This window comes from Diabrotica virgifera, chromosome 7 (genome assembly GCF_917563875.1).
Source record: "Diabrotica virgifera virgifera chromosome 7, PGI_DIABVI_V3a".
NCBI lineage: Eukaryota > Metazoa > Arthropoda > Insecta > Coleoptera > Chrysomelidae > Diabrotica > Diabrotica virgifera.
In genome coordinates, this window is record NC_065449.1 from 65,724,766 (window position 1) to 65,796,854 (window position 72,089).

Genomic DNA, 72,089 nt, shown 5'->3' on the forward strand with positions numbered 1-72,089 from the left:
TAAAGCATTAACATTAACTTTTGTTAATAGTGTGTGAGTCTCATCCATCCAGTGTAGATTGGAATCTGACCAGTATAGTAATTGTGTCTGTTAACAGTACCGTTCAAGCAGAATATCGCTTTGGAATAATAAATATCAATTTGGAGTATATCCGGATCAAACCTAATATCATGAAACCTTTAATTAGGTCAAGACACATAAATAGTAAAATCTACAAATGTTATGTCCAATACCAACCTAATTCAATTAGGTACGGAGGTATTTTGCGCCATGCTTGTGACTGTGCCAACTTGTATACGCTTGTATACGCTCTGAGCTTCGCTGGTGTCGCTACTAGCGGATTACTAATGCAACTTTCGGCGGTAATTTTTACATTTATTATTTAATTGTTTTCGCTTAGTATTTACGCAAAAAAGTAATCAAATTGTACTCCATTTTTTAAAGATTTTGCTTATCATTTTAACGTTCTATTAATGAAATATTAATTTCTTACTTCGGATACTTTTACAATTATCGTGTAGAGGGCGCTTAGATTAGTTTATAATTACATATTACGAAATATTACAAAAAAAAATTCAGTATTTAAAACGTACCTAAGTATATTTAAGGTAAAACTATACACCAAAATAGACTTGACTAACTAATATTTTTTCCTATTAATGTTTTTAATTTCCATGTTTTAAATTAATCACTCTGACATTTATGTCAAATTTCCACCGAACGTTCACTCATTTGTCACTACTGTCGCTCACGAAATTTTAAATATCCCCTCTACCTACGAGCTCACAGCGTATAAGTCAAAAATTATTAGACCAGCAAAAATGCTTTCAGACTTGTTCATCATATCAGATACTGATCCCGTAATAAAAGAAGATAGTGACCAAGACTCAAACTAGTATTTTATTGTAAATTAAAACATAATATGTTGCAATTTTGTAATTTTATATTTTATTATTATTAAAAAAATTTAAAAAAGGTTTAATAGGAAATTAAATATATATCTATTAATTTAATGCATAAAATATAATAGTTAAATGATAATCACCACTCGAATAAAGGGGGGAGAAAAATCGTTAGTTGTCACGTATTAATTTAATTAACGCGTGACAAATATATAAAAAAAGAGCGATTGTTGTATTTTGAGCATGTTTTGGTCTGAAAATGGCAAACCTGATCGTATCGTTAGAAATAACAAACAAAATATTAAAAATTGTTATTTATTGACATGCAGTTAATTGCCATGCAGTTTATGTGCTAAAAATGTGGGGAGGGGAGACATCAAAACAGTTTTTTTATTTTTAGAGTTGTAGGGAGATTCCGGAGAGAAAATGGCAATTCTGGCAATTCAAACCGCGTCAGTCTAAAGAACGAAAAAAAAAATTACGAAAATATAATTATTTCAAAGTTTGCCAAAAATGACTTACATACCTACCCTATTTTTTTAAATTCAAAGAATTTTCCTGGGCACAATTTTAATCCAAAAAATCTGAAAAAATCAGGATACTTTTGGGCATAACAATATATGTTCATAATTTTTTCAGATTTTTTAAAGCAAAGGATCGCTCAGTAAATGCTTAAAATATGAGGGGGCACTAAAGATGGGTCTTTTCGAATTTTGAGGAATTTCCGGCGAGAAAATGGCAAATCTATCCCCGCCATTCAAAAGAGTGGAAAAAAATACACTAAAAATAATTATTTCGCAGCTAGCCAAAAATTATCTACATAACTAAAAATTTTTGAAAAATTTAAATATTTTCCTGAGCTCAATTTTGATCCAAAAAATTTGAAAAAAATCAGTATATTTTTGGGTATAACAATGTACACTTACGATCACTGAATAGTTTACACCTTAATGTGTAAACGTGTCGTACGGATCTGATAAATGTCAAAGTCAAAAAATTTCAAAAAGTCAATACTTGTTAAAAATTTTGCGTGTTGAAAAATAAAATAAATCGATATCAAACTCCTCCAAAAAAAACTTCTTTGTATACTTTCCATTTTGTTATTTTTTTTTATTTAGCTTAATGCCTCGACAACTAATGGCACTTGGCATTTTTGTTAAATATTGTAAAATATATTTATATTACATATTTTGATTTTTAAATTTTAATCAACCTATTCTAGGTACACCACTGGTAACCTCACTTTGACGTAAAAGATGCGGTTAAACGAGGTGAAATTTAAAAAAATTGGCTCCTAGATATGTAAGCCTGTAAACTATTCAATGATCGTAACTGTACATTGACAAATTTTTTCATAGTTCTTAAAGCAAAGCATCGCTCAAAAACAATTTTTTTCGAAAAAAACATTTTTGCGATAGGGGACACGTAGGATCGCGTAGGGAGCTAAAAATGTGGTTAGAGGGTTTTTAGATATGTACTTTCGATTGCCCTATCACAACTAAGAATCCAGCCGTGTGCAGATTTTACCATTTTATCCAGCTATAATAGCCTTTATTAAAAATTTTAGAAAACTTTGATCTCTCTATAGGGGGTCTTTCGAGATTTAAATTGTCAAAGAGTTGATTTATACTGCTTCATACAGCTCCTGAACGTCCGGAGCGAACCATGGAAAGTGAGAGAAATCCTGTCTGCGTAAAGATTAGATGAGTGTACGACCGACGACAGCGTTTGTCGCCTTCCACGATTCGTTCCATGGGAGCTGTAAGTACTACGATTTCTATCACCATAACCAATTAACCTTAGTATCTGGAGTTGTTCTCATTCTGATAATTTTGGCATCATCCTTAAATTACTCTTAAACACTGCAGATATCAAATACAAGTAGGACTAAATTAAAACTTAAAAATTTATTTTATACAAATTGTTTTTTGACATTTTTTCAGTGGCTACTGAAAAGCATAAGACAATCTATCAGTGATGTACCAAGAATAGTGAAAAATAAAAAGGGATCAATAAAATTGCAATGTAATACATACAATTTTTCGTAGGTAATATACCTAGTACTTTTTTAGTATTGCTGAAATGAGAAAAAAATAGTTTTCTATGATATATTACTCGTCTTCGGTTGCCAGTTAAAAAAATCAAGATGGCGTCGTTACGCTAAACGCTGACGTTATAAAAAGGGTACCCCCCGTACTTTTGCAAACATGTCCATTTTTTATTAACCCTTAGGTCGAGTGTACATATCCTCAATTTTTTTTTAACTCTTTTAAAACTTTTTTTTGGAGGGGCTGCATTTTTTCAGATTTTTCCGTCAGGTGCGCCATCTTGAAAAATCCGGAAAACTGTTTTTTTTAGGGGGGTTTTGGGGATTTTCTCCATTTTATAGACTGCAACATAGATCAACTCAAGGTTTTGTCAATAAATTATGTATAATTTGAAATAACTGAGTATATTAGGATATCCAAAAATTGGACGAAACACTTTTATACCCCCCAAAAACCATGTTTGTTTTAAATTTTGTAAGGATTTTTGCGGGTCTAATTATATTTTTTGAGGTCGATACAGCCTGAATATTTTTTTTTATTTTTTTACGTTCTATACGATTTTAAAAAATTAGGCCTCACCGCAATTTTAGCCCACTTCCCCTATTCCCCCTCCCCCACAGCCAAAAATATCAATTTTTCGATTTTATTTTTTTTGGTTTGCAATTAAATTATAAATGCTGTTCTGAAGCTATTTCTTTGTGGCATTTTTGTAATTAACTATTCTAAATGGGAAATAAGCCACAATTTTACTAAAAATTGTTTTTATTTTCCATCTGTAATGCGATAGAGAGCATTCGATAATCTGTGACGCACTGAAAAAATGGTTTGGGACGATCTATATAAATAAGTCAGATTAAATTAAATTATTAGAAGATTTTTTTACCAAGCAACATTTTATTAATATTTTGTATTTTGACAACGACGTCCGTGGTGGACGTCGAAACGTTAATAAAATCAATTTTTGGTTAAATTGTGGCTTATTTCGCATTTATAATAGTTAGTAATTATTAACTTATAAATTACAAAAAATTCACACGCACAGCTGAGGCTTTTACAGAACATCTATTTTTATGGACACGAAGGTCGAGTGTACATATTATAACCTCATTTTTTGTTTGTTTTTTAATAGGTACGTATACCTTTTTTGGCGATGGCTGCTAATTTTTTTTGTGTTTTGTGTATTTTACAAACCATCTACGTTTGGCTCATAATGCAAATAGTCCACGCTGTATGCTTGTCCCCATTAGGTAAATTATTCCGATTAATTTTTTTTGCACAAACTTACTCAAAAACAAGTCCTTATAACAAATCCACAAGGTGCCAGGCAGTACCGCGTCGGAAAATTGTTTAAACATTTTTTTTAAACGAATTCAAAAAATCAATTTTTTCACTTCGGACAAATTTCTTTAAGATTCTCTGGATCAAGCTGAGCAAAAAAGGTATCTTGTGGTTTTTCTATAAAATTGACTGTTGTCGAGTTACATGCAATTTCAAATTTGAAAAACGCGAAAATGGCTATTTTCAAGGCCTAATAACTCGATTAAAAATTATTATTATGAAAGTCATAAAGTGACCAACTCAAAGTTTAAAGCCCCCCCTGCAATAGCATAAAGAAATTTTTGTCATTATTTTATTAGTAACTATTAGTTTTAATAATTAAAAATGAGCGCTAAGCATGTATTGAAGCGGACGTCCGCGAGAGAGTTATATATATATATATATATATATATATATATATATATATATATATATATATATATATACAATATTCATTGGACGTTTTAAAAAAATAAAAAAGGAATTTTGAGGTTATATATATTGTACACTCGACCTACACGGGTCTATAAAAAATAGATACGTTTTGTAGAAGCCTCATAAAAATTTTAAATTAATTGCAACTTTAAACAAAAAAAAAAAAAAAAAAAATAGAAAAATTGACGTTTTTGTGGGGGCAGCGGGAGGGGGTGGTGGGCTAAAATTGAGATTAGTGTTATTTTTTAATCACATATAATGTAAACAAATGAAAAAAATATTCAGACTGTATCGATCTAAAAAAATATCATTAAGCCCGCAAAATAATAATAATAATATACGTTTATTCAAATCAATAGGTGTTACAATAATTTACAATTTCGGTTTACTTGCACTAAAATAAACGTAAAAAAAGTCTTAAAAAAGCATAAATGGTTTTTGGGGGGTTTAAAGGTGTTGCCCAATTTTTGATAATCCTAAAATACTCATTTATTTCAAATTATATATAATCTATTAACAAAACCTTGTTAATAGATTATAGAGTTGATCTATGTTGCAGTCTATAAAATGGAGAAAATCCCTAAAAACCCCCTAAAAAACCAGTTTTCCGAATTTTTCAAGATGGCGCACCTGAAGAAAAAATCTGAAAAAAATCAGAGAGATAGTTTTTGATAAAATACACAAAATCCAAAACAATTGGACCTGCAGCACCCTCCAAAAAAAGGTTATAGGTTTTAAAAAAGTTAAAAAAAAATTTGAGGTTGTGTACACTCGACCTAAGGGTCCATAAAAAATGGACATATTTTGTAAAAGCCTCAGCTACACGTATAAATTTTTTGAAATTTTTCAATCAATTGCAACCAAACTAAAAAATAATTAAATCTAAAAATCTACGTTTTTGGCTGTGGGGGGAGGGGTAAGGGGGGTGGCGAGCTAAAAATCCGCGTTATCTCATTTTTTAATTGCACAGAACGTAAAAAAATTAAAAAAATTGAATTCTGAGAGTGAGGGCATTTTGCCTATCTTTACGGGGTACCCTTTATAATGTTCTCTAGAAAATGCAGAATATCATCTCATTCATGATCCTAGAATTTCATAAATATAAATTTATTCGTTTCAGAGAAATTACTGTTTTTATACTTTTTCGCTACCCTGTATATACTTATTTATAATGTAAACGGATGACATACAGGTTCTATTATCTTATATAAAGGGAGGCTACTAAAATATATCTTGGAGAAGGGTCTTCGTATGTAAGATAATGCCGAGGGAATTAGCTTATCAAAATTCAAAATTTCTTGATATAATTCAACACAAAGATGCTTTTGTCCAATATCTTAGCCGTGTTATACCTCTGGTATAATAATTGGTTTAGGGTTTTGAAGAAATTGAGGAGGCTTTATAATTAGTAAACAATATAATTTTTTTATTTGACCTAGTTTTGTTGTGTTGCTAATTTTCAACATGTTAGTTATTGTTGGTCTTAAGCCGTAAAAATTTTTACAATCATAAAAAGAACTAACGCTTTAGTAATTTAGGTTCGATCCTGGTAGTGTGACTATTTTGCTATGTAAATAAACAATTTTTTTATTATTAGTAGATACATAAAAACTAAATATGTTTCTTTATGCAGTTTATATGATTCACCATATCCCGTTTCAAAAAACCATAAATAATCCCTCGCATCCCTTGCACAATTAAGCAGACAAAAAAGGACATACAAAGTAGAAAATGGAAAATGACTTCCGGTTGAGTAGCTATTTTAAACCAACAATATTGTGGCCGCGAAGAGAAGCAATTGTGGTTTCAAAATTACTTCAGATATTACCCTGTACCACTGATCATTCTCATCTACGTTCAATTAGGCAAAGGTGTGCTAAAATAAATTTCCGGGAGATTTCTTTAAATAAATGATTACATTAATGAAGGCACAATTACGAAAATGGGCCGGCCGGGCCGGTTTATTTAATTTGGAATTTTACAAAAGATTAATTTAAATTTCGAGTTGTTAAACCGAATTAAACGATTTTTTTCGAAAAGAGATTTTTGAATAGCTTACATTTATGCTTTGTTCAATTTAGCATTATTAGGATAATTTTAAAAAGTTAAATATTTCATTTAATTTATAACTATTTTTCTTTTTTAAGTGCCATCTCCGCGACGAAGGTTGCCAATCATCATGGCTATTCTGACCTTCAAGGCAGTTGCTCTGAACAATTGCCTTGAGCTGCAACCAAACCATTCTCTCAGGTTTTTCAACCAGGAAACGCGTCTTATTCCTACGCTTCTCCTATACTCTCTATTTTTCCTTGAATTATGAGTCTCAATATGTTGTATCATTCGCCTGTCATCACATGTCCGGGATATTGCAATTTTTTTTCTTTTATTGTATATTCCATTTCCCCCTCTCTGCCGATTTCCGTTAACACTTCTATATTCGTGACTTTATCTACCCATGAAATCCTTAACACTCTTCTAAAAATGTCCACATTTCAAACACGTTATTGTTATTTTCTGCGATTATTGTTCCCAAGTAAGTATACTTGTTTAAAAATCCACGAGAAAAAATTTTTCCTGTAGTTGGCTGTATACCATTTATTACAAAAAACCATAAAATCCTTTATAAAAAACTTCCAATCATTCGAATAAAATCGATAACTTAAAATCAACATAGAATTGCTTTTCTAAACCCTAGATGTTCACACAAGAGGGCTTAATAACGTTTATCAAGTTTTCGATCTAACGTGTAATGTGGTTTGCCTATCTCTTTCATTGCAAACATTTTAACTATTACATCAATAGACCGGTCTAGTTAGACTCAAAAATAGGAGTGAGCCTACAATAATTACCATCAAGCTGAAAATTGGCAGGATTGTTCAAAATACCATCAAAAATGAAATCTAAAAATTCCTCATAAATCCGACCCCTGCTAAAAATTTTACGCGGGGTCAAAGGTCACCAAATATGGTTTTTAGCGATTTTCTGCGAAACGGCAAGTTTTATCGTAAAATTAGTTCTAACAAAAAATGTAGGTTAGATAATTGTCTATAAAAAATATCTTAATAGTTTTAAGAGCCACTGTTTTTGAGATACAACGATTCAAAGAGTTGAAAGACTTTTAATCATCATAATATGTATATGTATTAGTTAGTACACCAGGTATATACATCACTGAAGCTGTAATACAAGTAAACATAATATTCTATCGGTCAACTTAACTTATATTACACATAATAATATAAGATTATAAATATGATAATGTTTCTACTATACAGCTTGCGGTCTAACGAGGGATGCAATATATAAGCTGTATTATATTACAGTGCCAACAAAAAAATCTCTACAAAGTGAATGTAACGCGAAAATAATAAGAATTATTTGAATTTTACGGCTTAATCCCAACAAAAATAATAAATTGATATGACAAAGTATTACCTTACAATAATACTTTTTATTTATGCGCCTTAGTTCAATTTGTAAAGATGGGTTTTGTCGGAATAAACACGTTCGTCGGCTAATCTAATCACCCTACCTATACTTTTCTCAGAAGGGTTTGAACATAATAATGAAAGACAACTTTATTTGATGGCTATAATGATTTTACGAGAATATTAGAGCTGCAGAACAACGTCGTAGAACTTCAGCAACATCTTCATCTTCTAATATTTTATTTGATTAATCTATGACAGTATCTACCCCTCAACAGAAATTTCTTGCAAATACTCACAACAAATCTATGTTCATTTCAATGCTGAAAGCTAAGTTTATTGCTGAAAATATATCGGTAAAACAAGCTAATAATGATGCTGACGTAATGATAATTGAAACAGCCATAAAGCAATTCAATTTAACAAATACAACTATTGTTGTAGGTGAAGATGTAGACTTGCTCGTATTACTCACTGGTAGAACTCCAATCGAAAAAACTATCTTTTTTTTTAAACCTGGAAAAGCTCAAAATCAATCGGAAATATATTCATCGAAAAATTTATCTACTTTTGTAAAATGTCAAAATCATATACTATTTTTACACGCAATAACTGGCTGTAATACGACATCTGCATTTCTCAGGAGGGGTTAAACGACTGTTTTTAAAATGTTTGAAAAACAAGATTTACTTGAATGTGCTGAAGTTTAAAAAAAAACTAATTCAACTCCACAAGAAGTTATTTCCAAAGGAATTAGCTTTCTTCTCTCTATGTATGGAGAGCCTAAGAAAACTACGTGCTTAGATAAGTTTCGATATGCATGTTTTTTTAAAAGTACTCGAAACAAAAAACAAGTGCAGTTATCTTGTCTTCCTCCAACCTCAGCGGCTGCTCATCAACATCTTTGTCGGGTATATTACCAAGTTCAAGTGTGGTTTGGTTATCAGCTAGATCCAAAAGACTGGGGATGGAAATTAGTCGACAGTTCATTAAAACCAATTCAAAGTTTACTCCCCCCTGCGCCGGAAAAAGTCTTGAACACAATTTTTTGCAACTGTAAAAAGGGATGTAGTGCTAAATGTGGTTGCAAAAAAGTTGGACTGTTTTGTTCGGTAGCATGCACTAATTGTCAATCACCAACAATTGAGGATTCATTTGATTCTATCGAGGAGCCATGCGATGTGTCATTATTGGAACAATTTACTTGCACCCAGGATGAACAAGAAGAAGAAGAACAAAATGAAAAAGAAGAAGAAGAACTAGAAGATTAAGAAGAGGAAGAAGAAGAACAAGGGAAGCAGAAGTATTAGAAAATTATGAACCAGTTTGATAAATTTCTCTTTTTTTTTAATTTATACCGCTTTATATAACTTTTATCATTATTAACCCTTGCCAATATCAATTATTAAATAGCTTTAAATTAACAGAATCATAACAGATCCGTGGAATAGGCCTACTGGGGAAACCACGTTTAAAAAAACGCGTTAAGTACACTACCTCATAGGTGGTGTGGAAGCGTGTGCGCATATTATGACGATTACCACTTTTTGAATCGTTATATCTCAAAAACGATGGCTCTCAGGAAAAAAAGTAATAAGGCATTTTTTATAGATAATTATCTAATCTACATTTTTTGTTAGAACTAATTTTACGATAAAACTTACCGTTTTGCTGAAAATCGCTAAAAACCATATTTGGTGACCTTTCACCCCGCGTAAAATTTTTAGCACGGGTCGGATTTATGAGGACTTTTTAGATTTCATTTATGATGGTATTTTGAACAATCCTGCCAATTTTCAGATTGATGGTAATTTTTGTAGCCTCGGATGCGTAAGTTGACCAGAGTACAAGTTTATTTTTATTTTAACATATTATTTACCTCAGTGGGAGCGACTGTTTTTATTGTTCGTAATTTAACAAACTTTACAATAAATTTCACAAAACTAACAGGGAAATTTTAACTTCCTGTGGAACTGTCATTTCTGTTATGTTATCATTCAGAATTTCCGCTATCAGAGCCACTTGCTACCATAAAGTCATGATGTGAACAAGTCAAATTCAAGCTCAATGGTACCTAGAGCATGAAACATTAACCGACACATTCAAGAATAGAACTTGGAAAAATGTTGACAAAATTTAAAGAAGAAGCTTGATATTATGTCTTGCCTATAAACAAAAAAATCAAGTATATAGAAATGAGAGGAAAAATGCAGAAGAAAATAAATAGATCAATCTAATGACAGAGAGAATGAAAGTATAAATTTGAGCACTGTTGAAGGTAAAAGTCGTGTCCAGCGTAGTCAAGATTGGAAATTATGAAACAATAGTGGGACCAACGGTATTGTGTTGCATGTGAAATTAGATAATGAATCAGAAAGAGGAAAAAAGCTAAACAGATGTAGAGGAGAATCTTGAGAAACGTTTTTGTTTGTATAAAGGAGGCTAACAGGGAATGGCACAGAAAAATGTATAAGATACATTAAGTATAAGATACATAAGAGATTTTGACCAATAGACATCTAAAGAAATAAAAATTACAGCGAAAATTCCACACCTGTAATTTTGAACCAATCAAAATACGTTATTTTGACAGATCACCATGGCAACGGAGGTATTTTATCGGAAATTTTTTGCTCGTGGGGTACCCAACAGCGAATTATAGTGGAAATTTTTTGACGTTTACAATAACAGAACATTTTTGACAGACTGGTTTTTATTTGTTTACATAATTTAGTTTTGATTCATTTTCTATCACTTGTAGTTACTCAAAACTTATGTAAAATTGAAGAATATACTATTTTCTATCTTGAAATGGTATTCCCATGCAACTACAATGAGTAGAAATTACGAATTTGAAAGCCTAAATAATTGCTGACAAAGCTATGGCGCGCTATTAATCTGTTCATGCAGCTTTGGATTTTCAAATGCAAATTTGGTGTGGAATTGTCTTACCGAATACCACGCGAAGTCAAATTAATATCCGGAAATTTTTTTTGATCATGAATATTTTTAGAAAATTTCCCTCGTCTGCGACTCGGGAAATTTTCAAAATATTCATGATCTCAAAAAAATTTCCGGAAATAATTTGACCTCTAGTGGTATTACTAGTGATTATTTTTTTGATTTTAATTTCCAATCATGTAGTAAGATTTTTCATCGCGTGTTTAATTCTACCCAATCAAATTATTATTATACTCAGGGCCGGTTGTTCGAACGCTAATCAACAATGATCATTATTAAATATTTAATTACTGTCACCAAAACTGTCAATGTCAACTTTGTTTGGGTTGCTGAAAACATAATTAATTACAATTATGAGATTTATTATTAATTATGTTAATAATTATTGTTATATTAATTGATTATAGTCTCAGAATTGTAATTAATTATGTTTTGACAACCCAAACAAAGTTGACATTGACAGTAATTAATTATTTGATAATGATCATTGTTGATTAGCGTTCGAACAACCGGCCCTCAGAATAATTTTTAAGTATTTTATTTCTATTTAATTAAGAGTTTTATAATTTTGACAACTGTCACATTTAAGAAAATTATCCAAAATAAACTATTAATACTGCATTCAATGTCAAATTGTTACGAGGCAAAAAAATCGGCAATTTTAAGCGCTCGAGTGTAATTGAGTAAGATTATTTCATCAATAAAACTATATCTTTAAATAATTTTAACTAATATCTATTGATATTTTCGTCTGAATATTCGCTAAACCAGCTCATTCTGTTGACTTTGACAGCGTGTAATCCGTGTAAAACATTAATTATGATTAATGTCACCGAATGTTTATTTACCAAAACTTGAATTTTGTATGTAAGTATGTATTAAAAAATAATCTATCAAATATCATACGATAGTATGAACAAATAAGAAAATAATGCTCTAATTTGTTTCTCAAACTTGTTTCCATTGGGCAATGTGTATTGCCAGGCAACAAGTTTTCGAAAGTCGCATTATTCTCTATTTATACTCAGTCTCCTGTCATATTAATGTTGATAATAATTTTTGATGATTACCCGTCGCGTCGTCAAGTGACGCGGCCGATATCCTTCGTTACGCAAATTTAAAACTAAATAAACGTTCAGTGACATTAATCACAATTTTAATGTTTTACAACTTGTCAAAATGAGCACATGTATTAATTTGTACACAAATAAATCACAATAAAATTTTTGTTTTGAACAGTTTTATTCATGAAATAATCTCACCGAATTACACTTGACCTCTTAAAATTACCGATTTGTTGCCCTCGAAACAATTTCACATAATTTCTGCCCCCTTCGGGTTGGAAAATTAGAACTGTCAAAGTGTCACTCAGGATACAAATCGGTAATTTTAGAGTTCTTTTGTAATTGCAAGTGAAAATCAGGACTCAGAAAGGTATATGGTCACGGTTTACGAATGCCAAAACAATGAAACGAATGAAAGAGTTTTACAAGCAGTAGAACAAGGGAAGAAAAGAAGAGGGAGATAACGAAGAAAGTGGTTTAATGCCATTGGGATTGACAGAAGAACGAACTCAAGAGTTTCGCCTTTCCTACAAATTGATTCTATTATAAAAACTGGCAAAAATATTATTCAAACTATTAGTAAAATAGCAGAAAAAGAATACAGATTACTCTTTAATTTTGTTTGCCGAATAAAACTTTTGTTCTAAAGTGAGTAGGAGCAAAACTTCGGCTCCAATGCTTCTTAAAGGGGTTTATTCTTTTCTAATCCTGAGAAAACTAATAAATATTTTTGAAAAATTTAAACGCAAAATAAAAGATTAAATCATTACCGAGGGTCGAAAGTCTCTTAGAACAAACAAAAAATTTCTTTTGAATGAGATATTTGAAGTTAAAGATCACACTAAATTTGTTTTCACCCCTGTAACTAATTAAAATAAAAATAGAAGTTTTCAGGGACTTTCGGCCCTCGGTAACAACGTAATCTTTCATTCTGCCTTTAAATTTTTCAATAATACTACCCAGGATTCCAAAATGAATGCATTTAAAAAGAATTGGAGCCGAAATTTTGCGCCGACCCCCTTAAAACTGATAAAGATTCTACATATCTCATAAAATATTATGATATCTAGTAGGATCCAGAATTACAATAAATGCCATCTTAAAATTACGGCTTTTTAATAAAATTGTTTTTTGTATAACATACCCCTTTTAGGCTCAATATCTTGCGCCAATGTACTGCTACACTATTATCAGGACTATGTAGAGACTAAATTGATTTTGAAAATATTGGCGTGTATAAATGTATAATATAACGGTTTTCCTTCAGAAACAACATGACTACGAAACCATTCATGCTGGTAATAATCGAGTACATCGAACATTGCTGCCTCACATCCTGTTTCCTTCGATAGGATTTATATTATATTATTCCTTTTATACTGCCGATCATATATGCTACAATTATTGATGAAAAAGTAAAAGCTGGTACGTAATGAGTTTAATTACTATGAACTTATATTTCTAAAAAAATGTAACGCATTTGATAGTACCTAATTTTACACTCTTTTTTGCGTTTGCGAACCATAATTAAACCATCTATTACGAAGTATCATGAGATATCAAGAAAGAGGCACATTTTAGGAAGAGCATCAAAACAACAACAAAAAGTAATAATTTGTGAGAATGAACGATAAGTTATAAAATACATTACATATTTTATAGTACAATCATTCAAGCAATTCACCCATTAGCAATTATTCTAAAGGCCTTCATGGATTTGTTTGAAATTTTGACAGTAGCACAAAAAAGATGCAAATAACAAACCTGACTTGGTGCCAATGTATGCCTCCACCCCGGGAGTGAATGCCACCCTTTCTCGGGGGTGGAAATTTAAAATTTCATAATGACACCAGGACTCGATAGAGAATTGAATTTTATGAATGTATTTATTTATTTTATTTATCGTATGGCAATTACAACACATTTAGAACAAAATTACAAACACTAGTAATATAGGTATATGACAAACTTCAAATAGTTACAAACAAACATCAAGTGTATTAATATAATCATTTGACTCTGAAGTTGCAAACAGAAAGTCTTCAGGGCTACCATTGTAGGATCTTGAGGGACCATCTTCAATAATGTGGCCAATGGTTTGGTTCTCCCCACAATCACATTGAGGAGACGGGTTCTTTCCCCATTTATGTAGCATGTATGCAAATCTGCCATGTCTGGTTCGGATCCTATTTAGAGTGGACCTTGTTTTACGTGGAAGATCAAAACCTGGCGGCTTGTGGGTAATGCAGGGCATGTTATTTTGCCATGCGTTCCATTCTTGGGACCATGCATTCGTGATGTTGAACTCCTCATGTATCATTCTTGCCGTTTTTATTGGTGGTTTTCTAGAGCGGAGACGGGTATTTCGTGCATCCTCGGTATCTTGGTGGATCGGCAGATTTATATTGTTCATGATCTTTTTGTATTCACGTTTAAGTACGTCAACTCGTCGTAAATGTGGAGGTGGGATGTGACTTAATACTGGAAGCCATTGGGTGGGAGTTGATTTAATTGTACCAGCTATCACCCTCATAGTGCTGTGCAGCTGAGTGTCGAACTTTTTTACGTGTGGGCTGTGTAGGTAAACTGGAGCACAATATTCAGCGCTCGAGAAAACAAGGGCTAAGGCAGTAGAGCGGAGAGTGGAAGCCGATGCTCCCCAGGTGGTACCGCAGAGCTTCTGTATCATGTTATTTCTTGTACTCAACTTTTGGGCAGTTTTTGTTAGATGATCTTTAAATGATAGCGTTCTGTCTAGTGTTACGCCCAGGTACTTAGGTGTTTTGTTGTGGGTAAGTGTGGTATTTTCAAACCGTATGTTGAGTTCCTTTCCAGCAAGTTTATTGTTCAGGTGAAAGCAACTAACTTCTGTTTTGGATGCATTTGGTTGAAGTCGCCACTTGCGAAAATATTTGCCCAATATATACAGGGTGTCCCAGACTAATTTACCCACGCTATATCTCTTAAACGAATAGAGATTTTCGAATGGGACAAAAAGTGGTCTATTCTACTTGTAATACACTTTAATATGGCGTAGAAAAAAATCATCCCCTAAATATTCATCCCTTAATTGCAACCCTTAACTTTAATTTTTTTAATAGCACCCTGCATATTTTTTTATAGTTTTGGATATGGACTTCTATCGTCGATTCAACACATTTTTTAAAAATAAAATCGGTTCGTAAATAACCAAGAAAATATCAGTTAAGTTTTGTTAATTATGTGTCCCAGACTAATTTATCCAGGCTATATTTCTTAAAAGAATAGAGATTTTCGAATGGGACAAAAACTGATCTATTACATTTGTAATACACTTTAATACGGCGTAGAAAAAAAAATATCCCCTAAATATCCATCCCTTAGTTACAACCCCTAACTTAATTTTTTTTAAATAGCACCCTGTAAGTTAGGGATGAATATTTAGGGGATGCATTTTTTCTACGCCATATGAAAGTGTATTACAAATGGAATAGATCAGTTTTTGTCCCATTCGAAAATCTCTATTCTTTTAAGAAATATAGCCTGGATAAATTAGTCTGGGACACATAATTAACAAAACTTAACTGATATTTTCTTGGTTATTTACGAACCGATTTTATTTTCAAAAAATGTATTGAATAGACGATAGAAGTCCATATCCAAAACTATAAAAAAATATACAGGGTGCTATTAAAAAAATTAAAGTTAGGGGTTGTAACTAAGGGATGAATATTTAGGTGATAATTTTTTTCTACGCCATATTAAAGTGTATTACAAGTAGAATAGACCACTTTTTGTCCCATTCGAAAATCTCTATTCGTTTAAGAGATATAGCGTGGGTAAATTAGTCTGGGACACCCTGTATAAGTCTGCCGTCAGAACTTCTTCAGACGTTTCTATAGTTTATTTTTTTACCAAGAGGAGTAAACTAAGAAGACAGATTCACACCCAAGAAAAGTCACCAAATTCATCTTCTTTTTTCGTTGATTATGTCGGCTTTACGGTAATTCAGTAATCACAATCGGAGAACCTCGCACGTCGATTGTCACAAGTATGCAAGCCAAGAAAGAGAGTAAATAAGAAGAACACGTCGATTCTAACCTCAACTTGTTGTTGGTTTGTTTGAATAATTTTTTCCAATTTATGTACTTCCAATATGTAGGTATATATTTCTTTTGTTTTTCAAATTACAATAAAAATGTTGGATTGGTATGAAGAAGTTGAAGAATTTTTAGAGTTTATTTCTTATATTGTAGAAGAAAATCGCCCGGAAAGTATACGAAAGCCATGTGATAAAATTATATCAAATCCAATGGAATTTTACAATATTGAATTTCATCAGCTGCAATAACTTAAACAACAAAGATTTTATGCTACTTTATAGGAATATAACCAGTTTTTATGAAGTTGCCCATTTCAAATTACAGGTACAGACTTACGTTTGTTATTCAGGCCCTTATTACATAAATGAATTGTAGCTCTTTCATGTTCTAGAAGCGAGATTATGAATGTTGTTGGTGAACAACAAGGTCAAGTTATGTTGGCTTAATATTTGATCTAAGTGCATTAAGAGGTATCATGAGAAAGAGTGAAATTCCAGGATTATTAATTGGCAATAGTAGATACGCATGCAAATACTATCTATTTACTTCAGTATTACAGCCAGGTATTTATTGATAATTGGCCTAAATAAATAGTAGGTTATTTGATAGATAAATATACTAAAATCACAATAAAGATGCTTCTTCTTTTTGTAGTGCCTATCTGTTTCGGATGTTGACAACCATCATGACAATCTATACTTTGCACACTGCTGCTCTAAAAAGATTTGTGGTTGTTGTGTTGAAGCACGTACGTAGATTTTTCAGCCAGGAAATCCTTTGCCTTCCTGGTCCCCGTTTTCCTTCTACTTATCCTTGAAAGATTAGTTGCAGCAGTCAATATATTTTACTTTTCCTCATGATGTGACCGAGGTATTCGATTTTGGCTGTTTTTATTGTGATTAATAGCTCTTTTTCTTTTTGCATTCTCAGCAAAACACTCTGATTAGTAATGTGGTTATTATAAGATATCTTCAGGATTCGATGATAAAGCCACATTTCAAAAGCCTCAATATACTTGCAGGTGCCATCTGTGAGAGTCCACAACTCAAGTCCATACAACAGTACACTAAAGATATAACATCATAGTAACCTGATTTTTATGGGTATCGACAAATCATGACATTTGAATAACTTAGCCATTGCTTGAAATGTAGATCTTGCTTTCTCTATCCTACATTTGATTTCTATGGAATGATCCCAATCTTCATTGACGTTCGTACCAAGGTAGGTGTATGTATTTACTCTTTCTATTTGTTGACTGTTCACACTGATTCGTCTAAATTGCTGTTCCTTCTTAGAGATCATCATACATTCTGTTTTCTTAGTGTTTAGTGAAAGTCTGCATCACTGATTGACTTCTGCGATTCTGTTCAATAAATATGCACCAGAAATAAACAAACCAAGACACTTAAATGTTACGAGGAGTACTCCCTAATCATGATTTACACAAAAAATATATAAACCTTGTAAATCAGGATTTGGGATTTACAATGTACTTATATAAATTGTAAATTATTATTTAGGAGTGCACCTCGTAACATTCAATGTTTCTTGGTTTATTTATTTCTAATGCATCTTTATTGTGATTGTAGTAAGTATAATATATAGGTATATATGTATATCTTTTTAGGTAATGATCAAGAAAATAGATACAATAGTGCACATGTAAGAACAAGAAATGTTGCCGAAAAGCTATTTGGAACCTGGAAAAAACAGTTTCCATGTCTTCAAAAGTTCTACAAACCGAATTAAATACATACCTTGCAATATGTGCTACAACAGTACCTTATAAGTTATAATCTGGGTACAAGAGAAAATCATGATGGTGATGATGATTTTGTAGAAAATCTTGATTTGTCGGTAAATGGAAATGTTAATGATGTGGAACAATGTTTAAATTTTAGGAGGCATTTTTATCGACAATATTTTGCATGAGAATGAGAATACATTATTGAATACTTGTAATATATTAAATGTTTTTTTTTTAATATTTAATGGGTCGTCTTTCTTTGGGATTTTTTGCCTATTATTTCTCAAATATCATGATCATTGGCTTGACAACTCTTTTTGTTTGAGTTTTGGTCCCTTCAGGAATACTTACTTCTCCATTCTAATCTATTTGAAGATTTTGATTTTTTGTTCTTCCAATTTTTTATTTTTAAAATTTCAATGTCTTATCCTATTTGTTCCTTGCCTATATGTAATCTTTGGTCTTCCTCCTGTTAATGTCCAGCTGATATTTCTTTGTTTATTTTGGAAAATATTTCATGTTCTTCCATCTTTCCTCTTATTATGTGCTCCTATTTTGATGAATGTTAGTATATAGATTCTGGTATGTCCTGTATAGTTCAAAATTATATCTTCTTCTTAATTTCCCTTTTTTTTTTCTTCTTTGTATATGTGTCAAGATTCTTCTGCCTAAGTAACCAATTGGTCGTCTTCACTTTAAGTAAGTAACCAGATTTCAGATTCATATGTAAATACTGGATGTATTAAGGTTTTGTGCAATTGACATTTAGTTTTTCTTGTAATATCTTATCTTGGTTGTTTGATCGAGCCCTGGTAACTTTAATTGGCTATGAACTGTTTGTATTGCTATGTTAGATGCTATTTAGCCTGATTTCAGTGCTTTGTTATTGTTTATTTTATCTACTTGTCTACTGCTAGTCTATTATTGTACTTTCACTATATATGTTTTGAATTTATATAGTAATCTGTCTTTCTCTTCTATCTATATTCCACTAGAATTTGTTTATTTATTCTGAGAATACATTATTGAATCCTTGTATAATGTGAGATATATGTAGTTTCTTTTTTAGTTTACTTCTCAACATGTATTTTTTATATTTGATGTTAAAATAAATGAGTACGAGTTTTTCTCCTTTTAAATAAGTGTTTATTTGACAAAGCAATATAAAATTAATTACACATGTAAACAACATTACATAATATACTATTTATGCAGATGACATAGTCCTCTTAACAAATAAAAAAAGTGAAGCTGTTTAGGAATTTGAAAGGTGAAGTAATAAAATTACTTTTACATCAATTTCGAAAAGTAATATTACCGCTCGTCAATTTAGATAATTGCAAGTGTTAAGTAATGGTAGCTATAAAATTTGGTCTGATACATATTAAGTATTTTAGGATATATATAAAAACAACATAAGTAATAAAATAATGATAGTACTCATCTCAGAATAAAATTTAATCAACGCTGAGGTACCTGCATAAAAGTACACAAGAATACAACTATTACATTACAATACAACTGTTTCAAAATGTTGGGCTGATAACAATATTACCAATTCGTGACAGGATTTTATGGAAGGATATTCGTTTGGTTTGAACCCACCTATTGGAAAAGGTAGACTAATAATTATTCATATTGGATCTGAAAGAGGATTTATAAATGGTGGTTTATTAAAATTTACTACAAGATCCACTGAAGATTATCATGAGGAAATAGAGCTATTTCAAGAATATTTCTTTCAGATGGTTAGTAACATACCACAAAATTCTGTCATAGTAATGGATAATGCTAGTAACCATTCTCGTTTAATTGAAAAACTACCGACTTTGGATTTATGTAGGCATTAGATACTTAATTAGTTGAAATGAAAAGAGGTGACATTTGATAATACGATGGTTAAAAAAGAACTCATGAATAGCGTTCAACAACACAAACAAAAGTATAAAAATATGTAATCGATGAAAAAGCTAAAGATGGCGGAATAACTGTACTTCGTTTATCCTCATATAATTGTCAACTTAACTACCCTAAAGAGTTAATATGGGCACAAGTAAAGGGTGACGTAGCTAGAAACAACAATGCATACAACTTAGTTGATGTGAGAAGAATTTTACAGGAAAATATCGAAAGCCACTGCAGAAAATTGGAAACTATGTACATTATAGAGCATGCAAAAAAGGAGGAAGAAAAGTTATGGAACTTAGATTTCGTAGTTGACGAATGCTTATTAGAAACCAATTGTCATTGCAACAAACAACAAAACTTCAAAGGATGATCATAAACAAAGGAGAACAGAATATAGCAAATTCAAATATTTGGAAGTGACAATAATTGATAAAGTGGAAGATGAAAAATAAATAGAAAAGATACTACTAAAAGGAAGCAGAACAATGGGATAATGAAAGTTACTTGACCAGTGGCATTGTATGCTTGTTACACTTGGACAATGAATAAGAAAGATGAAATGAAAATATGACATCTAGAAAACGAAAGTACTGCAGGGAATTTTTAGTGGAGTTAGGAGTGGAAAAAGAATAACAAATAATATGGAAAGTCAGACCAGAAATATCATGAAAGATGTGGTTCAAAGTAATAAGCAGATTTGGATGGTAGGTATAAAAGTGCAGATTTGGATGGTAGGTATAGAAGTGCAGAATTGGATGGAGAGAGTTAATGGCCAGCAGAGATAGAGAGTATTTTTTTGTGGCATCTGATGCAATTTACTATTTTAGGTGGGAATAAAGCCACAATTTTAGTTTGCAATTAAATTTATTTTTGATTTCGATACGTTTCGATTTCCACTTCGCAGGTCGTTATCAAAATGCAAAACATTTTGTTTTTGGTGCTTGGTAAAAAAAACTTCTAATTTAATTTTATCTGACTCATTTATATTAACAATTGAGGCCATGAGAGCCAGAGTGGCCTAACTGATATTTACATTCAAAGAAAATGATAAGAAACTAACAATGTTCGACTGTTTTAGTAATTGTATGTTGACCAATAATGATTCTTGGTCAACATACAATTACTAAAACAATCGAACATTGTTAGCTTCTGATCATTTTCTTTGATTATGTAAAGTAATGTAAATATCAGTTAGGCCACTCTGGCTCTCATGGCCTCAGTTCAGACATTATATTATCCATTTTAAAGTAAATAACTTTAAATAAACGATGTTGCCAATACTTATCTATGAGTTGCGTTCCTGGGACGACTTTATTGAAAGATAGTTCATTCGAAAACATAAAATCAACTTAAGAATATCCATCAAAAAAATCATACCATGTGATTTGTTTTTAAAAATTTAAATCTCAAATAAATTTAACTTTAAACTTAAATTGTGGTTAAAATTCAAATAAATCAAAATTACATTGAAGCGAAGTTCCTGAGAAGATGAATAAATTGTATTGAACATACAATTATTCATCTTCTGAGGAACTGGTGTCACTGTCATCATTGCCAATTGAAATTATTAGTGGTTCTATGACACTATCCATGATACCATCTAGTTTACACATTTTTTCCTCTACTTTCAGGATGTGCTTAACACAATTTTGCCAATGTGTTGGAGTTACATTGTCCAGAGCTTGTAACAGTAGATTTTTTACTTCTTTCAGTTTATATGTTGTGTTTTTTAATGCCACTTCATTTTTCACTTGAGCCCAAATTTTCTCAATGGGATTCAACTCACAATGATATGGAGGCAACCGCAGTACAATTTGACCATTTTCTTTAGCCATCTCATCAGTTACATACATATTATACTCATTTTTATTTAATCGTATCAGATGTAATAATTCTGACCTAACCATCTCCAAATTGAAAGGAATATTTTTTATTTTTAACCATTCCTGCATGTCTTTCTTTTTTGATGATGTTGTCGGAATTTTTTCTAATTTTCTGCTGTGGTATGCTGCATTATCCATTACAATAACAGCGTTTTTTGGTAATTTTTGCAGGATATTACTAAACCAATTTTCGAAAACAGATGCATTCATTTCTTCATGGTAATCTTCTGTCTTTCTTCCCTCAAAAAGTAAAAGTCCTTCATTAACAAAACCTAACTCTGATCCAATATGTAAAACTATGAGGCGTTTTCCTTTTCCTGATGGATTTTTCAAACCAGTAGACAACCCCTCAATAAAAGCCTGTCTACGGTTTTTTATATCGGTGTCTACCCACACTTTCTCTTTGGTGTGACCTTCATTTACCCATGTTTCGTCAAGGTAATAAATTGGTTTACCTTGACTTCTGTATTCTTTTATAGAAGTTAGGTAACGACGTCTCCATCTTATGATATCATCACGTTCGATAAGATGACTTCTTCGACTTCTCTTCAAGTACCTACAAAATAATAAAATGTATATTTTGACCTTACCTTTATCTTTCTCCATACAAATTTTCATGTTTAAAACACTCATAAAATGGGTATATTATTATAATAAAAACAATTGATATTCCGCGATTATTTGGTATAAAAATACAAAAAAATCTATGAAATTCACCAATTCTTCAACCTAGATTCACCCTTCTTAAGTTCAAAATCGGTATATATAAAAAAATGCATTTTCTCGACTTACAATCAAGCAATTTTCTTCATTTTTTTTTTAATCCGAGGTAACTCGAGTAGAGCCACCTAAATAGTGCATAATTAAATCCAAAATATGCTTTAGTTTTGTTATAATAAATTAATTTATTTATAACAAAATAAAACCACATTTTTTCCTATGTTGTAGAATGTTTTTTAGAAAAACTTACCACATGTGTACCTTTTTAACGTTATAAATACAAATATTCTTATTTGAATGTTGTCTAATTCTTTAGACAATCTTTGTTTAAACAAATTAAAAATTTTTGTTGATTTTTTTACCGGGCGGGGACTGATCGGTTTTAGCGTCTCTGATTTCGCTTCAGAAGAATATATTATGTCATCTGTGTTTATATTTCCTTGATGAAATAAAGACTATTTAATTAAATAAAGATTGTTTAAATAATTATACAGCTTTCAAATGAAACAATTTGCATTTAGAGCGTCTACAACATAGGAAAAAATATCCTCTAATTGATTGCCTAACCCAGACATAATATGAATATTTTTTGGGTTGCACTTATTATTTACTATTAATTGTGGCTAACCCATATTTACTTACTTAAAATTTATTTGCTTCAAGAATTTATATAATGTTGAACGACACATGTTTGGAAGATCTGGGCGGTTGTTAACTTCACTTAAAATTTTATTTAAAGTGGGCATTTCGTTCTTGAAAAAGAAGCTGTGTACTATCTGTCGTACAGATGTTTTAACTTTTTCGTCATATCTTGAAAGTACAGCAGGTCTACCGCCAATATTTTTAGGACATCTTACAGTTCCAGTTTGCTTATATTCCTTAATGGTTCTATAAATCGTTGAATTCGCAACACCTAAAATTAGAACATTACTTAGTAAGTCTTTGATTTTAACAATCGGTATTCTGAAAAACTTACCTGTTGCCTGCTTTATTTTTGCTACCATGGCTGTTATTTTCATTCCAGGATCATCAATTTTTATTTGTTTGTACATATTTATAATGAATTGTTTTTCATTTGATGATAAATGTCTACCCAAATTCACTCCGCGTTTTTTAGGTGGAGAAGGGCAATTACCACTAGTACTCGGCATTGAATCCATATTTTTATCGTAATGACACTAATATGACGCTAAATAGTTCTAAAAAGAACTGTTTTTTATATAAATGCAGACGAAAAATCAAAAAATTATAGGAATAACGCAAAAACACAAAAACTCGATATAATTTTTGAATTTTAAATAATAGTGTCAATTTCAGAAATGTCAATGTCATAATTTAGTGGAGTAAACCCGCCTGCCGTTGGACCAATTAGAAACAAGCATTACGGCGCGGTAAATTTGAATCACTCCTCTTGGTAAAAAAACAAACAATAGTGTTCTGCATCGTGTAGTGAGGGTCCAGTCATCGGCGTATCCGAACTATCTTGATTGTGTTTCCGGCATATCTGCTAAGTATAAGCTAAATAGTAGTGAAAAGAGCACTGACCCCTGTGGTAGACTATCATTATTGAAAAGTAACATTAACGTACTTTAATTTTTATATAACATTCCCTATGCCCAAATTTATTAGTTTTTGAGATATTTTCATTTTTCAGAGCAAATTATTTTAGGTGTTTAAATTTATCTAAATTTTAAGTAAGCCATGACTGAATTGACAATTGAAGATTACCGATTATCAATCCGGTAATCAATGTAACACTGTAGCAAATAAAGAAATAAAAATAATGTATTAGTAATACATTTTACAAACAAAAACACAACCACTACATGCAACATTTTTGAAACAATTAAAAACTATCTTTTTATGTAAATGCAACAAATAAACAAAAAAAATTAGTAATAAATTTTACAAATAAACACACAAACACAAAATACAATATTTTGTGAAGACAATTAAACACTACTTTTGTATGTAAATGTAACAATGTAACAAATAAAGAACGAAATATAATTTATCAGTAATACATTTTGCAAAAAAACATGTTTGAAAAAATTAGAAGCTACTTTTAATAAAATATTTTTAATATTTAATTTACATAAGGTGTTCAAAATTATCTCCTAACACATTTATGTACGCCTAAAAACGATGATTGAATGAGCTATTTACTCTACGGGGCATTTGTAAATTAACACATCGAAATACACTTTATATTCTATTTTTCATCTGATCCCTTGTTGTTAAAGGTATTTTATAAACTTCATTATTAACGTAGCCCCACTAAGATCAGTCCAGTTTATTAAATTCTTGTGATTTGAGTGGCCACGCTACTGGTCCATTGAAAAATTAAAATATCTCGAAAACTAATAAATTTGGACATAGGGAATGTTATCTAAAAATTAAAGTACGGCAATGGTACTTTTCAATAGTGATATAAAATACAGGGTGTTCCATTTAAAATTACTGAGAAAAAAATGTACTTGCGTTTTGACTCACCCTGTATATGATATAAAGAAAATTAGCAATATCGACCATTCTTGAAAATTTTGACAATACGTTAAAAAATATGGCATTAATAAACCATTGTTGTTTTGCTTATTTTTATTTATACAGGGAGTTGAACTTGTTACGATTTACATATAAAATTGGTTATAACTTTGTAAATATTCTGTATAACATAACAAACCTTTATATTTTTGTGATGGAGAAGTTAATAGGATTTTGAATTTAAAATAAAATATAGGGTGTTCTATTTAAAAAAACATACCTTTGGTCTGCCACTGTGTTATCGAATACCCTGTAACATTCTAACTAATTTTGTAATGTGAAGCTCAAAGGTGGCTAAAATTTTTGTTATTATCTTTTATTGCTATCTATTACTATAGCGGAGTTATTGAGATTTACCCTACTAATGAATCACCCTGTAGAAGTAACTGTAAATTAAATAATAAAAACGGATAACTTTAACCGCAATTAACCTAGGTAAAAGTTTTTTTTGAAAATTCGTTAAAAATACCAACTTTTGATATCCCAAAGTAGATTTACTCTATAGTCAATATTAGCAAATCTATTCAAATTGTTTTAAGCTAAAAATGACTCTACTTTAGTAACATGTTTTCGGGATGATAAAAATCACTTTTTATTGATTTTTTAAAATTATTTGAGAATAAAAGTGTTTTTCTTTCATGTGGTTTCCACAGAATTGCTGTATCATTATTATTTTCTGAACAATAACATTGCAAATAAAAGCTCTTTGGGATAAACAAATTGAATAAAATTAAAACTAATTGACGAATGGTCTTGAAACTTTTTGTACATAATACGTACTGGTTGTCTCAACTTTTCATGCAATATCAAAGTCTTAAGTTCATTTTCGCAAAAATTAAAGCAAATTTTTTATTTTCGAAATTTTAGTTTTCTTGCAATTACCGAAGCAACCAATAATCATACCAAAATTCGAAAACTGCCACTTTGAACCTTTGCTCATCTACTAAAATATGAATAACCTAAATAAGATATTTAATTACCCTATTCTTACCTGTAGCGATTTAAACGAAAAAACTGCCATTTTTGACACTTATTTGTTAATAACTAAAATGTATTAGGTATATAGTACCCAAAAAAACTAATTTGCAACCTGGCTGCTCAAGTGTCCCGACAAAAACCCTATTTCTCTGGACTATGTCTTATGATGTTATGTTTCCTATGTAAAGTGCGAAAGGAACAAAGTGTTCAAAGAAAAATATATGTAAAATAAAAATGTATACCATTTTTATTCAGTTGCAATGCGAAGGCAAAACAATCTACTTTTCAATTAGAATACGGAGTGCAGTCCAGTCCCTTGAATCGCGATTTTCGGCTCTTATTGGAGCCTTCATCGGAAAGAACGTAGGCACTGTTCTCCATATTTTAACTGATTCGCATCGAGAGGTTTTCCCACCCATTGCAACTGAAGTGATGATAGTAGGTGGCTAGCGCCATCTGGCATTGAAAGAAGAAGTAGTTTTCAATCCTAATAGTAAATTATTAATATTGAAAATATTAAAAATATTATTAAAAGATTTTTAAATTGAAAACTTATTGGTAAACTTTCCTGGTGACACCTCCAAGACTTCTACAATTTGCAAGTCAAATGGATGCTGCAGTGAAGACGAGAGGGAAGGAATTCTACACTATGCAATTCACATCCCCCGTTTGCAGCTGGTAAAGTTTCAACGGAAAAATGCACCTAGTTACTCTACGGAGTAATACGACTATAAAATAAAAATGTATACCATTTTTATTTAGTAAAAAATACTTATTATTTAGTAAAAAATATATGTGTAATGTACCTCTCGCTATTTAACGAACCTCCACGTAAAGACAACAAATCCGTACTTACTTTCAAGGAAAATCCACCCGAAAACATCAAATAGCCTCCATTAAACAATCTCGTCTCTCTTATGTTACGCTGTGCATACCGCTCACTTGGTTGACAAATAACTCTTATATATCTCGATCAGAGCTGTTAACGATATGTTTGTTTCAGTTCTTAAAGTTTTGTTAACTGTTATATTTTATTGTTCATTTAGTGTTGTTTCAGTTAAAAAGCATGTTAAAGAAGAAAACTGTCTATTTTCTTTATTTCTAAAGATATCATGGATATTAAAAATCAAAATGTTTACGAAACATAAGAATATAATATTTTATTTTATTTATTTATTTATTTATTTATCGTATGGCATAGATATAACAAGAACACATAATTTAAAAAAGTATATAAAACATACATGAAGTATCACAAAAGAACATCTAATGTATTAATATACTGTAAAACATTTTCGGTCTCATTCAGGAACTCATCGAAAACTCCGGGGTACCGCCTTCGGGGGCATTCCTCAATAATGTGGCGGACGGTCTGCCGTTGCGCACCACAGTCACACTCAGGAGTAAGGGCCTTTCCCCATCTATGCAAGCTTTCAGCACATCTACCGGTACCTGTTCTTATTCTGTTCAGCGCCGTCCATGTATTGCGGGGCAGTTCAAAGCCTGGCGGTTTCTGATCGATACAGGCCATTTGGTGTGATTCCTGTGGTGAGTCGCTCTCCCATTGTCTTCTCCAAGCATTGGTGAGGTCGAAATGTTCCTGATCTAGGGAGGTGGCTCTTAATAATGGGGGATATCTGGAGCGCAGTCTGTTCATTTCGATATCAAGCTTATCATGGTGGATGGGTAGTTGATGGTTGGCCTCGATTTTTCGATATTCTCTGAGAAGAGAATGACTTCTTCTTAGTTTAGGCGGTGGAATGTGACTCAAAATGGGAAGCCAATAGTTCGGTGTTGGTCGAATTGTACCTGAGATCATTCGCATTGTCTGGTTTAATTGGGTGTCAATGATCTTCGTGTGTTTGCTATTGAGCCATACCGGCGAAGCATATTCAGCCGCCGAGTATACGAGTCCGAGAGCGGATGATCTGAGTACGGAGACTGAGGACCCCCATGTGGTGCCACATAGCTTTTGGATTATATTATTTCGCGTCTTCAGTTTTTCTGCCGTTCTTTGTAGGCGTTCCTTAAAACTTAAGGTTTTGTCAAGAGTCACTCCAAGATATTTTGGTGTTGAGTTATGAGTGAATAGTCTGTTTTCAAAGTGAACGGAGAGTTTTTTGTTGGCTTGGGCATTATTCAGATGGAAACAGCTCACTTCAGTTTTCGTTGCATTGGGCTGTAGCCTCCATTTGCGAAAATATTCACCCATAACAGCAAGGTCATCCGTCAGTATTGTTTCTGTAACATTCATGTTATTATGTGTTGCTACAATGGCCCAATCATCAGCGTACCCAAATTTCTGCGAAGTTGTCCTAGGTAGGTCCGCGATGTATAAATTAAAGAGTAAGGGTGCCAAAACAGATCCCTGTGGCAATCCATTGCTGAGCTTCATTTGGACACTTCTTAAGTTGCCCATTGTGATGTGAAAAGGTCTGTCGGTGAGCATGCTATCAATGAGTTTGGTTACCTTTTGGCACGGGATGGCACGGATCAGTTTGCAGATTAGTCCTTGTCTCCAGACGGTGTCGTATGCAGCTGATAGGTCAATGAAAGCAACGGATATTTTTTGCTTTCTTTGAAAACCTGCTTCGATATGTGTTGTTAGGAATAGGATCTGATCTGTGTAGCTGCGGTTAGGTCTGAACCCTGCTTGCTCAATAGGTATCACCCCCAATATGGTGTTACTAATTCTGTTGTGGATTAAGCGTTTTAACAGTTTATAGACACAGCTCAGCAATGCAATCGGTCGGTAGTTTTGGGGTTGATCATTTGCTTTTCCTGGTTTCAATATGGCTATAATGGAGGCCTTTTTAAGGAAATGGGATTTTAATATATCTGTGTAGAAATCAGCCAGCCATTTCCTAGCATATTTGCTACAATGGAGTAAAAATTCTGGATGTATTTTATCGGAGCCGGGTGCCTTTCCAGATTTAATTTCTGATATTGCTGAGGTAATTTCTTCTGGAGTAAACTCGTCAGAGTATTCAGATGTAGGCAGGCATGCAGACTTTAGTATTTTTAGGTCTTGTTTTACTTTGGTGGTGTGGTCACGATCTCTAGGTGCCCTTGAGTTTGCTACAATGTGGGAGGCCACTCTGTTGGGAACTATTGGTACTTTGTCTCTAGTTGAGTGTCTGCTACTACCAAGTTTTCTAAGTAAGGACCACGCTTTTCTGCTTGATTTACTAAAGTCTAGTTTTTCCACAGTTTCCATCCATTTTTGCCGTCTGGCTGCATCCAAACTATGCAGCAGTTCGTCCGCAATTTCTCGGTCTTGGCTTTCGTTGTATTCTTGATACAATTTTTCGCATTTTTCATCCCATCCTGGGACATAATCTCTACGATATCCTCTGGGTATAGTTTTCTTCGCTGTAGATATAACCGCGCCAACAAACCTCATATAGTTTGTACGTGTTGGGGTTATCCATCCGAGACATTTGTCCAATCTCGCAGTAAAAGTTGCCCAGTCTGCTTTTTTAAAGTTCCACCTAGGTCGAGGGAAAGATGTTATTATTGGTATTTTGATGCCAACTTCTATTACAACTGGTCTATGTTGGCTATGTGGAAAATCTGGGACCACTGTACGTGAAGCTGCCAGGGGTTGATTGTTTTCGTTTGTGGAGACAAAGCATAGGTCTGGGTTGTATTCTCGCCTCCAGGCTGCAGATCGAAAAGTTCCCCTATCTTTAGCGTCAAAGACTAAATACGTGCCAGCCCCTTCGCTCCAGTTTATCAAAGCCTCGCCGTTTTGATCACTTTGTCTATACTTCCAGAGTTCGTGATGGCTGTTGAAATCTCCAACATACACGAGGGGTGTGGGTGGGCGTGAATAACATGCGGAGGCCACAGGACTGCCGGGGGTTTATAAATATTGCTGACAGTAATTTCGCCAATTTGTATGGTAACCGTATGAATGTTATTTATGTCTGATGTAGAACATATGTGTGCATTTTCTATTTTGTTTCGGACATAGGTTGCTACTCCATAAGCTGGATGGTAAGTTGCACCCAGAAAATCGTAACCATGAATTCTTCCTCTAGCGAGAATTTGTTCCTCGTTTTCTACATGGGTTTCCTGAATTGCGACTACGTCGATATTATTTTCAATGAGTACCTTTTGAAGGTACTCACATTTACTTCTACTAATGCCTTCTATATTTAAATGGTATATTATTCGGACGCTTGGTCTGAGTCGTTTTGTTGCTTGGTCCTGAGAAGGTCCCTTTAAGTTGTTGGTTGTAAGCATATCTTATTATTTTAATTATTTTAATGTGTGCCTTGCCAGGAGATCTAGAGATTCTAGATTGTCTGGCTGCCTATTTTGCTAGTTCATTTAGCATTACCCAGGGTGCACGTGTAGTATTCTACTACGGACGCGAACTAGCTTTACACCCCTATATTAGAATAATATAATATGATTATAGTCTTAACATAAGAGAAACATTTCTTTTCTTCCATCCGGTATAACTTTAAAAAAGAAGTTTCAGTAAACCTTTACCCAACTGTGTAAATATCAAAGAAAAATCTAAAATAATAAAAAAAAATTAGCGGAATCCGTTAATCTGCTCACGAAAAATAAATTATAAAAATGAGCATAATTTTAGGTGATGCATAACTTTTGAAAGTATATGTTTTTAACTGTCTCATCCAATAAAATTATTAAGTTGTTATGGGGTTCTAACTCGTCTGTTAACTTTTTATCTGTTGTACTATGAAAGTCTTTACAGGTTTTTCCAAAAAATCAAAACCGCCATCTTTTTACTCGTCCATGTTCTTTCTCATGGACATATAATTTTAAATGAGCTGAAAAAGAAGCAAAAATCCTGAAAACAACCACTTTAAATAAAAATAAGCCTATCTCCGCTCCCAATCAATGCACATATACGAAGTACCTACGTTGAATATCAACTTGACCAATAAAATGTGCTCTTATTTTACAATAATGTCAATACCGTGTTCGGAGACATCCGATGACAGAGGTAAAAAGCTACTACAAAATAAACAGGATCGGCTGCGCCTTTTAGCACCGAACGATATTTTCACTTTTATTAAAAATTTAATGACATTGATTAATTGGATATGCGGACGATATAACCATAGTAGCAACAGATAAAAGGGAATTAAAGAAAACTTTCCAAGAAATAGAAAACCAATCCAAACTGAGTATCCACTGACGAATAAATGAAAATAAAACAAAATACATGGATGTAAGCAAGAAAAAGAAGACACAACTGACAGAAATGACAATAGCTTCGCACACAGCTTCGAAGAGGTTGAAACGTTCAAATATTTGGTAGTATTAGTCAACAGAAGAAATGAAAGTGTAGATATGAAAAGAAGAATTCAAGCAGGAAACAAAGCATTCTACAGAAATAAAATAATTTTCAAAGATAAGAAGATAAGCCGAAATACACAGATGAAAATCTACAAAACGACCATAAGACCAATAGTGATATATGCTTTGGAGACATTCACATTAACAGCAAGAGAAGAAGAGCAGCTGAAAATTTTTGAGAGAAAAATTATGAGAAAAATTCTGGGACCAAAGAGGGAAAACGAAGAGGAGGCAAGACAATGGATGAACCAAGAAATACAAGAATGGATGTGTCAAGAGAACATAGAGCAATAAAAGCACAGAGAATTAGATGGTATGGACACATAATGAGAAGGGAGAAGAACAATCCGTTAAGAGTTATAACCGAATTGATAGCACCAGGTACAAGAACCAGAGGCACAAGGGCGGATCCAGGACCGATTTTCGGGAGGGGCCATGAACATTTTTTGGGAAGGGGTACCAGAGGTCTGGGGGCAATTTTTAAAAATTAGGGTTACAATGGTGAGTTTTAAGGTACTTTTCACACACTTGTGAGTGCCATAAAGACATTCAAAACTTCTCGTTATTAAAGTCAGTACCGATTTCTACACATTCCTTCGGATCCAAGGGCAGTTCTTTCAACACGTTGAATAATATTTTTTCCAATGCTTGTCCTGTCAGGAATTGTTTCCCTCTTTCTTGATTTATGTTCTCATAAGCGAGCTATGAACTTGACAAACTCTTCATGAATGTTGGTATTGTGTATGTAACCCGGTCTATATAGACATTTCAAATAACAAAAATTGCCGGGGAGCCAAATTTTGGTGGAGAGCTAGGGTATACCATAACAAATAAAGTTTAAAAAGTCCCCATCGATCCCATGTGTGCGTCAAAAGTTATTCGGGGTCAAAGGTCAAAATTTGAGATTTTTTGGATTTTTTTCGAAAACGGTAAGTTTTATCAAAAAAAAACTTTAAACCAAAGTTGTAGATCTTAAAATTCTCTACAAAAATACTCCTTACTAGTTTTTTCCTAAGAGTTGCCATTCCTGAGATATCGCGATTCAAAGAGTCACATTATACATGATATGCACACGTTTCCACACCACGGCGCGTTTTTTTTTTACCGTGGTTTCCCCTGTACGCCTACTTCACTAACTGTTTTGACAATTTTAGGATAATTTAAGGAAACAATACCGGTCAAGTTCTAGATATTACCTTATTATTGATATTGATTATTGATATTGCTATTGATTATTAGGTTAACTATTGTTTTGATTTCTTTAGATATTTTAATTAGATTCATATTCTTGAAAGCCTACTTTAACAGTCAAGTCTTCTTCGATTTCATCTTCTTCCTCTTCCTCTTGCTGGATGTTCAAAAATTGTTCAAATGTGACTGAGTCATTGGTCTCTTCATTAACATCACAGGAGTCTTCCTCTGTTGTACTAAACTGGACATTTGAGCAAGACTGACCTTGGCAGTTGGTACACACTAGAGAACACAGCAACCCGACTTTTTTACATCCACATTTGGCACTACAACCTTTTTTGCAATTGCAAAAAATAGTGTTAAGGAGTTTTTCTGGAGCAGGTGGGAGTAAGGTTTTAATCGGTTCCAGAGTATTATCTATTAATTTCCAACCCCAGTCTTCTGGATTCAGTTCATTGCCTAGCCATTTTTGAACTTGATAATATACTCGATACAAATGTTAAAAAGCAGATGCTGATGTTGGAGGAAGACATGATAGTTGTACTTGTTTCTTGTTTCGCGTATTTTTTACAAAAGTTAAGTATCGGTATTTATCAAGACAAATAATTTTTATTGGAGCTCCATAAACCGCAAGAAGAAAGCTGAAAGAAAGCTGAAATGTTAACTGACAAATTAACAGCTGCGAATATTGAAGTAAAACAAGCTAAAAATGACGCAGATGTCCTTATAATTGAGACAGCAATTGAAAAACTTTAAGGCAACAAACACAACAATTGTAGTTGGTGAAGGTGTTGATTTGTTGGTACTGATTACTGCAAGGACTCCAGTAGATAAAGTTCTTTATTTTCTGAAATTTGGAAGGGCTCAAAGCGAACAGAGATATATTCTTCGAATAGTTTATCGGCTTATCCCAAATGCCAAAAGTACATTTTATTTTTACATGCGATAACCGGCTGCGACACTACGTCCGCAATGTACAGAAGGGACAAAACGTCAGTACTTAAATTATTCGAAAAAAAAAAAAAAAAGATTTGACTGACTGCTGTAAAGTTTTTACAGAACTTGATTCTACGCCACAAACAATAATTACGGAAGGAATTCGCTTTCTTCTTGCGGTTTATGGAGCTCCAAAAACAATTATTTGTCTTGATAAATACCGATACTTAACTTTTGTAAAAAATACGCGAAACAAGAAACAAGTACAACTATCATGTCTTCATCCAACATCAGCATCTGCTTTTCAACATTTGTATCGAGTATATTATCAAGTTCAAACATGGCTAGGCATTGAACTGAATCCAGAAGACTGGGGTTGGAAATTAATAGATAATACTCTGGAACCGATTAAAACCTTACTCCCACCTGCTCCAGAAAAACTCCTTAACACTATTTTTTGCAATTGCAAAAAAGGTTGTAGTGCCAAATGTGGATGTGCTTGACTGTTGAAGTAGACTTTCAAGAATATGAATCTGATTAAAATATCTAAAGAAATCAAAACAATAGTTAACCTAATAATCAATAGCAATATCAATAATCAATATCAATAATAAGGTAATATCTAGAACTTGACCGGTATTGTTTCCTTAAATTATCCTAAAATTGTCAAAACAGTTAGTGGAGTAGGCCTACAGGGGAAACCACGGTAAAAAAAAACGCGCCGAGTACACTACCTCACAGGTGGTGTGGAAACGTGTGCATATCATGTATAATGTGACTCTTTGAATCGCGATATCTCAGGAATGGCAACTCTTAGGAAAAAAATAGTAAGGACTATTTTTGTAGAGAATTTTAAGATCTACAACTTTGGTTTAAGGTTTTTTTTTTTTGTTAAAACTTACCGTTTTCGAAAAAAATCCAAAAAATCTCAAATTTTGACCTTTGACCCCGAATAACTTTTGACGCACACATGGGATCGATGGGGACTTTTTAAACTTTATTTGTTATGGTATACCCTAGCTCTCCACCAAAATTTGGGTCTCCGGCAATTTTTGTTATTTGCCAAGCATTTTGATGTCTAAGTTGACCGGATTAATGTACCTATCTCAAATTTAGAGAAAGCTGTTCCACGTGGGATACATCGGTCGTTTCATCAAATATGGAAGAGTAATAATTTGCACTTTAACTCTAACTAATTCATTATTTGTTCTATTATTCCTTCACCACAACATGTTATCAATTGATTTTGACTGGTGCTACCAATGTATGTTGCTTGGAAAGATGCTGTGAATAGGTGTTGTTTAGGAGTCTTATCTCCTGATGTGATTTTAAATCTTAACAATTCCCCTCATTGCTAGGTCCAGCATCTTCGTCCAGAAGTAAAAGGCCATCATCACGATGGCCATTTAGAGGAATATTTGTCGACCTAAGAACACTATAGACTCTACTATTGGTCGTAGTCTTTCTCTATTTTCTAGTATCTGTGTAGACCTGTGAAAGTCTATCTGGTTAATGACTGACTTTTGCGGTTTGTGATAACTTTGTAGAAAATCCAGCCCAACCTGAACGCACTTCTTGTGGTATGATGTTTTTCATGGGTTTGTATTTGTATGGCTCCGTCTTTACCCATGAGTTTGGTGAAAAATGTTAACAACATGTTAGCAACAGTACCAACCAACTTTATTCTAAGTGCTGATGACCCAAGTATAACTCTTTATTTCTTTTTTATTCTTTTTGTGTACAGAATAGTCGATCTAACAATTGGCACTTTGTAAAATTATTAACATTTTGATTTACAAAACATCCTATGCCATTCTTGATTATTCAATTCTAGTTCAGAAAACATATTATTTATCCCCTGTTTTTTACATATATATGTGTTTGAAGCTAAAAACATTTGAACTGCAAATATTTAAATTTCTATTTTTTTTAAATCTCGGAGGGGGCCATGGCCCCCTGAGTTCTTCAAACTTTCTAGAAAGCATGCTTGGATCACATTTACACGGTCGAACTAATAGAAAGAAGAATAGCCAAAAATAGATCCATCCATCTGGCTTTTGTAAATCTTAAAAAGGCTTATGATTCGAACCTAGAACCAAGCTATGGGAAGCAATGGAAGACATCGAAGTTCCACAAATATTAATAAAAGCAGTGAAAGTACTCTACAAGAATAACAAAGTAGCTATCAAAACGGGCAAGAGAATATGCAATCAATTTAACACGACAAAAAGACTACCACAGGACTGCTTCACATCCCCTACCCTATTCAAAATATACTGGAAAAAACCTTGACACCATGGAAAAGAAAGTGCGAAGGGATGTGTTTACCAGTAAGAAACGAATACCTATAGGTAGGGTTACCATACGTCCGGATTTCGTCCGGACAGTCCGGATTTGAAAGACATGTCCGGATTGGTGTCCGGATATGAGAAATGTCCGGATTTTTTTCTTTACTAAAAAAATGGAATACACTTGGCCCAACGCAACGGTGGGAAATTTCATTCTGCGCTAAATCAAATGTTTAAGGCTACAAGTCTACCTGGAAAGAGACGGAAGAGAGCGCTTTAACTATAGTCAGCGTTAGAGATGCATCAAGTCAAACTAGTTTGATTTTACTCAACAAACTTGACTTGACTTGAAAATCAAACTTTTTTTATAAATAAGTGTGACTTGACTTGATTTCGATATGTGTAGGTTTGACTTGAATTCAAACATCTTCAAACAGTTTGAAAAGTTTGAATATTACGCAACGTGTTTATTTTCAATTTTAAATGAGACCGTCTACGCCTTTGTCCAAAAATTTTTTTTGACAAATTTCAATAAACATAGAAATGTATTAGGGAGGGTTCAAGTTTTACGTAACGCGATTTTTGAAGATTTTTATCCCCCCCCCCCCTACGTAACGCACTCTTATGGGAGTTTAACCATTGCGTAATGCAATTTTTGAAGATTTTTGACCCCCTCCCCCAAACTGCGTTACGTAATACTTGAACGGTCCGTTAGCTGCTATGATATTTAAACCGCAGACAGACAAATAAAACCCAATAAACGCGCTAGTTAGGATAATTAAGAAAGCTTAATGCATATTTCGAGGGGTTCGAGCAAAAACCCGATAAATACCAAAATTATGAAATCCGGTATTTTTATTTCTGCTGTAGTAAAAATACGTCTCCTACCACTGGTAAATGTTATTATTTGATATTAACATTTTTAAGCACAATAACTAATAAAAACCAAACATGGTAAAAACCGTTAACTCATATTTTCAAATAACACCAACCCGATATATACCTTTACTGATAAAAATACTTTGTTGTTAACATATTTATAATATGAGAATCCGGTAGAATCATTTATCTTCTTTTTCCTGTGTAAAGTTACTAATTTTATTAGAAACATTTCTAAGTTAAAAACTGATAATTCAATTTATCGGAGATGAAGATTACAAAATTGTTCATTTTGACAAAATATATTCATGCGAAAATCCGATAAAGAATTTTAGAATATGATAGTTTATTAAATTTCAGCACACTTTTTTCCTGCGAAAACCCAGTAAAAGATGGCGTAAATTGACAATTGAATATTACGAAAACAAAAAAGCGGTTAGAATGGGGCTATATTTATAATGAAAAACAAACTCAGAGCTACCAAGCTACCACAGCAAATCAATTGTAGTAAATTTAAATTTAAGTGCACTGAAAAGTTGTCTGAAGACTATTGAAACTCTGTAGAAATTACTGGAATCTAGTAGTAGTAGTTTAGTCTAGAAAATTTTTTATTTTGCACAGTATAACTGTTAAACTAATTTGGACAAAATTTGTCCCTAAAACTTCCCAAAGAAAGGAACGAACATTTAGTAAGAAATGTTTCTTTCCACTAGCTTACCATGAATGAATTCCAGTGTGTCAAAAGTTTTTTAAAAAACGCTGTGTATATTCTCAAATGATATAATAAATGCTGTAACTAACAGTGATTCTACTGGATGATATTCTAAAGAGGACAATAGCGGAAAACGGTAACCAGTTAATAAAAATATCAGAAGATATTGGTTTGTAAAAAAAAAATCATACTCTACGCCCTAAAAGGCTAAAACAAATTTCATCCCAAAAAGCAACCATAGACTTACCAACTCCGGGCAATTTACGAAAGTTGTATAAAACTACCTTTCCAATAAGTGAAGCAAAGAAAACCGATTTGATAAACATGTGCTAAGAAAATATTTTCCAGAAGAGGTGCATGCTTGAATAACAAATTTAAAAACCGGTACTTATATCGTAGATCGAATTCCAGATTCCAGGCGTAATGATGTGAGAAGAATCGGAAGAAAACACATTTTACCTTTTAATTTTCTAAAAAGAATGCAGATTTATTTATTTTTGTTGGAATAATATACAATTAACTTTTATTTTATAAATAAAAAGATTCAAAATAAAAACCAATAAAGTCAAATGTTATACTCATTCAACGAGGTAAAGCCCAATAAATATCACGTTTTATTTTTTTTGTAAAGACGTTTTTATAAATTAAACTTATTAAAATTATTCTAACTAAATATTAAATTCTCTACCATTTGGCTATAACAAATATTTGATAAAACTTCCTATGACGATTTTAAATCTTCTTCAAACTTCCAAAAATCTTTAATCGCGATTATCTCTAAACAATGGTTTTATTAGTTATCGGGTTTCCGCTCGAACCCCTCGATTTATACATAGTATGGTATAGTTAGACCCAAACCCAGACATCCAAAGTGAAAGTTATCCTCCAACACCAAATTGTTCTATATGGTCCACATAATGTTCAGAAAAAAGTCACACCATTTTGAGCGTCGGGTTTGGGGGGGAGAGGGGGGAGAAATCTGCAAATTCGTAGTTTTTTAGGTTGTTCGTCAATATTTCTAAAACTAAGCGGTTTAGCATGAACAACCCTCTACACAAAATTGTTCTACATTAAATTTGAAATAAAAAAGGCCTATGAACCCCTCTAAAATGAACGGTTCCAAAGTTACGGAGGTAGTATAGTATAATGGGTCCAAAAAAAGCCTAACCCAGACATCCAAAGTAAAAGTTTTCCTTCAACACCAAAATGTTCTATATGGTCCACATATTGTTCAGTAAAAAGGTACACCATTTTGAGCGTCCGGTTTGGGGGGGAGATGGGGGAGAATTCTGTAAATTAGTAGTTTTTTTACGTTTTTCGTCAATTTTTTTAAAACTATGCTTTAGCGTAAGGAATGTTCTATAGAAAACTGTTCTACATAAAATTTAAAACAAAAAAGGTTCCATACATAATTGTTATAAAATCAACGGTTCCAGAGTTACGGAGGGTGAAAAGTGGAGGTTTTCGATACTTTTTATATTTACCGATTTCTTCCCCCTCTACCCCCCAAACCCGACGCTCAAAATGGTGTGACTTTTCTCTGCACATTATGTGGACCATATTAGAACAATTTGGTGTTGGAGGGTAACTTTCACTTTGGGTGTCTGGGTTTTTGGTATAGTTATATCATAAATATTGCCCAAAAAATATAAAAAGTATCGAAAACCTCGACTTTTTACCCTCCGTAACTCTGGAACCGTTGATTTTATAACAATTATGTATAGACCATTTTTTGTTTTAAATTCCATGTAGAATATTTTTGTATATAGCATTGTTTATGCTAAAGCATAGTTTTAGAAATATTGACGAAAAACTTAAAAAAACTACTAATTTACCGGCTTCTTTCCCATCTCCCTCCCAAACCGGAAGCTCAAAATGGTGTAACTTTTTACTGAACAATATGTGGACTATATAGAACATTTTGGTGTTGGAGGAAAACTTTTACTTTGGATGTTTGGGTTAGGCCTTTTTTTGGACCAGTTATACTATACTACTCCGTAACTTTGGAACCATTCATTTTAGAAAGATTATGTATCGGGCCTTTTTTATTTAAAATTTAATGTAGAACAATTTTGTATAGGAGGTTGTTCATGCTAAACCGCATAGTTTTAGAAATATTGGCGAAAAACTTAAAAAAACTACGAATTTACTGATTTCTTCCCCCTCTCCCCCCAAACCCGACGCTCAAAATGGTGTGACTTTTTTCTGGACATTGTGTGGACCATATAGAACAATTTGGTGTTGAAGGATAATTTTCACTTTGGATGTCTGGGTTATGCCATCTTTTGGATCAACTATACTATACTAACATTAATTTTTTTAAAATTTAAACCCAACATTTGTAGCTTCTATGCGAAAAAAATTTAAATTGTAGATAAAAAACCCTATGGTTAGTTTTGAATTTTAAAGAAATACCAAAGAATATACAGCAATACAATGGCAATACTTTTGTATTGTGGTGTATTCGAGGGAACTTGGTACATCTTGGTACCAGATGTTTTTGGAACTTAAGTAAATGCCTTTTTTAATAAAAGAAAGTCATAAAAATTCCAAATCATTTTATTTTGAGCAGTTTATTGAAAAGCCCAATAGTCTTTTTTTATTATAAATTGTAACCTTTAAGAACATTGGCGTAACATGTTGCCTGTCAAAATGTTCAATGTGTTTTAAATGTATTAATTTTTTTCGAATCCTGTAAAAACTAATAAGTATTTTTGAAAAATTTAAACGCAGAATGAAAGATTACATTATTTCTGAGGGACGAACATCCCTGAAAACTTCTATAATGTTTATTTTAATAAGTTACAGGGGTGAACATAACAGGGAAAATTTACTGTTATTTTTAATTGCAAATATTTCATTCAAAAGAAACTTTTTATTTATTCTAAGGGACTTTCTGCCCTCGGCAATAACGCAATCTTTCATTTTGCGTTTAAATTTTTCAAGAGTACTTATTAGTTTTCTCAGGATTCGAAAAAAATGAATATCTACATTTAAAAGTTTTAATTTAAAACACATTGAAAATTTTGACAGGCGACATTTTGCGTCTTTCCCTTAACGAGAACTTGGAGTAATAAGTGCTTTATTCAGACAGAAAGTCAAACTATCCGTGTAGATTCATTTCTTCACATTACAAGTTGTAAGACCCCCGTTTAATATTTCAAATTCAAACATTCAAGTCAAACTTGTGCAACTCTATTTGGCAAGTGTCTCCCCAGCGTGCTGAAAATTAAGTTTTTCTAAATTTTCATCAATAATTGTATTTCATTTTTGGTTGAGTTGAGAACCAAAATGTTCATACGGCAGGATGACGTCTGACAGACGTTTGCTGAGAGGGGCCATGCGTCATTCAACTCGGTTGTATGCGCTCTACCGAGCGCCGAGAAGGTTTAGACAATATAGGTCCAGGTTGTACTACTTATTTAAAGTGTTGAAGGCAAAGTTCTTGACTTTCCGGTAACATGGGTTTTCATACGGCCCCACTGGCTTCACGCTGTTCGATTCTGTCATCATAAAAAGTTTGAATGCAGAAAGTTTGAATCAGAAAGGTGTTTCAGAAAAAGGTAACACCGTCTCTAGCATAGGTGAAAACCTAGAAAATAATAATTGAATTTGCTTAGTAAAAATTTTTGTATAACGAATAATATACGATGTTGCCAGTAGTTTCGGCAAAATCGTAAAAAATGTGTAAAATTTTTTGTTCTTCAACGCCCTGTACCGTGAAAACGCATGCCGTTACAAAAAATTTTTACTAATCAAATACCAATTACTTTTCAGTTTTTCACCTATGCTAAATATGGTGTTACCTTCACCTATCCTAAAGCTATATCGATAAAACGGAACTTGCCAGCAAGCAGTTCTAAGCATACAGTAATAATTTTCAAGAAATTTAAATTTACGACCCTATTTTGATTATAATCGCTTCTTGTATTAAGTTACTTTTATGTGGCACTCATTTTATTATTAATTTTCTTATCTTAATTGGCAACTAACATGTCAATCTCGACAAAAAAGTATATCTACTGTGTTCAAACTCTTTCAAACTAGTTTGACAAACAGTTTGAATTTTCAAACCTGTACGATTGACCAGTTTGACTTGACTTGAATTATTTGTCAGAAGGATTGACTTGAGTTTGACTTGAAATTAAGTCAAACTCAAGTCAAGTTCAAACATTCAAGTCAAACTTGTGCAACTCTAGTCAGCGTTGTACCGAATTCTTTCAATGTGGATTAATTATTTGATGAGCGCTCGTCACTTCTCCAAGTTCTAAAAAACCTGAAACCTAAATGGACTACCACCTAAAGAAGAAACCCATGACAAATGGCAAGAAATATTTGAAGCATTTTCTAAAAGCAACGTTTCCTTTACGAATATTTTTAAAATAGTAGAATTCATCTTTTGTCTGCCTGGTATACTTCGGCTCCTACTGAACGTATCTTTTAGATGATGAATTTTATATGGACGGCTGAAAGAGGAAGATTATCTCTGCCTGTTGTAAAGGAGCTTCTCAATATTAAACAAATTCTGTAATGTCATGTTCCGAATTCCATGACAAAATAAAAAATGACAAGCCACTTTTGAGAAAAATTATATCTTCTGAAAAGTACGAAAGAAGAACAGATGAAAAACATCCTATCCCTGGGCCCAGTACAGACTAAGCATTTCGCATATATGTACAATGTAGAGGTAGCAATACAGTAAAATTCACATTTTACATTTTCTACAACCCCTTGGACTACCCCTGTCCGGATTTGGCCTTAATAAATTATGGTAACCCTACCTATAGGTATAGTCTAAGTTTTGCTGACGCCCAAATAGTGATCGCACAAGACAAAGGTGACCCCAGGTTTATGATTAGAAAACTGGAAAAGGACTATACAAAGATTAATTAAGTACCTAACAACGGAAAATACAGAAATAAAATAGTTGGAAATAGACGAAGGTAAACAAATCAAAGGAACATACAAGTACAAGTATTTAGGTTTCATAATATCTAGCAAAGGATCAACTGAAGAAAATATAAAAAATAGATTAGGACACACAAGAGACTGCATACGAAAATTTAACATGCTACTATGGGATAAGACCATCAGTATAAAAACAAAAAGAAGGATATATTTATGACACCATGACAAGAAGTATCCTCACTTATCCCGAAATGCAACGGTACCTATATCAATTTGTTTATAGACATTTTAAACTGACTTTAACAATATAAAATCAAACTGGAATTGCGCATTTTGATCCTACTTGACTTGAGCTTTCATCTCATAACTTTTGTTTTTTTTTAAAATTCGATGTCCAACCTGTGGACCGATGTCCAACCAATGACAAATTAAAAACTGAAAATTAATGAAAAACGCTAAAATTGTTTTTGTTCGGAATTTTTAATTGTAAATGTACGCATTTTACGAAAAAATTACAAGAATAACTCTCGTCTTAAAATACCACAAATTATCAAAGAAAGTGGTTTAGAAGCAAAAAAGCATCTGTTTATATGTTATTCAAAAATTGTTAAATAAATAGGGGGGCGTTCAAGTATTACGTAACGCTATTTTTGAAGGTTTTTGACCCCCCCTCCCCCTATGTAACGCACCTTAATGGGGCGTTTAAGTATTACGTAACGCAATTTTTGAAGATTTTTGACCCCTCCTCCCCACAACCTGCGTTACGTAATACTTGAACGGCCCCTAGGTTGCCATGGAAAATTTTCGGTAAGGGTGATTCCATTTCAATAAAACATTTAAGGTCGAATTGTTTTCTTCTTTTTCTTCTTCTTTTTTTCTCAATGTGATATTTTGAGCGATTTTACAAAGATTTTTTTTATTTATTTAAACAAATTTGTATTTTTCTATCGTAAAGTGTCAATTTAACCATAATATTTTAGTAGAAGGGACTCAAAAAATGTCATTATATGGCATTATAACAGGTTATTTTGATTCAAAAGAAGTTTTTGATTAAATTTTATAGTGTAGAAAACATTAAAATACCGATTTTTTACATTTTCCTCCATTCCCAAAATACATCATAATCGATTTGGCTGAAAATTTGTCCACAGATAGCAAAGATATAGGACTTTAAGTGGTTAGAAGAATTGGAGTTATATTACAATACCAAAAAAGTTACATGCAATATCATAGTCAAAAATATAGGCGTCTACTGTAAGTCCAATTAACTCGGAAAATTTCGACCTCACGACAAAAATTGTTAAAAAAGAAATTGTAGTAATTGTATATACAGTGAGCACGTAAAGGTTGGAATAAATTCATTTTCTCGAGAATGGACGAATTTGGAAAAAAATCCCGAAATAGGTCAAATTTTGTTTTTAAATTACGACTTTTTGGCATATATATAATACTAGTGACATCACCCATCTTGGCGTGATGACGTCATCAATGATTTTTTTAAATAAGAATAAGGGTCGTGTGATAGCTCATTTTAAAGGTAATTTAATTCTCTATTCAGTAATATAAACATTAACATAATTATTTATACAGGGCATCTAAAAAAAATGTTTTAATTAAATTTATTGACATAAAAAGAAGAATGTATTTTATTTATTTAATTCAAAATATATTTTACTGCTCTCAGAAAACAGAAAAAAAAATGTTTATTTGAAAAATAATCATTGCTTTTCGCTTAAATTAAATTTCAAAGTGTCAAGAGGCAAGTGGATGGCTGCTTTAATATTGAATTTAAGTAAAAGACAATATTTATTTATCAAATAAACATTTTTCCTGTTTTCTAATAGCAGTAAAATGTATTTTGAATTAAATAAATTACACACATTCTTCTTTTTATGTCAATAAATTAAATTCAAAAACAATTTTTTTTGGACACCCTGTATAAACAATTATGTTATTGTTTATATTACTGAATAGAGAATTGAATTACCTTTCAAATGACCTATCACTCGACCCCTATTCTTATTTAAAAAAATCATCGATGATGTCATCACGCCCAGACGGGTGACGTCACTAGTATGATGTATATGCCAAAAAGTCGTAATTTAAAAATAAAAATTGACCTGTTTTAGGATTTTTTTCCAAAGTCGTCCATTCTCGAGAAAATGAATTTATTCCAACCCTTACGTGCTCACTGTATGATTTATTTGGAAAAATTTCGGTTCTTACCATTTTTGTCCAAAAATTAAAAATGGCGGAGATATTGATTAAAAACGTTTCTCCTTTAAAATCAAGATGGCGGCTAACGTAACGGAGGGATTCATTCGCGATTTTAAATTTAGGCTACTATTGACACCCCTAAAGATTAGACAAATAAAATTTTGGGCAGCTAGGCATGCAAGGTCAAATGCTGGACTAATATACTTTTGAGTCTAATATTATTGCTTCTAACTTTTTTGGTATTGTAATATAATTCAAATCCTTCTAACCACGTAAAGTTCTATGTTATGGCTATCTGTGGGCAAATTTTCAGCAAATTCGATTATGACGAATTTTGGGAATGGAGGAAAATGTAAAAATCGGTATTTTAACCTTTTCTACAATATAAAATTTGATCAAAAACTTGTTTTGAATCAAAATAACTTGTTATAATGCCATAATATAATGACATTTTTGAGTCCCTTCTAGCAGTCTCCCCGCAAAAGCTATACACCAAGTTTCAGAAAAATCAGAGATAGGTACAAAAGTTTTTGTCTGAGTGATAAGCAATGGAATATACCGTAAAATTTTAAACATAGTATATTGGCATTATAATCCATCGATTAACCTTTCCACCTGTCTACTTGTACTATGTCAAAAATGTATTACATCAGCTTTCTTAGTTTTGCATCATATTATCTTGTATCTATTAATTATTTAAGGAAAGATGTAACCCATAAACTTATTATTTATAAATAAACATGTTATGACTTTCTAAACCTATAAAAAACAAAGTCTAAATTTGTTTAAAACCTCGTTTAAAAACCGCTGTTAATGTATGTGGCATGTTAAATGAGTAGCAATAACTCTTGACGGACAAAGCCTTCTTGTCACAAGACAATCGACGATTTTCAACTTCTTCAAAATGGCTGAGAAAAGCACGTGACGAGAAATGTCTATTGATATTCCCCACCTTCTTACAATCGTTTTGTTTTTGCTTTGTGTCAAATTCCAGCCAGAGACGGTTTTCAAAAATTGATCATTCTAAAAGAAAATTATTGACAAATAATTATAATTTCAAACGAAATGAAATATTTCAAACTTTAATTAGTAAAAAAATATTGTCAGTTGGAATATTATGATACTGAAACCTGGTAAGGCTTTAAAGAATACCGCTTCATACCGCCCTATAAGACTTCCAATAATATCAAACCTTCTTGAAAAGCTGTTACTTAAAATAAAAAAGAATGTGTGTACTTTGTATGCACGTAAGAAGTTATATCTACTTCTATTATACATGGTGTCCTGAAAAGATTGGTCATAAATTATACCAAAGATTCTGGGGTCAAAAATAGATTGATTGAACCTCACTTACCTATATACAATAGTGCACACAAAAAAAGTTACAGCCCTTTCAAATGACAAAATGAAAATCGATTTTTTTTTCATATATCGAAAACTCTTGGAGATTTTTTATTGAAAATGGACATGTGGCATTCTTATGGCAGAAACATCTTAAAAAAATTTTATGGGAGTTTTGTTCCCTTTAACCCCCCAAACTTCTTTGTACGATCCAATTAAATTATTATTGTAGCACCATTAGTTAAACACAATGTTTTTAAAACTTTTTTGTCTCTTAGTACTTTTTTGATAAGCCAGTGTTTATCGAGATATTTTGAATATTTTTCGAATCCACCACATATTTGTATATGCTTAAGTACGATTTCTATATAATATGTTTAAGTACCTGTTAATAATCTGAAAATTTATTTATAATTTACAGTTTTACAACGTTGTTTGTCTTTTTTTCGTTTGTGCAGTCAAGGACCAAATTTTTTCATATATTTTTGTAAGCTTTTTCTGGCATTGCACAAAAATTAACGTATTAATATCTCACACACATACACTACAATTAAATGAAATACAATTTAGAACACCTAGGCAACCAAGGAACATATTTGGAAGACCATATGAGTTTGAAATCTAGTAAGACACAGAGGCTAAATTGTTACAATTCTAACACCAGATTGTACACTGTATATTTCTTGTACTGATATGTAAGTACCAATAATTGTATTATTAATACTTTATATATCATATAAGTACTAACTACAACAGTTAACATCAGATTAGTACTGGTCCATTCGAACACCTTTGTGACTCATTCTGTGTTTTATTACCTATTGTTAAACCTAACACCTAAAACTTAACATAGGGCAACTGTATTTTGACACAGCTTAATTTATTTTTTAGCTTTGTTCAGTTTCTAAGGGCCTGATGATGGCGTACAAATTGTAAACGCCGAAACCGGTCTCCCAAAAACTGTAGTAAAAATAAAACCTTCAATAAGATTATGAGCATTAGACTCCTTATTTCCTAACATTTACACAATGTGCTCATACCAGCAGCTAGTTCATCACTTAAATTTATTAATTTTGTAACGCAAACAAATTAAGTGGTTTGTCAGTTTGACAGTTTGTTTATATATTGAGAACTGACATTTCACTCGCCATTGGTAACTGCGCGTGTGCCACCTTTAACACAAATGCCATATCGCGATTCTATTGGTTAAAAATCTGTATAGTAATGAAAGTTTGTAAATATCATAATGAAGTTCATTATGATACAGGTAGTGACATCATAATTGATATACACACACCCAAACTTATATGGAATCATCTGATATTTCTTACTCTTCCGTGCTAATTTGAAAAAACGAACAAACGAAATCAAACAATATTTATTTTAAAGCAATTTAATAACAAATACATAACAATTAAACAAAACAATAAAGTGTTTAACAAACAAATTGAAAGTGGTTGTTTTAAAGTCAATTGCATACATAATTTCAATGTAAAACGAATAATGTTTAATTTGTTTTATTTTTTTTTTGTATTTTGTGGTAGTCAGTGTTATCACCTCTAGTCCTTATGCAAGCTTTAGTTTGCGTGGGTACACTCCTAATAAAGTTATCAACATTTTGTTGTGGTAGGTTGCTCCATCCTTTAAGAGCAGCTTGTACTAGCCGTGCGGTGTTTTGTGGATTATCCCGGCGAGCTCTTATTTTTCTTTTAAGCATATTCCACAAATACTCTATAGGATTAAGCTCGGGTAGCAAGCAGACCACTACAAACAAGGGATACCTTCTGCTTCAATGATGCCTTTAGTCACTCTAATGGTATGTAGAGGTCCAGTATCATGCAATAAAATTAACTGTTGCACCTCTCCAGAGCCTGACTACAGGTTATCAACATACCTGTGAGCAGTTAAAGTTGATTGGATGAAAATTAAAGGAGTTTTTTTACGGATCACAATTCCTCTCCAGAACATTACACTCCCCCTTGTATATTTGTGAACAGATCTGACAGTTTTCGTTCTTGCTTGTCTTCCTCGACCTCTAAGTACACGATTTCGAGGGTCATCTGATTTTCCATCTGATTACATTAAATCCTGACTGTTTTTGAGAATAGCACATTTTGTAATTTCCCAATGTTCCAGTTTTGGTGGTGAAGACACCAATTTAGGCGATCAATCTTGTGCTGCCTGGATAACTCGGGAACCCATAACTGTCTCCTGGTATATACTTCTTGGTACGAACTCTTCTTCTTATCGTTTCAACTGAAACAGTTACACCTGTACCTTCCAAAAGCTGCCTTTGAAGCTGCTGGTGAGAAATGGTTGGGTGTCTTCCAGCTGATTAGACAATTAAACGATTGTGGAGAGCCTTATTACTTTTGGCGACTTTCCCTTGGTTTATTTTTGAGCTTTTCTAGTTCCTGTTACCTAGCATATGTTTTGGACAGAACGTCCTGTATTGCGCCTAGCTCTGCAGCTATGTCCACCTGAGAACATTACTTTCTCCACAAGACCAATAATCTTTCCTCGTTGTAAGTTCTATAACCCTACATGAGGCATATTTTCGTTTTTGGACGCAAAAGTTAGTTTATTTATTTTCGTTCAACTTGCAACTCAAGCAAATAATCTATACCGTACCGGGCTGTACTATCCGATTGTCTTATATATTTGTTTATTTTCAATAAAAACCTTTAATCTTTGCAACAATAACAAATTTTTTCAAAAGAAATAAATATTACTTTGAAATACATGGTGATTCCATATAAGTTTGGGTGTGTGTATTATAGTATAAGAATTAATTACTCAAAAGCAATAATGTCACTTTGCGCTTGCAATACATACAACATTTTTTCTACAATCACGTAATAAAATGAAACTCTTTTTAAATCATTAACTTTATTGTAACTATTTTATATCTGTTATTATAATGCCATAACATTAACTTTTATATCTTTCAGTTTGAATGTTTAATGTGTTTGTATTGTATGGTTGTACGGTTGCTACGGACGACGAGCGTAAAATCAAACTTTACGCGCTAGTGCGATAAAGTGACGGTACTCAGTAAACGTCAACTTTTCGTTGCCATTGACAAGCGAAAAGTCTTCTCTATCAAGTGATTGTAGATAAATAATATTAAGATTTTAATCTTCTTTTTATCATATTTTAATACTTATTATCCTATTCGACACTTTCAATTTGTATCGAAGTGTCGAAGAGTATATATACCTAGGTCACACGATCAAACTAGGCAAATAGAATCAAACGCCAGAGATAACTAGAAAAATCCGAATGACTTTTGCAGCATTGGGAAGACTCAGTGATGTGTTGAAAAACATAGAGATACAAATAAATCTAAAGAAAAGGGTATTCAACAGTTGTATTCTACCAGTTATGACTTATGGAATGAAGACCGTGACACGTACAAAGTTGTAAACCAATAGATTAAGAACAGCACAGCGGGCCATCAAACGAGCTATGCTGGGAGTATCTTTAAGAGATCATATATGAAATGAGGACGTGCGAATCAGGACGAAGTTGGAAGATGTAATGGGAAGAATTGCGCAAATGAAATGGAACTGGGTAGGACACGTGGCACGGCAAAACAACGACAGGTATACAAGAAACATTGTACATTGGAGACCATGCAAACACAGTCGTAGTAGAGGTAGACCACAAAAACGATAGCTAGACGACATCAAAACCAAAGTGGGGAGAAACTGGCACCAAACAGCACAAAACAGAGAAGACTGGAGAACTCATGGGGAGGCCTTTGTCCATTGTCCAGGAGTGGATGCAAACAGGCCGAAGAAGAAGATTATCCTATTCCCGACGAAGACAAATCCAAATACACAAAAATTATAATAATTTATTTAATAAAAACACCAATATAGTTTCTTCGACATTTTGACATGTTCTACGTGTCGGACTGGTTAAAATGCCCAACATTTGTGCCGGACTAACATTTTGCATATATAGTGGAACCTCGATAACTCGGATTAATCGGGACCGCGGCCGATCCGGGTTATCGAAAATCCGGGTTAGCCGGAGAGCATGGTAAAAATTAATAAAATACGGTATACTTATAGATAAAGTCCCTTATAAGCAAAATAATATGAAATATATATGCACAGTTACCTATAGTTGTATAGAGTTTAGTATAGACAATATAGAGTATTATTCATTTCTAGATAAAAAAACTCAGTCAGTTTGGTTGTGTCAATTTCGTCTGGTCTGCCATCGGAATGATGTTATGTAATTTAAGAACAATGACTCTTTCATTGTTTAAAAGACCATTGTCTAAAAAACAATTTTTTAAAAGACAGTTGAAAATAAATAAAGGAATAACAGGTGCCTGTTGTTTGCGATAATGAACGTCGCTCTGCCCGCCGCCGTGGGCATGATTCATTTTTACTATCATATAGTTCAAATTACGCAGATACCCATTATCTCTCAAATATTATAATATTATGATTGAAGGGAAGTTTTATCAATAAAATTCGATATTTTTAAGACATTCCAAAAGCGGCTGCAGATAAAATATTTTAACATAATACATACATTTTTATTCTTGAAATGTTTGTCAGATGAAAATCGGTCCGGGTTAGCCGGACTTCCGGGTTATCGGGGGCCGACTTATCGAGGTTCCACTGTATGTATTTATATAACGTTGGCTATCGAATAAACTTAAAAACAGCCTGCTATTTTTCACAATCATAAACTTGTCCGGATAACACGTTTATCATATTCCACAATTAAATATTCCCGTGTTCCAGTGTTCCCATAAATCAAAGTTTGTCCGACACTATTAAGCTATAAAAAAATTTCAGCTTCCTATTAATAATCTTTTATTTAACTAGTTATGATGGGAAATAAGCCACAGATTTACTAAAAAAATGATGTTATTAACCTTTCGACGCCCAAAACGTCGTTGTCAAAATACAAAAAATATTAATGAATTAAACAAAAATGTTGTTGCTTAGTAAAAAAATTCTTCTAATAATTTATTTAATCTGACTCATTTATATCGGCAATTCAGACATATATTATTCATTTTAAAGTAGAAGACTTTAAAATGATATTGCCAATATTTATTTATGAATTGCGTTCCTGGGACGACTTTATTGAAAGATAGTTCATTCGATTACATGAAATCAACCCCAACTCAAGAATATCCGTCACAAAAAAATCATAACATATGATCTGTCTTTGAAAAGACAACCACATGCAATGGTGACAGTATAATTCTCGCGCTAGAGATTCCATAGTAAATCACGAGGGAAAACCAGGAAAAAACCTCGTGATACTATCCCGGCATCGTATTAGGTCTTACTTTAGTTTACTCTTAAAACTAATAACAAATTCTCTGACCTTAATATGTAGGTCCGATATATGTAGGACCTCCTATGTAGGACCTACATATGTAGGACCTACATATGTTGGTCCTCCCATGCAGGACTTACATATGATATTTTAAATTATAAATAATATTAATAATACATAGATATATAAACAATACTAAAACATAAAATATGTACTAACTCGATATGTTATTGACTTACTCATCCTGGTATTTTATTTCTATTGACTTCCTCTTTTAGTATGGGTAACCACATCCTACTGCATTCTACCGAGGAATTTGGGACACAATTGGTCATTCCATTCTATTCTTCTGTTTCTTACCCAGTTATAAATGTTATCCATCTTGCATCACCGTCGTATATCTGTACTTCTAGCTCTGTCCCATAGAGTCTTACCATCGATTTTTCAAAGGGTTTTCATCTTCGCTGTATCGAGCAATCTTTTTGTCCTCTTTGTGTCGGGTCGTGTTTCTGCCGCGTATGTCATTATTGGTCTGATGACTGTTTTGTAAATTCTGCCTTTCATTTCTTTTCCGATATTTTTATTTCTTCATATTGTGTCATTCAGGCAACCTGCGGCTCTGTTTGCTCTATTCACTTGATCTTTTACTTCTGTTTCGACTAGATAGTGTGATGCCTAGTTATTTAAACTCCATCACTTGTTCTATTATCTGACCTTCCAGCTCCAATTTACATCTTATTGGATCTGCTGTTATAACCAGGCATATTGTCTTTTATTAACGTTAAATTTTCTGGCGATTATGTTGAATTGGTGCAGCATACGTTGTAAATCATCTTCACTTTGAGAGATTAGTATTGCATCGTCCGCATAGCAGATTATTTTAAGTTTTTTAGTTCTTAATTTTTTTTTATTATTTCGTCCATGATCAGGTTGAACAATAAAGGACTTAAGGAATCCCCTGTCTTATCCCATTGCCAGCTTCAATTGGGTCAGTTAGTTCATCTTCCACTTTTACTTTTATTGTGTTGCTCTGGTAGATGTTTTCTATCGTTTTAATTATTTCCAGAGGTACCTCTCTCGAGTATAACAAGTGGATAGCGTCCTTTAATGTGACCCTGTCAAATGCTTTCTTAAGGTCCACCAAACATAAATATGCCGGTTTGTTGCATTTCAGTTGTTGTTGTATTTTAAGTTATTGTTAGAAATTGGAAAACCAAGAAGAAGGATAGGAAGAAACAGAAGCTGATTCTGGAACAGGCCAAGAGCCACCATGAGTTGTAGAGCCAATAAGGATGAAGCTGTTCAATGCTAACACCATCGACTTCCACTTTCCATCGTATTGGTTCTTTACTGATTACTATTGTTCTAGTGTTCTGAGTTGAAATCATCATGTTATACTATTTTGCTCTTGTACTCAATCTGTGAACTAGTTTTAAGTGCTGTCTCCATTTGGCATCATCAATATATCAATATGGCACCGTCGTCCAAAACGGATAATTTTAATTTCACTGTTCTCCATTATGTACATATTTCGTTGTCAAAGACGTAATTTGGGCGATTTTGAATTCCACTCAAGTGTTTTGAAACACATCTATCCGACTTTTAATGATCTGTATATTCCCATTCGAAAAAGTCCTAATGAAAAATGTCCTAATGAAAAATTTATAGAGAGAAAAATACAGCCTAACGAACTTGTTGGTTGCTGGAAAAACACGTTATATACTGAGAACTCGGGTAAGTTCGTATATAGGCCTGGATCACGCGTACCAAAAAATGTTTAATAATAGCAAGCTGAAAATTTGTTAATAGTTTAACGGTATCTAGTCGGATGATGTATGGGAATACTGGAACAGGGGAAGTTTTAATTGTGGAATGTGATTTTAATTATGGAACGTGCCATCCTGACAAGTTTATGATTGTGAAAACTAGCAGGTAGTTTTTAAGGTTATTCAATAGCAAACTTTATACAGTGCTATTCAAAAGTCCATACCCCCCTCTTATCTTTTAAACGGTTATACTTATAATAGTGAAATTTGTAGGGAGGAAATAAACGAACGAAAGCTTCTTAACTAGTCATGACAGGTGACGTAATAGATGACGTTACACAGTCACTGTGACCGATAATTTTAAACGGGACCTTATGGCAAGTGATATCTTGTTTGAAAGGTATTCAAAATACCTATTCAGTCATACTAATTTTGTTTGAGTTTAAGCTAATTTTAATGAATAAATGAAATAAATATAAAATTATAGTTGCAATTAATTAATAAAAATTCAAAATTCCGCATATGATTACTTGCCAAAAAGGTTGACGTTGACTTAAAAACTACTAGAGAATTGAAAAACGTCAACTTTTTTGACAAAAAACCATAGGCGGACATTTGAATTTTTATTAATTAAATGCGAAACTACAATATTCTATGTATTTAATTTATTTACCAAAATCAAAATCAACTAAAACCCAAAAAAATTAGTAGGACTGAATAGGTAATAATAATAATATCTTATGCATTTTTGCCGGGGAGATCCTTTCGGATTGTTCCGGTCTTTTAGTCTGTGAGTTTGTTGACTATTATCAAGCAAGTTTATTGCCAGGGCATTTGGATGGCTTTATAGGCGTTTTATGTACCGAACACTGCACTTAACTGTCAGTTCGCTGATCGTAGGTCGTAGGTAGGTACTTCTAGCAGATCACAATAAATGTTTGTAAATGTAAAATGTATGTTTGTATGTGGCATATTTTTCAGAATATCATGTTTGTTCCATACTAGAGGTCCAGCCATTGGACTGACCTCTCTAACGTCAATTCTTTTTTACTTCAAACCCCAAAGACGCTTATTTGAGACGCTTTTTTTATAACTAACAGATTACTGAATAAACGTTTCAAAAAAAAAAGTTTCACTATTATAGGTACAACTGTTCAAAAGATACGAGAGGGGTACGATCTTATTTTTCGTTTCCTTATCTATCGGAGGGGTATGATAAGAGTTTTGACTAGCACTGTATACCCAATATACGAAAAATGTTTGTCGGGCAAATATGTTGGACTTTTAATAAGTCCGACACGTAGAGCATGTCAAATGATAGGAATTATGTTGATGGTAAATAGCAGTCTAATTTTCAAATGAGAGTTTAATGAAAGAGTAACAAATCAGTTGGAAGTCCTTTCCGACAAAATGCATGGGACGTTTTCGTAGTCTGACATTTGAAACCTGTAACCTGTTCCACAATTAAAACTTCCCTTGTTTCAGTGTCCACGTACATCAAAGTTTGTCCGACTAGAGACCGTTAAGCTATTAACAAATTTGCAACTTGCTATTAATAAACTTTTTTTGGTACGCGGGATCCAGGCCTAATATGGCTAATTAATTAGGCTACTACCATGTGGAAATATTTTTAATAAATGATAATAGCTTAGAAAAAAGTATTATACCTGTGAACATGTCTTAAGAATATTTCTTGTACATTGCCTGCCATTTTGAAATTATAACCACTATTATATGAATAAACAAAAGGACGAAGATACGCCTATGTTGCAAAGCTTGTCAATCATTCGTCTTAAAGCGGCTATACGCTGTGCCTTTTTTAATAAATTGAAAAAGGAACAAATCGGTGAGCTTGCCTTCTATTCCTTTTTTCCGTTGCTATCTGATTGGTTGACAATTGATTTATAAGAAAAGAAAAATACAAGTAGACACTCTACACGCTTATTTACGTACAAAACGGGAAAAAATTGTGCGACCTACAGAATAATAAATTCCCCTGTAAAAAGAAGTCTATATGATGCTTTTATACAAATGGAATCATTTTACAATCTGGAGGAATAAAAAAGGCATGATATTAAGGCGAAGCTGTTTTAAATTAGTTCGTTAAATAGAAATTATAAATTATAGAAATTATAAATGTAACTTTTTCCAATTGAGTCTAATTAACGTCAATCTTTCGAAGTTTTGTATAAACCAAAGAAGTTATTGTAAAACGTGAATTTGGCGTGTTAAGTATAAAAATAAAAAACAGTTTACAAATTTTAATGTTAGTTAACAGGATCATTTTTTGGTGTGGCTACTGTAGTGCAATCACTGAAGGTTTTTACCGCCGATTTCGTTACACCTTCATCGATTTTCATAATAATTGGGAAGTAGTTAAAGATACTTCAAGAAACAAAAGTGACATTGTGTCAACTTGAACTTTTACCCTGGGGGTAAAAGTTCCTGGGGCTGCCTGTAAAAGGGGTTCCCACCCCTCCTCGTGAACGAAAATTATTTTATTAAAAATAACCGCGTAAACCGATAGAGCGACATATTCTAAGCACAATTTCAATTCTTTTTGAGTTATTAAAGGTCAAAGATTTTAATTTCTCTTAAACAAATGCATGCTTTATAGCGGTTTTTTATAAATTAACTCAAAAACTATAAGTTTTTACAAAAAAAAAATATTATTGTCAAAATTAAAGCAAATAAAAATCATCATCAAAAGCAAATCATCCTGTAGTACTGATGATCTATCTATAAAAATTTTCTCAAATCTCACAGAAAATGTTTGAGAACTTCTCGTCTCACTAATTAATGATTCCTTTGAAAAATAAATTTCTAGAGTGCCTAAAGACAGCCATTATTATTCCTCTTCATAAGGGTGGTGATAAATCTAATGCTTGCAACTACAGACCTATTGCCTTACTATCGGTACTCTTCAAAATTATTGAGATACCCATAAAAACTCGACTAATGTCCTTTCTCGTAATTTTATCGGAAAATCAGTTCGGCTTTTTAACTAATAAATGTACCACTGATGCCATGTTTCTGTACTGCATGAGGTTTACAAAGCACTAAACAATAATTTTTATACTGCCACTGTTTTCTGTGACTATGTCAAAGCTTTTGATTGTGTAAATCACGACATTTTGATAAAAAAAAATAAATTTCTACGGAATTCGAAGTATTTCTTTGAATTGGTTCCAATCCAACTTGGATAATAGGAAACAACTGGTTAGAGCCAATGATACTCCCTCTAGTCACAAAAACATTGTATGTGGTGTACCACAAGGGGCACAAGGTTCAGTGTTGGGTCCTCTACTTTTCCTTATCTTTATAAATGACATCACTAATTGAAAAATAGCTGTAAAATTACTCTTTTTGCTGATGATACCAGTATCACTTGGAGCAACTCAGTTATTCCAACCCTTCATGCAACTATAACTTCGGATCTACTTACGATAAAAACCTGGCCTGACTCTTATTTACTCTCTTTTAACGTGGATAAGAGAGTAACATTATTCTATAACGGAGCGCTTCAACCCTTGCTTCGAAATAACAGCCGTATCATTTCGGTTGATTCTGTAAAAATTTCTTGGTATTTTTTTAGACAGCAACCTCAAATGGTCCCTTCATATCGATTCGTTAAGTAAGAAACTCGCCTCAGCTTGCTATGCAATACGATCTGTTTCAAGGGAAGTCAATTTAACATCTTCTAAAATAACATATTTTTCGTTGTTCGAGTCTCATCTTCGATATGTTCTTCCTTTTTGGGGATGTAGCACAGCTGCTCAATCTGATGTAATTTTTTTAAATTGCAAAAAAGAGCAATAATATATATCGATGCCTCAGAAGCCAATCGGTGTAAGCCAGTAAATCCTTAAAATGAGCTAATAAGATGTTTGTGAAAATAGTTGCAAAAAATAAGGACTCATTAGAAATAAATTAACCGTCTTTATTTATGATAATATAAGTACTATATTTTTAAATACAAACAAGGAAACTAAAAAACTTTCAAAAATGAATAACCATTTTCAATTTCGTTGCAAAACGAAAATATAGCCGCACCATATTCTAGTCCAATCAGAGAGTGCAGCAAGCACCTCTACCGGTTTCGAAACTTTTAGTCTCTCATCAGGAGGCACATATGCTGCTCTCTCTGATCCAACCAAAACAAACCCCGGCGTGCAGTTACGGATTGCAACTAACGAAATGGCATAGATGCCCTAGCGGCAACTGCTAGCAAAAGACTAAGTTTTCAATCCAATAGCACATAAAACAACATAATGCTATTCTACACCCCATCAGACTGAAAACAATGGGAACCTTCCCTGGTTACACCTCCGAGGCTTCTACAATTTGCAAGCCATAACGGATGCTGAGACTAAGTAACATGAGGGAATTTTACAATTTATAATTCACGTCCCATCTGCTCAGCGCGGTAAAGTTCCAACGAGAATGGTTCCCTTCGTACTCCAACTCTGATTGGACTAGAATATGGTGCGGCTGTATTTTCGTTTTGCAACGAAATTGAAAATGGTTATTCATTTTTGATTTACATGTTTACTCTGATTGGAGTACGAAGGGAACCATTCTCGTTGGAACTTTACCGGGCTGAGCAGATGGGACGTGAATTATAAATTGTAAAATTCCCTCATCTTCCTTAGTCTCAGCATCCGTTATGGCTTGCAAATTGTAGAAGCCTCGGAGGTGTAACCAGAGAAGGTTCCCATTGTTTTCAGTCTGGTGGGATGTAGAATAGCATTATGTTTTTTATGTGCCATTGGATTGAAAACTTAGTCTTTTTTTTTAAACTTTCATTATTTTTGAAAAATAACCACTTTTCACCAAAAATATTGACTTACGTGAAATGTCCACCGAAAATAAAAAACAATTAAATTTTCTTATGACTTAACTTAAACAGCTAAACGAAATAGAACAACAACTGAGTACATATTGTATAATCGCTGTATTCTTCAGCATCTGATAATAATTCTGAATCGTTTTCCCTTGCTGAGGCAGCTCTCATTTGGTTTATTGTCGGCAACTTTCTGTAGAATGAGTGATAATGTGATGGAATAAATTTCAATAGATCAAACATGTGTTTCTTTTTAATTTGCTTCACTGGCCTACGCTTAGAATACAAAAGATCTTGAACTATATTAGACAAAATTTGAGGCCTCCCTTTGATGCCGGTTTTGAAATATCAATTTCATCGAATTCAACCCATTCCTGCAATGTTTGTTGATAAAATATAGAGTTTGTTTTTTTGCTGAGCCGTAACCATTTTATTTAACCATAGAATAGAATAGAAATATGCTTTATTGCCATGAAAAATTTAACAATTTTATAGACAAAGCTTTCAAGAATTATAAATAAAAACAATAACAAATACAATTGACTAAAATTATATAAATCGTCAATATAAATAAAACATAAAAAAGTGAAATAAAAACCAGTAACAATCTATTGCAAAATTAAAAAAAATTGCAAAATATCTACCTTAAGAAATTTAATAGGTTAAGCTGCTGCATATGACACTCAAATAGGGGAGACCGGGGCTGGTTGGCGCCCCGGGTTGGTTGACGCACTAAGATTTACTTACAACTAAAAGACTTGAGAACATCGCAATCAGCGGTGTCCGAAGCATTTCGATGACCACCACTCACAAACGTTACTCTTAGTTTGAGATCAGTAGTGATAGAGTGTACACGGCACATTTTTCGTTTTTTGGCGTGGTAAGTAAATTTTTAATATCTCACACTTTTTGTTGTAAAGATTTTATTTTAAGAGATAATGTAATATTTTCTCTTGTATAATGATGGCAAAATCTTCTTTTATAATATGTTCTCGTTAGATTTAATACAAATGCCACATTTTAGGTATAGTTTTAGTAAATACAAAATGGCATCACGTGGGGTTGGTTGACGCACCCTCTAAGGGGCTGGTTGGTGTATGCGTCAACCAACCCCGACCCAAAAATTCACATTTTCTTTAATTTATTTTATTTCAGCAAAATGCGTATCTATAAAATAATGTCCGAGAAGGGAAAAACCCCACCAGATGTTATGCTAAGGGCAGTCAGATAGATAAAAGGAACCTGATGACGTTTCTCTTTTTGAAAACAAACTTGATTGTCAAATGAACTGTTCTAAAAGTTCCATTCAAGAGGAGAATAAGAACTCACCTCCTATCACTCCGTTAAAATTAAAGCCTTTACCAAAAGCTGCAGCTAGAAAGGAACAACCTAAAAATAATAAAAGAAAGCGTCATACAGCAATCTTGACAGATACGCCTGTAAAAAATGCTCTTGAGGAGGAACAAAATAATACAAAAACTGCCAAAAGAAGGATTGGTTCAAAAAAAGAAACAAAGGCCAAAAACAAAAAAATGAAGGAAATTGATGAAGATTGTATCGATTCAGACGAAGAGGACTCATTTTGCCTCTATTGTATGGACAAATACAAAAATAGTGCTTCGGGGGAAAACTGGATACAATGCTCAAATTGCAAAATGTGGGCGCATGAGGCTTGTGCTGACAATCCTGGTATTTTTTTTGTTTGTGTTAATTGCGAAAGCAATTAATGTTTTTCTTACACTTAGGTATTTTAATGTTTTTGTACGTATGTTATCTACAGTTCATATTAATGTATTTAGTTATTTAGATTTACGCCTGTATGATTGTATGTATTTTTTTTAGGTTTTTTGATAAAATGTTTTTACATTTTAATTAAAAATGTGTTTTAAATTATTTTTTTTTGTCTGCGTCAACCAACCCCAGGTAGTGCGTTAACCAACCCCGTGACGGGGCTGGTTGGCGCACAGTGACATACATGTTTCCTTCTCAAATTGAACATAAAGTACAGTCTGTAAGATATTTATTTTTACAAAATCTCTTGCCCAAAAGATTAGATTTTCGTACATTGAGCAAAAAGTTGTAATAAATCTTTTAATTTAGCATCTAGGTACAAAAATGTAAAAAATGCGTCAACCAGCCCCGGCCTCCCCTATATATTAAGAGCGAACAGTGGCGATCCACAGGTAGCAAAAACGCATTCCAAGATTGCGGCTCTGTTTTTGAATATTTTTTCGAGATATTTGGCACACGTATTCGTAATATAATAAAGAATGGCGGTACAGAGCCCAATTTGAAAAATATATTAATATGTGGACATTACTCTGTAATTAAATACAATATTAAAAAATCGAGCCTGTACCGCCATTAAGAAGAACAAAAAAATACACTTTCTTCAAATAAACTTTTTTATCCGATGCCTAGATTTTGTGTCATTTTGGAATTACTAATGAAATAAAAAATTTTAGTAGTTCCAAAATGATACAAAATATAGGCATCGGATAAAAAAGTTTATTTGAAGAAAGTGTATTTTTTTGGTTCTTCGTAATGGCGGGACAGGCTCGTTTTTTTTAATATTGTATTTAATTACAGAGTAATTTCCACATATTAGTATATTTTTCAAATTGGGTTCTGTTCCGCCATTCTTTATTATATTACGAATACATGTACCAAATATCTCGAAAAAATATTCAACATTAGAGCCGCAATCTTGGAACGCGTTTTCGCTACCTGTTGATCGCTACTGTTTCCTCTTCTACCTCTTCTTTCCTCCTCTAGATTCTACTTATACATAAGAATAACATATGACACTCAAATATATATTAAGATTCTACTTATACATAAGAATACCGTAATTTCTTAGTTATTGGTTAAGAAATTCTGCTATTGAATAATATGGTCTTTCAGATAAATAGGCTTTTGTCATTTTACGGAACTTTGGGAAAGATGTTGCAGATTTAAGTTGTAGAGGGACATGGTTGTATAGTTTTTTTGCAGAATATAATATAGATTCCTTTACTAATTCACTGGACGGGATCGGTAAATAGATATCAAATGTAGAATTTCTGGTGGAATAGTCATGCCTAGGTCTTCCTGGAAAGACATGTAGATGTTTACGAATTAAGCAAACAGTTTCTAAAATATTTAAAGAAGGTAGTGTTAGAATCCTGTGATCTTTAAAGTAGCTTCTGCAATGTGTTGTTCTTCTGAGGCCAAACAGAATGGCTCTATTTTGTAATTTAAAAATAACATCGGATTGCGCAGCTGTACCACAACCCCAAAAAAGGAAGACCATATCGAAGATGGGACTCGAACAAAGAAAAATATGTTATTTTGGAAAGCCTAAATTCATTTACTTCGAAACAGATATTATTGCAAAGCAAGCTGAGGATAGTTTCTTGCTTAACACATCAATATGAAGGGACCATTTAAGATTGCTATCTAAAAAAATACCAAGAAATTTTACAGAATCAACGATACTGATCTGGCCGTTATGAAGAGGTAAGGGTTGAAGAGTTTCTTTATAGGATAATGCTACTGTTTTATCTACGTTAAAAGAGAGTAAATAAATTAGAATCGGACCAGGATTTTATTGTGAGTTGATCAGAAGTTATAGTAGCATGAAGAGTTGCGATATTTGAGTTGCTCCAAGTGATACTGGTATCGTCAGCAAAAAGAAAAACTTTTCCATCGATTTTTAAACTATTGATGTCATTAATAAAGATAAGGAAAAGTAGAGGATCCAATACTGAACCTTGTGGTACCCCACATAAATCATTTTTGAGAATAGAGTCTGTATCATTTGCTCTAACCAGTTGTTTCCTATTATCCAAGTAAGATTGAAACCAGTTCGAAGAAATACCTCGAATTCCTTAGAAATCTGGTTTTTTTATCAAAATGTGATTTACACAATCAAAAGCTTTGGCATAATCACAAAAAGACAGTGGCAGTGTGCAGATTCTTGTTTAATGCTTGATAAACCTCATGTAGTACAGAAAACATGGCATCTGTGGTACATTTATTATTTAGAAAACCAAACTGATTTTGTGATAAAATCTTGTTATCAACGAGAAATGACATAAGTCGGGCTTTTATGAGTCTCTCAATAATTTTGGAGAGTACCGGTAGTAATGCAATAGGTCTATAATTTCAGGCATTAGATTTTTCACCACCATTATGAAGAGGAATAACGATGGCCGTCTTTAGGCACTCTGGAAATTTACCTTTCTCCAAAGAATCATTAATTAGAGAGATGAGGACTCCTAACACATTGTCTAGGAGATTTGAGAAAATTTTTATGGATAGTCCATCTGTACTACAGGAAGATTTGCTTTTGATACTATTGATTGTTTGGATCAGTTCATATTTATCAACCGGTCTTATAAAGAATGAATTCGAAACCTTTCTTGAATTAGGGAGATAGGAAATGGGATCTTTTTGTGACACAATAGTTGATGTTATATTTTGGTCACATTAACAAAGTATTCATTTAGATTTTCTGGGTCTGGAAGGGAAAATGTTTGAGCTGTGTGAGTTTTATTTCGAAGATCGTTTATTATGGACCAAGTTTCTTTTGCAAGACTTTTAGAGCTTCTGAGACGATTGTGATAGTACAATATTTTAGCTGATTTTATAAGTTTTAAATAGATTGCCCTGTGCTTGGTGATATATTCAGTACGTTGAGACGTTGGTAGTAAATTTCTTGATGTATAGTAGTGAACGCATATTTTTGGCTGATATGCGGACACCTTTGGTAGTCCAGGGTTTGCGATGTTCTGGCTTAATTGTGATTAAAGGAAATGCTTCATTGAAGATACAGACAAGCTTATTCCAAAAATCACTGAAATTATAATCGACGTCCATAGAAGGAAAGTGCCACTCAGAGGATAAGCATAAATTTTGGGATTTACTAAAGTTCCGAGCGAAAAAAAAACTTCCTAAACGTCGAGTTTTCAGGGAGGACTTGCTGAAGATGTTAAACTTCGTATAAACCGCTTTTTTGTTGATAAAAATTCTTCTCTTTTCATTTCAGCGACCAGAAACACAGTTTTGTTTTTAGAATTTTTTACAATATCCACCCAGTCACTTGGACCATAAATAAATACTTTCTTTTTTGCTTTTTTTCAATTATACCAAAATCAGCATCATTTGAAATATAGCTGTGTCCTGACACAAAAAATTTGTGATCAATATGATCAACTTTCATATCAGGGTCTTGCACAAGTTTGTGGAGAGCTAAGAATAATTTTATATTTCGATTCTGCCCTGTACAACAATCGGAATACATGATTAGTGTTGATGTTTAGAAGCATTTTGCTTAATGTGCTTTACAAGGCATGCTGCTATTTCCTGGGACCCTCTAGAACCCTCAGTTTCATTCCACATATACATAAAACCCTTATTGGTATTAAAACTATGAACGCCCAGGTTGTAAACATACATGTTCAGTTTGCAATGCAATAAGCCACTGACACACTCAATTTTGGAAAAGGAAGTGCCTTTTCTAGATCAAAAGTAAAAACATATTTTTTTTTTTTCTTGCCTTCAATTTTTATAATGACTTACAATTATTAAAATGACTTACTTAGTCTGACTTCTGGAAATATTAGAAAATTAATTTATTACCAGAGAACGGCAGTTCTCTCCAGTGGCGCACATCCACACTCCCCTACACGCGACACTATATATCCCCTACACGAAATTTTCGATTTTCTAAATCTGACTGAATTGAAAATTGGGCCAACTCCCATCTTAATGTTCAGAAAAAGACTCACCCATTCATATGTCAACCATCGATTTTGGTCCACGGGTGTGTTTTTCGTTCTCGTCCCCAAAACTCCCAAAAACTTCGAAAATTTAACTCCGACCTTTACGGCTTCTGATAGTACTGATCATTACCTTTCTAACGCATGTCTAATTTTAAACATCGGTTATACCATTCAAAAGTTACCGAGCTCAGAAATATGACTCAATTTTTATTTAAAAAAGGGAAAATGTTTGTCGATATGTATGTATGTATGTGGAAAAGTTAAACCGATCTGAATTTTGTTTTCTTTGTTTGAAGAGGGGATCAGGGCCGATTCAGAACTGATGTGATTTGTGACTTTTGACCAACCATAAGCCAGCTATAGGACTTGGTAGGTACAAAATGGCATAGTTTTTGGGGGTATATATCTTCGGTTCAAGAATAGACAGGAGAACCGCAAATACACCAAATCAATAGTATTGAGTTAAGCTTTCAAATGAGGTCTAAGCCGTCAGGATCAGACATACACACGGCACAGTATAGTTGAAAAACTGAAAAACTAAACTACTCAAAATTTCAACCTACGAATTGTGCCAATAACTGAGCGTTTGTAGAAGGACTCTAGGCGAATCTAACGGTGTATACCTCATATCCGGGAAAATTCGAATTTTTAAGCTATAGGCTTCATAAATATGACCAAATCTATTTCTTATGGGAAAAAACGGTTTTTCAAGCTCAATAATTCCTGTAATAGCTTTAGTTATCATACTTGACTTTAGATTCATCAGATACTACTTGTCAATACGTTTCAAACTCATGTTTAGTAATCAAAATCGGTTGAGCCGTTTCGAAGTTATTAAGCTACAAAAGTATAATCCAATTAACGATTAATCCCTAAATGGTTTGTGTAGTTGTAGTGGTTACGACGCTAAATTTGATCTGGCAACGGGCAATTCGAGTTCATTTACCAACCATTTCAATATTTTTTTTCAATCTATTTCTAATAGAAAAAAAATCTAGTGTACATTCGATGGACACTAGATCATTTGGGAGATAATGCTACAAAGGCGACTATTTATAAATCTTAACGTGTAATTGAAAAACATTGCATTTAACTTCATACATTTAATTTATAAATAACTTTGAAAAACTCCTGATACAAGGATAAAAAACCGCTAAACGCCGTAAAAATGAGTGGCGCATACATACGGTGACCATATGTACTTATTTAAGTAGGACAGTACTTATTTTTAAATATTGTCCTAATGTACTTTAAAACATTTCTAAGGACAAAATTAATATTTTTATCTTGTATAAGTACCGCATGTATACTCAGTCCTGTTGGACAGGGAATTGGGCAGGGAAGTGGGCAGCGTGAACGTGTAAATAGCTCACTCGCGCTGCCGCTGCTAATGCTACTGCCATTGCAGTTTCATGAAGCCATTCTGAAAGTAGAAGGTGATAAAATAAATGCGGCAGATGCTGCTCAAGAATACTTTAATCTTAAAAACAAATTACAACATCGGTTGGACGCATTATTTTTGCCGCTTAAAGTGAGAGAATGTCTTGGTAAACTTGAAGACGGGCAAGCCGCTACTGAAAACTTCAGTACACAAGTGAGACATTTTTACACAAAATATGTAACCTACCTAGAAAACTGGAGTACAAATCTTCATGAGTTCAAACTATTCAAATGGATAAATCTAAGAAATGAAATAACATGGAACGATGTTTGCTATTCTTTTGAAGCTTTTAAACTGTATATCAAGGCCACCATTTTAAATGAAGATCAACTCGTTGACGAACTGGGAATTTTGAAAGACGTGGCTACAAGTCAAAAAATTGCTGAGTGGAACAGAGAAGAAAAAAATAGTCAGGCCATCGATGGCTTGAAGTTTTTAAGTGTGCAGTTCAATTCAAACTGAAAAACAAATATTATGCGAATTTATGTTTTGTCTTCCGGGTACTAGTGCAGCTATCGAGCGTTTATTTTCTGTAATAAATAATAATTATTGGACGTCGGAAAAGTCACAAATGTCCATCTCCACTCTCAAGGCAGCGATGCAGGTGTACGCAAATTTTGATGAGACTTGTAATGAAATGTTTCATTTACTTCAGTCAAGCCGGACCTTCTTAAATTAATTTTAAGTTCAGAAAATTATGAATGGTACAAAAAACCGGAAGAAGATGAGGCTATTCCAGGTCCCTCCTTTATAAGGAGATACAAAAGATACATTTTGCGTTTTTAATACACTTCTGTTTTTTTGTACTTTTTTTTCTTTAAAAAGATATGGTCACCGTACGCATACAATATAGTCCAGGAACCGAAGCATTTCACCTCGCAATTTTTACAGAATGGATCGATTTGCTTGAAAATTTGAGAATAGGTAGTGAATAGTTCAAGGATCAAAATCTATATGATGCCGAAAGGCGCTTTTACCATGGGGGCGGTTGCCACCCCATCTTAGGGGTGGAAATTTTTTATTATATTTTGACTGCAAAAGTTGATAAAAACATTCATTCTAAGCAAAAAATGTTTTATACATTTTTTTGATAAAATTAATACTTTTCGATTTATTCGCTATCGAAAGTGTGAGTTTTATACAGAAAAAATCAATGTTTTTCGATATATACTCATTTACCATTCACTCAATTTTTGCCGTAGAAAAAATTTTTTTAAACCCGATTCTAGGGAATTGAATAACCTACAATTTTATATTGAAACATTTTTTCGTCTCTCTGATGCTAATCTTTATATTCTGAAGAAAATAGCATTTTTTACCAAGCTACAAAAATTTGTTATTCGCTTTTAACTCCTGTTTTTTAAAAACTAATCATTCTAAGCCAGTCAAACTTCTAGAATCTATTAATAATACATAAATAAAGAAGAGTGAATAAGGCCAATGACTAAAAGCAAAGGTAACTTACACTATTATGCTTCCAATTGGATTTCTTTTTCTTTTTTTTTTCAAAAATATATATTGATTTTTAACCGTAACCTTTTTAATTTTTATCTAAGAAAGTTTGGTAAAAAATAATGTTATAGCTTTTTACAAGATCTATAAGACTATTAATATTAAATTCTTTTAAAATCCTCAGTCGCAAAAAGTGGTGACTTTGAAAGGGTTAGTAAAGGTGATTTTTGCATGTTATTACAAGATTTAATTGTCAATAGCTCACTCAATTTTTACCGTAGCAAAAATTTTTTTAAACCAGGTTCTTGGGAATTAAATAAGCTACAATTTCATATTTAAATATTTTTTCGTATCTCTGATGACAATCTTTCTATTCTGAAGAAAAGGATTTTTTTATCAAACTTCAAAAATTCGATATTTGCTTTTGATTCCATTTTTTTTAAAACTAATCATTCTAAACCAGTTAAACTTCTATAACCTATTAATAATACATAAATAAAAAAGACGACATAAGGTCAATGACTAATTTTAATCAGGGTGGTGATTAGAAGTTTGCTTTCGATCACTTTTTCGCTGAAAAATAGAGGGTCTGACATTCTTTTCATTATAAGCCACTTAATTTCTGAGCTAAAGACTTTTTTTATTTCTGGAGATAGATATTTTTAAACACTTCAAATTAGTTTAAACAAATTATCCTCGAAAAATGCATAGTTTTCCCGTCTTTTCACTTTGAAACTACAATATTTAGCATTTGACGAAGAAGAGCTAACATATAATAAAGTATAGCTCGATTACTATTGGTCTTAAAGAAAATTTAAAAAAATGGTTTTGTTGATTTTTCAGAAGGTACATTTTTGTTAAGCAAAGTTGTTTTGATAGAACGAAAACTTTTTGAGTTATTTGCAGAAAACTGATTAAAAACATTAATTTTTTTAATATAAAACTAACACTTTCGATAGCGAATAAATCGAAAACTATTAATTTTATCAAAAAAATATATAAAACATTTTTTGCTTAGAATGAATGTTTTTACCAACTTTTGCAGTCAAAATATAATAAAAATGTTTCACCCACAACATGGGGTGGCAACCACCCCCATGGTAAAAGCGCCTTTCGGCATCATATAGATTTTGATCCTTGGACTATCCACTACTTACTCTCAAATTTTCAAGCAAATCGATAAATTCTGTAAAAATTGCGAGGTTTTGTCCTATTTTAAGCTTCATTACTTGGACTAATATTCCAGCTACAAAAGATCTGATATGAATATTACGTGGCGCGAAAATGTATTTTCATTTTGATGCAAAACAAAATTCTAGTTTTATTTTAAAGATTTTTCCATAATATTTGCTAAATTTGAAGTAAAACGAGCCACAAAAGAGTAACTTTGATACAGTTTGAATTTTGAAACTCTTTTGTGGCGCGTTTACTTCAAATTTAGCAAACATTAAGGAAAAATCTTTTAAAATAAAACTAGAATTTTGTTTTACATTAAAATGAAAACACATTTTCGCGCCACTTAATATTCATATCAGATCTTTTGTAGCTGGAATATTGTATGCGCCACTCATTTTTACGGCGTTTAGCGGTTTTTTATTCTTGTTAATTATATCATAATGACTTACTTAATAAGGCTTCTGAAAATATTAGAAAATTAATTTTCAGGCGGATCATATACCGCCATGTCCGCCATCTATCAAAGAAAATCTAAATTAGTGACGTATGTGTATATGAACAACTGAAACATTTGACCATTTTATTTGTGTTACGTCTCCTAACTCATTTTTAGCGAGAATGTGACTTACACCGTTTGACTTCTGAAGCATCCATATGTTTGGCCTCAGAAGAACTACACCATGCAGAAGTTACTTCAGAGATCACGAAATTTTAATACTTTCATCTTTATATATTTTAGAAACGGTTTGCTTAATTCGTAAACACCTTCATGTCTTGCAAGCAAGTCCTAATCATCTTTACTCCACCAGAAATTCAATCTTTGATATTTATTTACCGATCCCGTCCACTGAGTTAGTAAAGAAATCTATATTATATTCCGCAAAAAAACTTTAAAACCATATCCCTTTACAACTTAATCTGCCACATCTTTCCCAAAGTTCCGTAAAATGACAAAAGCTTATCTGCCAAAAGACCATATTATTCAAAAGAAGAATTTCTTAATGAATAACTAAGAAAATTGGGTTTCATCTGCAGCAACTTAAACATATTAGTTCCTTATGTTGTATTTTGTTTTGTTCTATGTTCAGTTTGCAATTTTTATAAATTTTGCAATAAGCTGTTTTGTCTTTTCTTTTATATTTTATATACTGTATATTGACGATTTATCTAATTTTAGTAAATTGTATTTATTTGTTATTTGTTATTGATATTATTTTTTTTGACCATATGTAAGCTTTGTCCATAAAACTGTAAAAATTTTCAGTGACAATAAAACATATTTCTATTCTATTCTATTCTAAAATAATAAAGTTTCTTACTTCAAAAACCTTTTAATATTAATTGAAAGTGAGATATACCTATGTAATAGTAATTAAATACATATATGTAATGTATTATATACATATATGTCTTAATGAAAAATTCATCTTGGTAAGAGGTATATAAACTTGAAAAGCCCCTAGAAGGGCTACAAATATAAAAACGAAACGTTTTCGCTCTTTAACAACAGCATCATCAGTGTTACAAGAACATGGTGAGCCACGCAAAAATACAAAGGTTAAAACCTTTTAAAAATAGACTAAAAGTCTTATATAAGTGTATACATAGTAAAATCCAAAGGATGGATATAATTCCTATGGATATGCCATTAGGGCAACATATGGCTCCCATACGTCTTACGGGGGTTGCTAGGTAATAATTAATTAGGTCATTATGTTGAAAGAGGTGAAAGACCTCTTTCACTTCCATTCTCTTTGGCCTTATCCAAAAATTGGCCTTATCCATCCTTGAGTGTCAAGTTGTCGTTCTCTTGAATATCTAGCTAGCCTAACTCCATTTAGTTTGCATCTGTCTATTCATACTTCTGTTATTAGTTCATCTCACTCCTTTCATCTTTTCATTTCTCCACATAATACTACAGAAAAGTAGCAATTTTGTAACATCGGCTTCTCAAGTAGAAGCCACCTATATTTTTGACATATTTTGCTACTTTTTCTTACATTAGTAAATTTAGGCCAGTAAATTTTTAGGGTCTTTCTTGTTGCGCTTTTGTCGTGCTTCCAAGTTTCTGCTCCGTAGAGTAATATGCTTTTTATAGTATTGAATACATTGATTTTTGTCGCTTCTGATGTTTCACTTGTTTACCAGATTTTATTTAACCCGTTGAAGGCGAATAATTTTATTGTGCCTTCGTTTTCTGCTTGTACGTCTTTGCTGTATCCTCCTCTTCTTTCCATGATTGATTCCGAATAAGTGGCTTTCTCTACTTCAATTTTTTTACCCTTCATTTTTATTTTATTAATTTGCGGGTTTTAATTTTTTAAGGATTTTGTCTTGTCTGTATTTATCTGGAGACTAATTATGTCTGAGTACTTTGTTAGCTTATCGATGTTTGATTTCACGTGAGTTCTGTATTCTGTTAACAGGCAGACGTCGGTCGTCAGCAAATTCAAGATTTTTAAGCTGATTAAAGCGGTTCCTTCTAATGTCTGTCCGATAATCTGGTACTTTTCTCATAATCCAGTCTACCAAGATTAGGAATAAAGGAGGAAATAAAATATATCATTATTTAGCACCGCTTTCAATAGCTATTTCTTCTGTGATCACTTCCTCTTGTTCTAGTCTAGCTTTGTACCCGTCATAAAACAGTTTGATTAGGTTGATAATTTTTGCTGGTAGTCTATACTGTCTTAAAATTTTCCATATTTGTTCCCTATTAACTCGGTCGAAAGCCTTTTTAAACTAGATAAAATGTACATTTAAATCTTTCTGCCATTCATTAGCTTGTTCGAGCATGATTCTTAAGGTGCATATGTGATCTATAGTGCATGAAAGTTTAGCATAAAAGCATGCTTGTTACTCCTTAGTGTCTTGTCCAATTCTTCTTTCATTCCTTCGAGTAAAATTTTTGTTAGCACCTTGTATATGGTGCTTAATAGGGGTATTGCACGTAAATTGTCACAACAAGATAATCTTATATTATTCTTAAAAACACTTGACAGCAAACAATTATTGGAATATAGCCTAAAATATGCCTATTCAAAGTTTAGGTGAATACAAAAGATATTTTCAAAAAAGTATCAAAATCATATGAGGGGATCATTGTTTAAATAATTAAAAACGGTTCATTTTTGCACAATATTTCCTTTTTTAATTGCTGAGGTAATTTACATTTTAATGAAGGTCTTTCGGGTTTTTTCTACAAAGCTGAAGGACAAATATTTCACCTAAGAGTTAATAAATGAAATTTGGCCCCCTATTTATTTAAATAATTATATATAAAATTTAAAAATCAAATTTGCAAAAATATATTTTTTGCGTTTTAAATAAGCACTATAAATTTAGTTTATTTAATAGAAGAAATTGCGCTATGTTACCAGTATTAGGCAAAAAAATTGGTTAAAAAATATTTAATAATTTATACGATATTTAATTTGTTTATCAATTGTTATCTACTATTTGTTCAATTGCAAAAACGCGGTTGTTACCAAAAGAATATAAACCTGCTTAAAATCTCATTATTCTATTTTTATATATGATTTCGATAAACGTATTGATAAATTCAAATTTCAATTTAACTCTCCTCTAAAATGACATTTGAAAATTGTTCTAATTTGTTTGTAATTTGTTTTTTTTAATAACGTAGCGTGGATTAAATATTTTGAAATGCTATTCCGATAATCGGGTTCCTGGAAATTTTTCACTAATTAACAATTTTTTTTGTCGTTTTTTCTTCTTCTTTTTTTCCTTATAGTAAAAGATATGGTTTTGCTTATACAGGGTGTCCAGAAACTCTACCGACAAACGAAGACAGGAAATTCCTCAGATAATTTTAAGATATTTTAACCCAATTCATCTAGTCCGAAAATGCTTCCTAAGGGAGCTAGAGCTCTTTGAAGATGGCCTCTTGTAATTAGTTTTTCTTAAATACCTCCAGAACGCTTCTTGTTAGAAAAACGAAAATTGGTACACTTATTTATCTTTCAGAGATACATTGATTTCATTTATTGTGAATTTCTAGTACCAGTCATAGGCGTCCGTTTTGGGTAGGGCAACGGTTATTTTACCACATAACTTTTTTGTCTTTAACTTTTAAGCATTTTTGATACTGGATTATTAAATTGTGAGGTATTCTAGTTCTAAAAGGTACTCTTGCTTCAAGTCAGTAGGACACACCGTTTTCTAGAAAAATCGATTTGAAAATTTTTCGTCTCCTGAATTAAAAAAAAAAATTGAAAAAAATTTAAAAAAAACGGTGTATTTTACCAACTTAAGTCAAGAGTAAATTTTAGTACTAGAATACCTCCTAATTTAGTAATCTAGTGTCAAAAATTCTTAAAAATAAAGACAAAAAAGCTATGCGATAAAATAACCGTTGACCTACCCAAAACGGACGCATATGACCGGTAATAGAAATTCGCAATTAATGAAATCGATTCATCTCTGGAATATAAATAAACGTACCAGTTTTTGTTTTTCTAAATATTTTTGTTTGAAATTTTTT

The 72,089-nt window shown here is 32.6% G+C and overlaps 2 protein-coding genes across 6 annotated transcripts; one reads left to right on the forward strand and one right to left on the reverse strand.

Annotated features, from left to right (window-relative positions):
• Nucleotides 1–16,035: 16,035 nt before the first annotated feature.
• On the forward strand, nt 16,036–18,037 carry LOC126888456 (putative nuclease HARBI1). Of its 4 annotated transcripts, XR_007699560.1 has the most exons (4): nt 16,036–16,292; nt 16,391–16,561; nt 16,613–16,800; nt 17,259–18,037. XR_007699560.1 is itself a non-coding variant. In XM_050656772.1 (3 exons), exons 1-3 carry the CDS (start codon nt 16,278–16,280, stop codon nt 17,904–17,906), a joined length of 225 nt encoding a protein of 74 aa, XP_050512729.1. In that variant the 5' UTR covers nt 16,036–16,277; the 3' UTR covers nt 17,907–18,037. The 4 variants fall into 4 exon arrangements, 2 of the variants coding, with proteins under 2 accessions (XP_050512729.1, XP_050512730.1); XM_050656772.1 differs by lacking the exon at nt 16,613–16,800 and having other exon boundaries at nt 17,868–18,037; XM_050656773.1 differs by lacking the exon at nt 16,036–16,292 and having other exon boundaries at nt 16,335–16,800; nt 17,868–18,037.
• A 389-nt stretch (nt 18,038–18,426) lies between these two features.
• On the reverse strand, nt 18,427–23,925 carry LOC126888457 (uncharacterized). 2 transcript variants are annotated; one of them, XM_050656775.1, is made up of 3 exons: nt 23,475–23,925; nt 23,141–23,411; nt 18,427–22,334 (listed from the first exon to the last, which is right to left on the reverse strand). In XM_050656775.1, the coding sequence occupies exons 1-3, from the start codon at nt 23,656–23,658 to the stop codon at nt 21,410–21,412; spliced, it is 1,380 nt and encodes a 459-aa protein (XP_050512732.1). In that variant the 5' UTR covers nt 23,659–23,925; the 3' UTR covers nt 18,427–21,409. The 2 variants fall into 2 exon arrangements, with proteins under 2 accessions (XP_050512732.1, XP_050512731.1); XM_050656774.1 differs by having other exon boundaries at nt 23,141–23,925.
• Nucleotides 23,926–72,089: the final 48,164 nt, after the last annotated feature.

Excerpts from the sequence above, each read along its gene's own strand:
- LOC126888457 (XM_050656774.1), bottom strand. The coding sequence starts at position 23,658 with ATGGATTCAATGCCGAGTACTAGTGGTAATTGCCCTTCTCCACCTAAA. Across the intron at positions 22,335-23,140 it reads TTGAAGCAAATAAATTTTAA|GTACTTGAAGAGAAGTCGAA; the intron begins GTAAGTAAATAT and ends ATTATTTTGTAG.
- LOC126888456 (XM_050656772.1), top strand. Across the intron at positions 16,562-17,867 it reads TTGCCCATTTCAAATTACAG|GTAATGATCAAGAAAATAGA; the intron begins GTACAGACTTAC and ends ATATCTTTTTAG.